This window comes from Poecilia reticulata, linkage group LG16 (assembly GCF_000633615.1).
Source record: "Poecilia reticulata strain Guanapo linkage group LG16, Guppy_female_1.0+MT, whole genome shotgun sequence".
NCBI lineage: Eukaryota > Metazoa > Chordata > Actinopteri > Cyprinodontiformes > Poeciliidae > Poecilia > Poecilia reticulata.
Window position 1 is genome coordinate 3,536,827 of NC_024346.1, and position 58,924 is coordinate 3,595,750.

The 58,924-nt window shown below is 37.2% G+C and overlaps 3 protein-coding genes across 3 annotated transcripts in view; 1 reads left to right on the forward strand and 2 right to left on the reverse strand.

Moving 5' to 3' along the window:
• The window catches only part of mettl6 (methyltransferase 6, methylcytidine), a 4,683-nt gene extending 2,229 nt beyond the window's left edge, over positions 1-2,454 (reverse strand). The window contains exons 1-4 of the mRNA XM_008430845.2: positions 2,370-2,454; positions 1,774-2,060; positions 1,117-1,251; positions 655-825 (exon numbers count right to left, since the gene is read on the reverse strand). Coding sequence (XP_008429067.1) covers positions 655-825; positions 1,117-1,251; positions 1,774-2,060; positions 2,370-2,442 — 666 coding nt within the window. The 5' untranslated portion in view covers positions 2,443-2,454. The remainder of the gene's footprint in view (positions 1-654; positions 826-1,116; positions 1,252-1,773; positions 2,061-2,369) is intronic.
• Positions 2,455-2,553: 99 nt separating this feature from the next.
• On the forward strand, positions 2,554-7,395 carry eaf1 (ELL associated factor 1). Its single transcript, XM_008430844.2, has 6 exons — positions 2,554-2,673; positions 4,038-4,132; positions 4,464-4,600; positions 4,705-4,877; positions 5,453-5,674; positions 5,744-7,395. Exons 1-6 carry the CDS (start codon positions 2,571-2,573, stop codon positions 5,791-5,793), a joined length of 780 nt encoding a protein of 259 aa, XP_008429066.1. The 5' UTR covers positions 2,554-2,570; the 3' UTR covers positions 5,794-7,395.
• A 4,383-nt stretch (positions 7,396-11,778) lies between these two features.
• On the reverse strand, positions 11,779-50,199 carry bmper (BMP binding endothelial regulator). Its single transcript, XM_008430846.1, has 16 exons — positions 50,026-50,199; positions 43,429-43,514; positions 27,741-27,840; positions 22,764-22,846; positions 22,410-22,500; positions 21,880-21,962; positions 20,813-20,912; positions 20,622-20,731; positions 20,007-20,141; positions 19,482-19,586; positions 16,035-16,080; positions 15,449-15,600; positions 14,188-14,389; positions 13,710-14,052; positions 13,266-13,396; positions 11,779-12,860 (listed from the first exon to the last, which is right to left on the reverse strand). The coding sequence occupies exons 1-16, from the start codon at positions 50,132-50,134 to the stop codon at positions 12,679-12,681; spliced, it is 2,058 nt and encodes a 685-aa protein (XP_008429068.1). The 5' UTR covers positions 50,135-50,199; the 3' UTR covers positions 11,779-12,678.
• Positions 50,200-58,924: the final 8,725 nt, after the last annotated feature.

Below are 58,924 nucleotides of genomic sequence, written 5' to 3' on the forward strand. Positions count from 1 at the left end.
GCTAGCACAGATCTTACCTTTCTTTAAGCTTTCCTTCCAAGTGACGCTAAAAGTTGGATGAAGTTCCACCATCAGTGAAAGCGAAGCGCTGCTGATTTTACATGTCACCATATCTATGATTTATGCAGCGCTATTATATTATAGACAAACATCTCCTCCCGCTCAGAGGAAACCACTGCGCATGTCTGGAGCTCCGCAGCGAGTAAAGGTGGAGCCGATGGGTGACAACAGACACTAAGTCACGTTATTGCTCGGATTTTACGGCGCCACCTTAAATCCCTGAACTTCACATTTTAACGGACAAAAAGAGCAACGAGACTTGGATGTAACGAGTAACGCGAGAGTTTGTAGAAATGTAGTGAAGTAGAAAGTACAGATACTTACTGTAAAATGTAGTGGAGTAAAAGTAGAAAGTACCCATTATTAAATCTACTTAAGTAAAGTACAGATACACGAAAACTGTACTTAAGTACAGTAACGAAGTACTTGTACTTCGTTACTTCCCACCACTGGCTAATTGCTTCAAAATTTGCCCTTATTATTTACAAATCCAATTCCCCACCAATAGTACAAACACAACATCTTAAACTAGAAAACCTATTTGTGTCACTATGAAACCATCAACACGTTTTGCTTGTCCATCTCTGTTTTTACCTTGCCAATGTTCTCTAAAGCCACCTTCATCTTGTCAGGATGAACGGCTGACAGGACAAAGATGAGAGTTACGACGTCGACGCTGGCCTCTGGAACATTTTCCATCAGATGGTCTTTCGTTAAATCACACTGGAACGCACAGCAGCGCTCGGGGCGGTACAGAGGATTTTTCTGTTTCAACAACACAAAACAAATTACATATACAACCTGCTTGATGATTGGTTGTAAATACTCTCAAGCACAAGCTTTCAAAACTAAACTACACTCTATGATCAGAGCTGCTGATTGTAATTAATTAAAAATGTTTGACATCAACAATCAGTCTGATTTCAATAAATCTTGAATCATGTTTGTCAATTTTTAGTTATTGTGCATTGAAAAAGCAACTAAATTGTTAAATGTAGAATTGGGTTTCTGTAATTAATCAAAAGCAATTCAAAGATTCACAGGTTGAAATCTTACTTTGACAAATTCAACAGCTCGGGGTGAGAAATCACACGCATAAACAAAGATGTTGAGGTCTTCCTCCAGCAGAGGGAAGATGCAGTTTCCTACTCCACACCCAGCCTCCAGCAGAACCAGCTTCTGGGACTCAAACTGAAAAGACATCAGGAAAAATTACAGAACTCACAATTAAATCACTGTTAAATCACAATTTATTTACTATATGCATGTGTTGATATAAGTTCAAATTATGATAAATACAAAAACTTTGAGACAACTACAAAAATCTAACTTTGACATTCCTGTGGAGTTAGTTGTGTCTACCGTTTCTTCAAAATGTATTTATAATAGTGGGGAGCATTATTAAATAACTAAATATCCTGATAAACATTACAGGGACAGAAAAAGTTGTGTGGCTCACCTAAATGAGCCACACAACTTTTGGTCCCATCAATTTCTTCTAGATGCAAAGATTTCCCTCAAAAAATCTTTCAAACATACAATATCTACCACTTAACATGCTGATGGCTGCTTACATCTTTATACCCTGGCATTGTGTTGTACCGAATGTTATCAAGCTGCCAAATTCCTGGTTTTACAGTAAGTCGTATTTGATTTTAATCAGTTGATCATGTTTATTTGAGTACTTTTTGAGAATTATCTCGGTCTGCTAACCTCTCTACATGCTTGGAGCTCCTCAAACTCTCTGGTGGTCCAGTGTCTGTCTTTGAAGAAATTCGTCGTATTTCTTTTGTAAAACAAGTCCCAGTTTTTTTGAGCTTCTTTTTCAAGTTTCATCTGTTTGAAGTCGGACACCAGAGTCCGCTCGCTGCTCAGTCTGTCCAGCTCCTCCTGGCTTAAATGTCTGGCTGTGGAGGTTGTTGTTTGTCCGCATGGAAACGTTTCATCTTTGGATTCCAATTTCACGGTTTGTGTAAGCTCAACTTCGCACTTTTCAATTGCTGTAAGTGACATGATACATTAAAAATGATTGGGTGCCTTGTCAACAAGTAACAATTTTTTTAAAAAGCTAACATCTAGACATTTAAAACTAGAATATAATTTGCTAAACTTTTCCACCGATCGACGCCATCTTGTTCGTTATTTTAACTCTACCGTGTGGAGTCAAAAATAGTGATTCCTTGTCCATTTCATTGGCATCACTTTCTTGACATACATACAACTTTTCAGTAAACATTAAATAAAATGTGAGATGACTTTAATAAATTATTACGTTGAGATTCACGTTTGTTCATTAAAAATTTACTTACAACCAACTTTCGGAAGTATTTTACAGTCGAACCAAAAGCGGAAGTGCGTTGTTGTTTTGCTAATAGTTAGCATCCGCAGGCTAACTTTTTCTTTATTTGGATTGTCTGTTTAACTCAATTGAAACAGCCAGATTTAAGTCGGCGCTTCAGAGGATTTGACGCAAATGTAAGTTTTTAATAATTTCAAAGAAACCGTCGACCATGAATGGGAGTACCAATCCGCTGCTGGATAAAGAGGAGCATGTTTTGAAGCTCGGAGAAAGCTTCGAGAAGAGGCCAAAATCTTCTTTTCACACCATCAGATGTGAGTGTTTGAGGCGCCCCTGTGTATCGACTGAGCCGATCATTTCTAAATAATTACAACAATCTCATTGTTTTTGTTACAAGTATCTTAAAATTCGATTGGTACAATATGGATATACTTTAAATTCATTCCAAAGTAGTACTTGAAAATGTTTGTAGAGTTTAAAATTCTAAATTTTATCTGAGTCAGAGGTTCTTAGTCATTGACAGTCAAAGGTTAATAAAGACTAGGCATAGGAAAACAGAGTGCAATTACTAAACAGTAAGACATTTGCATTTGAAGACTTTATTATTCTTTATTCTACGTTTTTGCACTCAAGATGGATACAGCAGCTATGTTTACTTCTTTATCTACTTCCAGAGAGTTGCACATTTTGCCTGAAGAACCACAAACAAAGCCACACATGTGATAATATTATTGGTAAAAACTACAATGAAGATATCAGTTTCCATAGTTGCTCACTTTAATGTACTTCCAGCAATCTCTGTGATTTAATCTTAGGCCCTCTCACCTGTGTCAGGTTTGGGCTGCCACTATTACTTAGACCTGGAAACCTAAATTTTTATATTTATGAAATTAAAAAAAAATCTCAGTTTTTTTTTAAATAGAACATTCAGGATTTTAGATTTTTATCACGTAAAGAGGCATGGCTGACATGCCAAGATGGTGTTACAGTGGAGGGATGAAATAACGTTTTATACATTATAACATTTTAAATTTTATTTCATATTCACATTTAAGGGTGCAACAATATATAAAGACCTTAAAGTAACAGTAAACATTTCTTGTTCCCTTTAAGAAAGAAAATAATTTTTAGAACATTTTGTTGCCTCTTTTGTTGTAATTTTCTGAATGTTATAATCCTATGTAGCATTAACCTGTAAGTGAAATGAACTAGAGACTACCACTGCAGTCTGTAACCCAGTATTTGAAGCAAATCAATCAAGTTTTATTAGCAGACTTCAGTTCATAAACACACAGAAAGATAAATCATTCATTCATTCATTCATTTATTTTAGATGTAATTAAATATCTGAGATCTCATAAGAATTATAGAGCATTTTAAGCGCATGCTGTTTGGCTTGGTTGCTTCTACATATACAACATTTAATAGAATAACGTTTAATTTCGTGTTTCTGACTCTAGTCAGTGCAAATATTGATGAGTTTCTGCTAACCAGTCTTACATATACTGAAAACAACCAGGTCATCTGTATAAACAAGCATAATATTTTTAAATGACATAATTTGGCATGAAAGCTTTTACAGACACCAGTACATTAGCAGCACAACCTAAAGATTATTTTAAACATGCATATTAAGGGCTCACCAGACCCGCGATTAATGCCTCGATTTCTTTTTCAGATGACTTCAAACCAGCGTCTATTGACACGAGTTGTGAAGGAGAGCTGCAAGTTGGGAAAGGAGATGAAGTTACCATTACATTACCTCACATTCCAGTAAGACTCTGAGGAGGGTGTGGCACAAAGCAACTTTTACATTGCCAGTTAGGCCAGCTTGACAATCCCTAAAACTCCAGTTTGACATATTGGGTAATGAGTAATGTCAGCCATTACAGTTTATCTGTGAATTATGTGGCAACTTTACTATATAAATAAGTAAAGTGTTTATGACTTGGTTAAAATGAGAGATACTGGTCAGCAGTTTCCTTATTAGTAGTCATTGAGATCCATCCGTCTGTTACATATCTCTAAAAATATTTTTACTAATAAATATGTAGTTAGGGAAAATAAAAAATAACAGAAAGTTAAAATCAAACTTGTCTTCCAGGGCTCCACGCCTCCTATGACAGTATTTAAGGGAAACAAGCGACCATATCAGAAGGACTGCGTTCTCATCATTAACCATGACACGGGTGAATTCGTCCTGGAGAAGCTCAGCAGCAGCATCCAGGTGAAGAAAACAAGGTGAGGGGAAAATGCTTTAGACTTCAAGACAAACTAAACAGTTTTTCACAAAACAATCTTAAAGGTCTAATATTGGCTGTATCTGCTGTTTGTTTATGCTACAGGGCAGAGGGGAGCAGTAAGATCCAGGCCCGAATTGAGCAGCAGTCAGTTCGCTCCAGCCAGCCTAGCTCTCAGTTCCGGGCTCCAACCAAACCCGGAACTGGGATCAAAACCTCGCCCTCCCAAACTAAGGACAACCCCTCTCCAGAGCCGCAGCTCGATGACATCAAGAGAGGTGAGGAGGTTCAGCCGCGCACATCAAACTTACCTGAGCGCTAAACATTAAAGGGGCAGTATTATGTATTTTTCAGGTACAAAGTGCCATGTCATAGCACAACCAAGTACCCAAGTTAGCTTCAGCTGTTATAAAAATGCTATATATATAAAATATAACTTAGAAGAAATTTGACTTTGTAATTTAACATTTGACATTGAGTGGAAGCTTGGAAGCTTGGAAACTGCAGCTCAGAGGCGGCGCTAGGTTAATCGAGGCGTTTTGCACAACTGAATGGTTGCCAGGAAGATTAAATGATTTCTCAAACATGTACGAAAGAGTCAACTCAACACTCCACAGTCAAATACACAGCGTATTTGACTGTGTTTCAAATACACAGTCAACCACTGTGTATTTGAAACTGGATAACCAAGAGAAAAAATGAAAGAGGAAAATGTTATAATTTTTGATGTGACGTGAAGCTCATAGAAGGCAATTTTACATAATACTGCTCCTTTAAGAGGCTAAAGATGAGCTTTAGAAGGTTTGACTTGGATCAGTAAGGAACTGTAAACACGCTGACTCCATTCCAACAGAGCTGAGAGCGGAGGTAGAGGTTATAGAGCAGATGAGCAGCAGCGGCAGCAGCAGCTCCTCGGACTCAGCCAGCGCCTCGGGGAGCGGCGACGACAGCAGCAGCAGTGACGGCGAGAACGACGCACCGCGGCCGCTCAGCCAGACCTCCCCCAGCCGCCTCCCTGTGGCCAACGGAGGAGTCGACCGGCAGCAGGGCAACAACCAGCTCATGAACACACTCCGTGAGTTTCTGATTACCGTTCGCTTCGAAGTGTCTCCAGGAAACAGTTCCTCATCTGTTTTCTCTGCAGGAAACGATCTTCAGCTCAGCGAGTCAGGCAGCGACAGCGACGACGAATGAACTCTCCGGGTCAGCCTCGCCTCCCTCACACTCCTCCTCCTCATCTTCCTCTTTTTTGCCTGATTCATTTGTTTCTTTGCTGTGATAGCTGACTCCATCCTAGTGCTGTAGTGTGACTGTATTTTAAAAGTTTTATTTTGGTATTTCCTTAAAGATGGCCACCCAGACACATTAGGAGTTTATTTTTATTAGATGTATATTTTGTTTTGGAAGAGTTTTAGCTGAGAGTGATGGAAGATTATATCTAGAGCATCCATGCATATTTTAAGTACTAAAAGAAGCTAGTTTTATCAGCCAAATACTTCTATTTTTATTAACTTTTGTTTGTATCTCAAAATGAACAAGATAAAGGTTTCAGTCGGAACCACCCACAGCTTTGTCTGACATACCACCGTATGTCAGACAAAGCTGTGAACATCCTCTCTTTATGTTGTTGTTGTTATTAGCACTTCTTTCAGCATGAATCAAACTTACATTCATATACATCCTCTTTCTTTAAATACTAAAAATACTGTACTGCAAAAACAGTATCAATAACCTTTCAGCCATTTCACATTTGATTCTTTAGTGGCTGTTTAGCACCACATAAAACAAGAGAAAACTGAATTTTACCTGCCCTATTTTTCAAAAAGAGATTCTAATGACTTTTTATTAATTATATAGAAAGTGAGGATGTTAAAAGTTGGTATAAAAGCTGCTCATACAAGATCCTTATAATAAATGAATAACATCTTGGATGATGTTCTTTTTCCCCGCCACAAGATGGCAGACAAGATTCAAAATTAAAACAGAAACCTGCTCAATGAAGGACATTCATTGAGTAGGTTCATTTGTAATACCAAAAAGAAAAATGGGTTCTTTCAAACTTGGTTTGGTTTCTCTGGAAGGTAATGTTATGATTTGTTTGTGCTGGATCTTCATTTACCCTAATTGTTACTCGTTGTGTTCATCTTTCTCAAATAGCAACAGATGTAGATTAGAAAATGAGGAAAGTCAACCACTGTGTATTTGAAACTGGATAACCAAGAGAAGAAACGAAAGAGGAAAATGTTACAATTTCCAGTTTAGCTCTTCACAGCTCTTTGATTGCAGACAGTGTTACTATCTGAGAGCCGTGTGTACTGTGTCTACCCTTCAGCTTACAGACACATACAGATTTTCTCATTAATGTTTGATTTTATATGTTATTTTTGGTCTTAATGTCAGGTACTTAAAGCATCATCTCTGTGTTTCAGAGATTTGACTTTATTATTCAGGCCTCCTGAGCCAATCATTGAGGCAGTTATTTAAAACTACATTATAGGAGACTTGAAACAAAAAAAAGCTCATAGGATAACTTTTATTTGTTTCAGACATGTGTTGTTTGTTTGACCCAGATATAAACCAGGCCACAGGACCTTTAAATGCTTTACAGAATGTTAGTTTGGTAACAAAGGTAAATGTATTATAGTCAGAAAATGCCAAAGAATAGAACTCGCCTAGAGAAAGACATTCAGGATTGTTGATTGTGTTCAGTTTACAGTTTTACAGTCTCTCTGTGCAAACAGTATAATTGGTTACTTTGTTGTTGTTGTTTTTTTTAATTAACTGCAAACATTGTTGTGTTTGGTATTATTATTTAGAGTTACTAATAAAGGAAAGATTCAGTATTAAAATAACTAGGTCTAAACATAAAATAGTTTTTGTAAAAGATGTCATAGAGAAAAAGACTTTTTTATTATTACAGAGTGAATCATAATTACATTTGGGAAGTTGTAGAAAGTTTTCGCTCACATTTAAAATGACTTTACATACAAAATAGACTCCAAACTGACTTTGTTCTGTTCTTGTGGAAACGAATGCTCCACTGCTCCAGTTCTGACCTGGATTATTGGGAGCAAAACGTCATCCAGACATGCACTCCCAGCCTCTTGGTCTCAAACTTAAAGTAACCGGCAGACTAGAGAATTACAGCTAACAGAAATTTAAGTGAATATACTTTTATATTATTAAAGTACATAATGTCAGATTTCATCTCTCTCTTTTTTTTACTTTTTTATGCTCCAATTTATCTACATCAGTTGCAGAATCATTGCAAATGCATGCTGTAGCAGTAAATGACAATAACTTGGCATCTTCCCTTTTATTTAAAGGAAGCTGGAAGGTGTTTTTTGCTGGAGGTGATAAAATATAGTCTTTCCTCTAATTTGCAACCTGGGGTTTTGTCTTTCTTCTTCGTGAATCACAAAACAATCCCAGTTCAGTAAGTTAAAGGATTATTCCACTTTTTTTTTCTCGACTTGGTCTTGGATATATAAGCTAGTTTTATTTCTCTAATTTGTCCTCTATGGAGATTTTACTTACATTCACTGCTTTTAAATCATCCCTTTTTATGTGTGATCCTTAGGAGTAAATTCAGATTTGGTAAAACCACAGCCAGATTTGCATATAAAAAGTTTGCTATAATAAATCTCTTTTAGAGTTTAATTTCCCACATTTACAAAAAAAAACAGACATTATGTTGTACATTTGCAACAAAAAAAATAAATCCATGATTAATGGAATATATTTACAAAACTAAGATGTTGTAAAGCCACATTTATTGATTGTTCTGATGCAGTATGATCCTGGATTATGTTGCAAATGTCTGACTTTATAGTCTTAGTAAAGTTGAGTTTATTTTCTAACATTATAATGTCAGAAAATATGTTAGTTTTAAAATCATTAATGTATGTCCTTAACGATTTTTTTAGTGCAAATTTATGACATTTCAACATTGTAGAATATCAATTTTTTTTTGTAAATGTGGGAAATTGTGCCCGAAATTTCAGAGATTTTTTTTTTCTTTTTAATTCACAATGGCTTAATGCTCATTCATATGATTCAGTTGCCATACAAGTTATTTAGCGAAACCTGGTAGCAACTGGGATCATTTAGTGTTTACTTTTAACATCTGAAGTGACAGAAAGCATAAAGAGAAATGAAGTATGTTTAAATTAGAAGTCTAAGCAGGTGGAGGATCTCGTTTGTTCTAAGCATTAAAACTAAAACAAGCTTTTTAGAAGATAAACTCATGTCACCTTCAACCAGGTTAGCATTTCGAAGATCAAAAAATGAATTTAAATAATGAATTTTGTTCTGTGTCCATGTGAAACATATCAGCATCAAATATGAGTGAATGTGTTCTTAGATCCAATTTTAAGTATCTGCAAACTAACTGGACGTATGCTGCATTTATTTTCTCTCTGAAGCCGAGGCTGGGAATAATCATAAATATGTAGAGCTCATTCTAGTTGTGAGCTGGAAAATGAGAGGCTTAGCTATTTGTTTTGGTGCTCAGTACTATGCGCAATACAAGCCTATAACTATATGTTCTCTCCATTTTATGCATGAAAACACAAAGGGAACATGTTTACAGCTCTATGCCGAATGTGGACTGGAAATAATGACTTCCAGCTTAAACGCACTTTCTTCCGTTTTCCACCACGGACTTAGAAAATACAACTTTGGAGTGCAAAGAGAATGCAAATAACCTACCTAGCTAAAGTAACTAGACAAACTAAATTGTCAACTTTCTAATATCCAAGGAAATGTTAGTGTTGCTTAGTTTATTTTTAGGCATCTGGTAAATGTGTAAGGATCGATTGTTGATTTAATGAACTCCAAAAAGAAACCAACACATATTTTTTTTATTCTGTTGTTTCCCATAGAAACTGTAAAAGTCTTGCAAAAGTGTGCAGTTGTTTTACTTACTGTGTTGTATTTGTTATTTTAGTTTTTTGTGTGTCTTAGAAATGTATTTATGTGAAATTTGGATTGTACTAAGTTTGCAAATTTCAGTAAAATAGTTTCCCACATTCACGGTGAGAATTCTGTTTTTACTTTCTGTCAGTGTGTGTACTGAGGTATTTCCCCCCTTACAAATTTCTTCTGTTTCTTTTTTGTCACACTGAAATGTTTTAGATCATAAAACACATTTTAAGACAACACAAACATAACTTGAGCAAATGCAAAAAGCAATTTTGATATCAGTTTGATATAATTTATTACAAGAAATATTATTCAAACCAGGGCTGCACAGTGGCGCAGTTGGTAGAGCTGTTGCCTTGCAGCAAGAAGGTTCTGGGTTCGATTCCGGGCCCCAGTCTTTCTGCATGGAGTTTGCATGTTCTCCCTGTGCATGCGTGGGTTTTCTCCAGGTACTCCGGTTTCCTCCCACAGTCCAAAAACATGACTGTTAGGTTAATTGATCTGTCTAAATTGTCCCTACGTGTGAGTGTGTGTTTGCATGGTTGTGTGTCCTGTGTGTCTCTGTGTTGCCCTGTGACAGACAGGCGACCTGTCCAGGGTGACCCCGCCTCTCGCCCGGAACGTTAGCTGGAGATGCACCAGCAACCCTCCCGACCCCACTGAGGGACAAGGGTGTCAAGAAAATGGATGGATGGATTATTCAAACCAGTGTGGCCCTGTGGGAAAAAGTAATTGTCCTCCCTGATAAATCATGAATTAATCTTGATTAACCACATTATTTGGAAGGCTGAGTTTAATTTCACTAGTCTCATCCAGGCCTGATTACTCTCAGATGTGTAGAATAAAGGAACCACTTAAACAGCACCTGTTTGACAACATGAAGTAGGCAAGAAGAAACAGTAGATGACAAATAGTTAATGAAATCAGTCAGGAAAAGGTTGCCAAGCAATTTCTAATGGTTTAGAACTCCAGTTAGCCACGGTGGGAATCATTTTCCATATATGGAAAAAAAAATGGACAAATGTTGAACCTTCCCAGAAGAGGCCAGCAAACTCAAACTACTCCGATAGAGCTTCAGTGACTCATCTAGGAGGTCGCAGGAGAGCCCACAGCAGCTGAAGGCCTGCATCAATCAGAGAAGTCAAAATTAAAAACCACTGCTGAGATAAAAGTTTGACATGTACAAAAAACATCTTGATGATCTAAATGTTTTGGGAAAAAAGTTGTTGACTGACTAGACAAATGTTTAAGATTAAAATAAGTGAGTCAAACCCGCCAGCAAGTCCAAAATTGAAACCCTAAAAAGAAAAAGAGATGCAGTGGCATAATTTTAAACAAGCTTGAAAGATTCTTCACTGGCTGAATTAAAACAATCCTTCAAAGAAGAGAAGAAGAGTGGGTCAAAATTGATCTACAAGGGAAACAACTCATTTTCAGTTATCACTAATACCTGAAGTCAGTTGTTACTTTTAGGACCCACGCACTTTTACACTTAGGACCAAGTTGGTATTGAATGTATTTTTCTGCTTAATAATGAGAAAATCGTTTTAAAATTACTTTTATTTCAGTATGTGTTTCTTTGCTCTGATATTTAAATGTTTAATCTGAACCATTTAAAGCAAAAAACAAGACATCTTTAAAGGGGCAAAACCTTTTTCATGGCGCTGTGCATATCACATTAATTCAGAATCGATTGGACAGCATAAAAATATCTTAAGAATAAAATCCATACAATGAATAATTAGATACATTTCTGTAAATAAAAACTAACTTTCCACATATTATTTTGTATATATTTAATAATTTAGGCAGGTTTATATATAAAGGTACGAAAATACAATTTATCTAATATTTGTTCTTTCTCTGTTGCTTTTTGCTATTTCTGTATAGGTGCAGAAGCAGCAGACAAAACAAAATATAGAAAAAATTATTTTTAAATATCTACAAAAAACAATTAAATTCTCACAATATTTGAAAATAACATTTTGCACTTTTTATGCTTCTAATTTGTTCATTTTTACCTCTACTTCTTTATCTATATTCAGCTACAATAGATTGATTTACTTTTTATTTTTGACTCCTTTGTCACTTCCTAGAATGTTGCTCCCCGTACTGTAATTTTCTTGTATATTTGATTCCAGTTTTGCTTTTTGTAGTATAAACATTTCTAACATCAGTCCAATTCTTCCCTGTTTAAAGATAGTAGTATACTTCAATATTCATTTACTATAAAGAGCAGAGACAGTAGTCAAAAAGGAACTTCGAAACAAAGGATATATTGCTGGTCTTAAATAATTATCATCAAGTGAAACATATGTTTACATGAACACCTTCAGGTTTCATACTATCCACAACAAACTGTACACGGAGCTTTAATACAATACAGTACTTATTCCCTGCGATGGTGCAATAAATGAGTCACATTTGGGCATTTTTCTTCAAACAGTAACACAAAAGTACACAACAAATACATAAATAGCTTTTTTGTTTCCCTTTGAATCAAACAAAACAATTAGATTTCTTGGTTCTGGCTCTTGCTACAACATGTCAATGAAGGATATATAAATTAACATCAACAACACATAATAATAATTAGAGCAATAACAATATAAAAGCTGTTTTGTCTTTTATATGAATCTGGTAAGCTTACAGTATGCACTGATGGAATAGAGATCAGCCGGGCAGTTTGATATGATGCATCATAAAGTTTCTCATTAATGCACAAATCCGTATACCCAGTGTCTCCAACTTAAGTCTCTGCAAGGAGGCGCCTGATTGGCTCTGAGACGAGTCCTCTGGCCCAAGCAGCTTCTCAAAGGCCCAAATCTGAACGGTCCTCAGATGGTGCCCTGAGTTTTTTCTTGATATTTTGTTTATCTTCTAAAAATGTCACAGTACTTGGCATCAGAAGAGGCACGAGAACCTCTGAGACGTGTCAGCCTGTCCCCCGTTTTTTTGTTTCTCTTGTGTTGGAAGTCACTGCAGCACGTTTCTTTGCAACATTATGGACCCTGAGTACCATGGTGCATTTGATTGGTAGACCTGAACCCATTAGCGTCCTTAGTGCTCTTTTTGTTAGCTTGGTCCTCTAGTTTGGACACTACAGACGAGTCTCCCTAAATTAGCCCCTCCCACTCAGTCAGAGGTCAACAAGGGTCACCGTCCAGGGCAGGACGTGGGTTTGATGCAGCGTCCCTGGAACAGCACCAGATTGGCGGGGCAGTGGCAGCCGGCCACGCAGGGTTTATGACACGGTCCGATCTCATTCCAGTTGTCGCAGGTTTTAATACATCCAGGACCGCAGGTGTCATAGACTGCGTCATGTTTACACTGGGTGGCTGGGAGAAAGAAGCAGAAAAAAAGATAAAATCAGGACTTAAAGCATGAAAACTAGATGCAACAAATGTCTCATAGCCTCATGCTTTATTTTTAAGCACAGACATATTTTGTACGTAAATATCAAAACGTAAACCAGGTTGTTTCGTTAGCAAATCCATACAGTTAAATGTCAAATTCTTTACACTAGTTTTGTGACAAGATACACAAATTTTATTCGGGATAGACCAAACTTGCTATTTTTCTCTCTCTTTGAGGATACCTCTACCGTAAACACATAAACTATGCAACACTCTTAAGGTGAAAGGAAATCAGAGAGGCCAGCATTTAGATCTCAAGCCATCTCTATTGTGTTTCTTCTGCTATGTATTAGTCTATGGGACTGGTGATGAGTGACTAACACTAACCCATGCAGACGTTGTCAGGCTTCCACTGTACCGGCACTCCTTCCCTCTCACAGGCTCTGCTGTAGGCAATGAAAGACTCACAGTAGCAGTTTTTATGGACCGGACACTCACACATGTCTGTCACACATGACCTGCAAAGAGCACAATATCATTTAGTGTAGAACGGCTTCACTTTCACACATTAAGTCTGAATTTTGTCAGATATTCTTTAAAGTAAGATTTTTAAATACAATCAAGATGCCTATATCTTCAAGGAATTTGGGAATGGCCAGATGACTGTCATTGCTTTGTAAGCTTCTAATAGATTGATTTACACTTTTTGTTTCATCAAGACACACCTCAAACACACTGATTGATTGATTAAAGAGTAGAACAAATGGACAAAAACTCTTATCACATGCTTAATCAATTCCACAAAAAAGAAAAAAACAATCTTGTTTCTACCTGTAGAACGGCCCAAAATCAACCGCACGGTGGCACTTCTGAAAATCCCATGATTTTATCTTCTGACATTCTCGATGGGCCCGGAGCTTGACTTTGACTGTGCCGGGGCACAGGTGGGACGTTAACCTGCGAGGTGGATGCTGCTGGGAGCAAACATCATTTCCATCGACTCGCCATGACTCAGCAAACTCGTCCACATCGAACTTCAACAAGCCGTCACCCCCGATGGTGTCGTCTCGCTTCTGACCGTTGTAGTTCCCACAGAGGCCGCAAAGGCGACCGCGTAAGTGCGGAGCAGCAACCACTTCTACAAAACTGTCGCCATCCCAGGTTATTTCTAGACCTGTAGTGTGAAAAACACAGCTTAGGGTCTGTGGATTTACTATTGAAAAAAGTAAATATGGGCTAAAGTTTCAGTTGCCCAATAATATACTGTTGTTTTATACCAAATATACTGTGAGTCTTAATGTGTCCCAACCTGCAATGGTGGTGAGCTTAAGCAGGTACCCATCCAAATCGATGTGCACCCCAGGGCCGTGGTACGGCAGTGCAATGCGAGTCCCATTCCTTCGAACTGTGAGGTGCTGATGCAGACTGAGACTCAAAGCGCCGAGTCGAATTTCAACAAACTGAGTCCAGGAAAACGAGCGAGTTCGCCGAGCATCGTTCTTCACCAACACCTGTAATTAAGACAAACTTGACTTACTACGCTAATATTTAAGCTTAAGTTCTTGATGTGAAGGTAAGTCTATCAACCATTTCCAGTTTTTTTAACAGGCAGCTGTTTCGGAAAAGGTTGTTTTTAGAAATGTATACCACTCATTTGTATCCATTCCACTCTTCTCTGCAGAATCAATCAATCAACCAATCAATCAAATTGTATTTGTATAGCACATTTCAGCAGCAAGGCATTTCAAAGTGCTTTACATAATTAAAATAAAAAAGAGCATGTGACAGTGAATAAACAGAAAGACAAAGAGAATTTTTTTTTAAAGAAGAAAAAAGGTTAAAAAAAGATAAAAACATTAAAACCCTCACCCCTTGTAGGACTTCAGTTAAACATCTCACACCTCAGAGTTTTAGTTAAAACGCCATTTAACAAGGATTCTCACACCACAGAGTTTTAGTTAAAACGCCATTTAACAAGGATTCTCACACCTCAGAGTTTTAGTTAAAACGCCATTTAACAAGGATTCTCACACTTCAGAGTTTTAGTCAAAACACCATTTAACAAGGATTCTCACACCCCTAGATATAGATTCATTTAACTGGGACGTTAAACGTCCGGTCCATAACGCTAAAGAATAGCTTAAAATCTGTAGGAATGGATGGAAAGTGTCTGTGAAAATCTTTTTCAATTATTGTCTCAGACTCCAATTTAGGTTCAGGCCATTCTAACACATGAAGAAGATGATTTGGTCCAGTCCATCCCATTGTATCTCTGGCTGTAAGTTTGGTGGTGTCAAAACGATTTGAGATTAAAGGAAGTGGATTTTATCATGTAGGTGACTTCTGAAGGCTGCACTGGATTTAGGGGTAAAGAGTAAAAGTGGCAAATGACAAATGCAAGTCACACATTTCAGATTGTTAGTCATAAAAATTTTTGAAAACTATGTTTCATTTTCCTTCCACAGTGGAAAAGTTTCCATATTGAGCTGAGGTGAGTTTTTTTTCCTTCTATTTTTCATCCAACTTGGGATAAGCAAATTCCCGCAACCTCTGTTTACCTATTTACCTACCGTGAAGCTGTTGATGCCGTTTCCTGGCATTCCAAATTGGGTCCCGCCACATTCACGTGTCAGCACATATTGACAAGTTCCCTGAAAGTTAAAGGTCCTGCCATCAAAGGTGTTGTAGTGAGGGTCCCCAAATACTGTGCATACCCCGGGTTCTGTACAGAAAAAAAGACAGAGAAAGGGAATGATGAAAAAATACATGGAAAAGATGCTTGTGCTGTTTAAATCTGAGTAACTATAAATAACTGCAGTGGAAGAGCAGCAGACCACGAAACTTCACAAGCTTTAAAATGAATGAATCTGAAAAACCTGAAATCCAACTCCAGAAACAGAATTCATGAGAAATACAGAAATATGTGGCTCTAATCTGCCTTGCTCAGAAGTGAAACCAGTACATGTGGTGTGGTAAAAAGTCTGCCTTGCCCAAATAAAACTACATTTTATTTTATGTGCAAATGAGGTTTAGAGGGTATTTGTATTACTGAAATAGACCATGTTGGGGGATTTCTGCTGAGGAAAAATGACCTGAGGACAAACCACAGTCTGGACCAAAGTTTATTTAATACTCCAATTAGTTGGACTTACTCACTTTCAGTGCAAACTGGACAGCAGCCGGTTCTGTTCAGGATCTTGTTCTGTAAGGTGGAGGTGGAGGCATTATTCATTCTTATCAAAAAAAAAAAGACAGAATGTCTGGCTAAAAGTGATAAAATGTATAACAGATCCACTTAATTAATGGTAGGACTGGAATAAACAGATTTTTCAGTTATTGGCCTGCAAAATACCAGTCAGAACCATTCAAGGACAAATATGTCCAATGGTTGAATGTGTTCATAATCATAAAGCATTGAAATAAAATTAATGTTTGAGTCACTGTTATCAGTACACAACTTATGGAGTGAAATTAAAAGTTCATTTGTTATTTTAGATTCTTTAAACTTTGATTCCTTTCAGAAAAGCTGACAAAGTTGCATGTGGAAAGCTAATTTACATTCACAAGATCATAAAACTTTGGACTGAATGTTTAGTAAAAACATGGATTGTGTTTTTTTTTATTTTTGTAGTTTTTCATTACTTCTAAAATGGACACATTTCTGCTAATTAGCAGAGCTAATTTTTTCTATTGCGCTTTTGCTTACTTCCCTAAATTATTTTTTTGAGGTAAATTCTAAAGTTGTAAATTACTTGGCTGCTTTGCAAACTTTCAGCTGATCAAAGTTAAACATCTGTATTGAAGTTTTGGTTATCGGTTGTTAAGAGTGTTAGCGTTGGTGTTTGTCTCTTCTAATTTTGACTGCTGTTTACACAGCAGATCCGTTTGCTCTCCTCACATTCACTTTTTTTCTCCCCAATATTTTTTTTTCAAACAAAAAATATACAGAAACACAATAAAATATAAATATTAGAGAACACAATCTAAACTTAAGTACAAAATATAATCTTTGTAGTCTTTCAACGGAAAATATAATTTGAATTGAAGTCAGTGCCTTAGCATAGCTTCCACTAAATACTGTGTTTTGTAGCGCTTTGGTATTAGCAGAGCTAATGTTTATGATTATTGGTTTGGGATTAAAATAACTAACACTTTAGTTAGTGGTACCCACCAATGCTTAAAAGAAATGGTTTGTGTTTTAATGAGTTTATAGTCAAATCAGGGATGTCACAAAGATATCAACACTCCAACTGCAAGTAATGGACTCTGTCTGTGTAACAGGAACCTCTGTCTATGTGTGGGTGTGAGTATGTGTGTGTATGTTTCAACCTCCATCAGAAGAGCAGATCAGAGAACTCTTTTACACGCAGAGTTTCTGTTGCCTGAGGGACGCTCTTCGTTTGCACCTCCTTCTAAACGACGACCCTCACTGATGTAATGTTTTTCTAAACTTTAAGCCTTAATTCTGAAGCTCGAACAGCAACCCCCGTTTTAATTCCGACTCTCCTTTGAAAGCCTGGACAGACCAGCTCTAAAGTACTTTTCCTCCCCTGTCTTTTTCATGCACACGCCACTCATCTGTCATCGCTCGTAGACGTTCTCTGTACTCCCAGCATACGCTTCAGTTCTATCCTCCACACAAAGGCCATTCTCAGTCTTTGAAGAGTGCACACAGACACAATCACGCGCACACACACATGCACACATGCACACACAGAGGAATACACACTCCCTTCAAAATGCACACACAGTGACAGATTAGTTTTCAAGGGCCTAAATATAGGGAACCTCTTCTCTGCTGTCACTCAAACATAATACAGACAAAAGGCTGTTCGGAGACACGCTGTCTCCAAAGGGGACCCAGACACTCGGCTGACCTGCTGCTGACCGCAGGACGACGGCCTGGGAGAGATTGTGTGTGTCCATATGAGCTTAGAGAGTGTGTTGTGTCAGTGAAGAGTCACAGTTGTGACCACTAAGGACAGGTGGAGCAGTTTGTGTGCTGTAAACGACCAGATTACTGTCACAAATTAATCCAGAACTGAGCCAAGATGTGGCTCTCTCAGTTCTCCTTACATCCAGCTCTGTTTTAGAAAGAAGTGTTTTGAACATGTTTTCAAAGTTTGGATTCATAGTAGATGCGAGAGGTAGTGCATCTCTTGACATCAGCTGATCCTAGACAACATTTAATAAACCAAATTCTCTTTAATACTTCATTGTTGCTCAATAAGTGATGTCACCTTCATAGCAGCTGTTTTTTTTCTTCCTGTTTTCATGTTTGTTTTGGTGATGTACCAAGAGACCAGAATGTTTTCCATCTTTCTCAACCCACTGGAAAGTTAAACAATTTTCCTAATCAATGAACAATGCACCACGCATAAGCACTAAAAGGTCACATTTCAATATTGGCCATGTTGCCCCTTCACTATTGCAAACCTTTAACAAATAAACTACATCATTTGATGGACTTCTTTAATAAAAGGCTTTCATTTTGGGCCTTGTGTAGCATTGCATAAGTCTTAAACAGTTTAATAGGGATTCAGAACATAACGTGAAGCAGTAAGCAAATTATCACAGGTTTTGTTGAATTTATAGCACTTTTCTTCACTTCTTGCAGTCCTTTTCACTCTGACTCTTCACAAACACTGGTGACATGAGAGTGGGCGAGTTATAATTTGATGGTTTTATTTCCCAAAGTATAATTTCTGTGTCCCAAAGTATAATTTCTGTATGTAAATGACTCAACCCTTGATATGGTGTTCTCCCATTCCAAATAAAACAACAAGAATGTCCATAAATAATAGTGATAAATAGACACATTTAAAAAATCCAATTGCCTTTAACAAAAACATAAACAACTCCCACCTCTTAAAGAATAATACTGATGAAATTCAATCTGACATGACAAATCATGTTCATTGGAGAGAAATGACAACACAGACCACCAACATCATTCTGCAGTCTCCAGCTCTGACCGCGAACAACAGGTGAGGGCTTGTTGTAACCACTGGAAGCGTGTGAACTTGGACTAACACTGACACCAGCTCTGACTGCATGACCGGCACCAGTCAGCGGTATGTCAGGAATCCACTCCATCACCCGCAGACCGACAGATGACTTCGGAGCGACCTCTGCGACAGGTGAACGTAGAACAAACCTCTTTTAAATTCAGCATGCTGCTGCCATTTAACAGTTGTAGAAAAATACCTAAAACCGATTACCTATGTTTTTTTTTATATTTCTTTATTAATCTATGGTTAATATTAAGTATTGACCAGAAGGAAATTGCACAAGCTCAGGAAATCTAAAATATTAAGATCTTAATTCCTACACTTAAATCAACAGACAGTAAAATAACAATGTAAAAATATTTTTTTAATGAAAAGATAAGGGAAAATATTTTTTTAGATCAGGCTAATAGTTTGTGTCGACATTTTGGGGCATTTATGACTTTGGAAATGACAGAAAGTGTTGAACCATACCATGCACCTGTAAGATATACAGGTTGTTTGGGAAAAGACAAAATAACATACGAGTTGCAAATCTAATAAACGGAAAATCCAGATGTACGTCTACAAGTAGAAGTGAATCTTCGTCACTCACCGAGGGGCAGCTGGTGATCGGCACACACTGTTTGGGCCGACACTCGACGTTGCCTTTAACACAGGCACAAAGAGTGCAGTTCACTGACGACCACATGTCTCCTTCCTGCAGACACAGCAGGGTCACAGAATTAGAGATCATATCTGCACATTACATTCAGACAGCATGTCATAAATCTAACATCTGCATTGCTTTTGCTGCTTGCTAGTAGTAATGTTTGAAGCACCAATATTAAAGCAATGATCTGTAACCATTGCTTTAATCTACTGCAATTTGACCAGATGGAACAAATCTATACATAAAAATCTGAATCAACTAAAACATGTTTGTTGGTTTGTCTAAGCATCTAAGCCAGTTTAGCTTAGATGCTATAATGATCATTCACCACAAGGGGAGCTCTCCAGACCATTATCTCATTCGTCATCCTGCTATTTATTTATCAATCTATTCATCCCATCCATCCTGCCTCCATCCATCCAAAGTGACTAATCTGTCTGTCAATAATCCATTTCTTCCTGTCCTCACCCTGTAGATTTTGTTCCGCACTCTGCAGTACTTCACCTCCTCCACCTTCACATAAGACAAACACTCATCACAGCACTGACTGCCCTGGCAGCTGCCTGGACGTGAGCACCGCTTTTTGCACACCACTGTTGAATCCTTAAGGACAAGAAACAGAGAGTTAATCACTCTTGATCCGAGATATTGACACACACTGCATAAAAAGATATAGAAGAATTTTTCTGACAGTAAATCAGATAAAACATGTCCGGTCATTCATCTGTTTCCTCGTGGTTTTCATAATAGTATTTATTTACCAATCAGAGGCTTAGAAAGCCAAAGAAATATTATCTGGGCTTTCTCAAATTATTCTATTTCTTCAAATTACTTTCAGAAATGTGTTAAGGACACAACGTAAAAGGTAATCGTACCCAAATACTTGGAAAATATAAGTATATTTCTGAAATTGAAGAAATTTTTTGGTCTGAGTTAAAGTCAGAAAGTGGAAAAAAATAGTAAAATAAATTCCAAGTTCTAAACAAAGAATCTTCACATTTCATATTATTGTCAAGAAAAGAGTAGTAAAATAAGTTAAACAGTTAAATTTGTTGTAATAAAAATGAATCTCTGGGAAAGTACCTTGCATGTGCAGGTGGTACAGTTGTTGAGCATAAAGCAAGTACCATTCTCATAGACATCGCTGTGGAAAAGACAACTTCCTAAAGAGAGATCAAACACCTTCCGCTGACCTGGAGGTGAAAGAGAATCACGTATGAAGAAAATCACATAAACAGTGAGAGGTTCACAAAGGAGCTGAAGCTCAGACATACCTATACACCTGGGACAGCACTGTCCAGGAAGGGTGTGGCTCAGGTGAGCAGGACACGACAGCACAGGACACACTTCCTTCATGCATAGAGTCCGTCCTCCCTAAAATAAAAAAAAAGATAAATCCCAATTATCAACATGCATTAATGTGGTTTCATGTTTGTATATCACATTATCATCCATGTTCTTACACTCTGTCACAGATGTCAGTGTAAATGTGATTTGCACATAAGACAAATGTTTTGCCATGTGGGCCAAAATTGTCAAGCTGAAAGCATCACAAACATCAGATTATTTTTAAATAAAAGTGCAAATGCAAATTCATTGATTATTTTTTCTGTACCTACATTTTCCAATATTTTATTGAAATACACAACAAAGCAGAATTTTTGAAGAAATTAGATCCCTGAATCATGTGTCGGTCCAGAAGAACTAACAAAGGTTTTTCTCTTCTGCCTTTTTTTAAGTAATGCATGCAGGTTCTTTCATTACCAAAATCAACAGACAGATTAAATTAGCATTATTTTTTAACTGGGGGCCATACACAATCATCTGAAGAGCCAAAAAATGGCTCCCCAGCCACACTCTGTGCTCCTCTGGCCTATTTTATTGCTCAACGTCTGCTTAAAACAAAACATAAATACATGAAGAACAATATTTTTCCATAACAAGTTTTCATAGACATAGCTTGACACAGCATTTTAAATGTCAGACAGATACAGTAAAATCATTCAGCATCATAAGGAGTTCTGTTAACTTTGTAAATAAACAACGGAAAGTATGATAACAAGTTTGCATGAGCATTTGTTTAAAAATCCTGGAGGTTGTCCTTATTGGGTGTCAACACATTAATACTTTCATGTGTTTATGGACCTGCCTGAAGGGTTTGTTTGTCTAAGGGGAGATGCTGGAGGGAAGCAGGAACATGGGAGGAATTAAAACGGGGAAAGCAGAGAGGCAGATGTTGTTCCAAGCAGAAATTTGTGACTCCTGAGAGACTCCAAGGCTAACTCATTTGCAGGACAGAGATCCTGTTGGAAAGGTGAATTTATGTTGAATGTGTACTCACAGTGCACATGCACTTGATGCAAGGTTTGCCTTCAGGACTGAACTCTTCCTTCTCTTTATAAAGGAGACCCTCAAAGATGCAACCTGCAGCAAAAGATGTTAACCATATTTAATTTAGAAGTCCTTTAAATTCAGTTTATTAAAGCATGTTTTGTTAAACGCATTAAAGATATTTGTTTTGAAAATGATTCACTGCATTAAAACAGATGAAAAACACAGAAACACCAGTTGAAAACATAAACAGATCTTGAATCTAGTGTTTTACGGTGAAAATAATACCAATGTCTGAATAACAATCAGAAAATACTACAATAAATAGATACTTAAAAGTCTACAAATGTGTAAATTAGGTAATAAAATAAAATAAAAACAAATGCCAAATTATTTTGAGTACAAAGCAATTAAAATCATTAAAAACGTTGCTGTTGATATGCTTTTAAATAAACTTCTTGAGTTCCCTCTAAATGAATATGAGTAGAATAAGTACATGTGAAAAGTTTGATCTGTTTTTACATCAAAACCAGTACTCACCTGGGCAGGTGGGACAACACTTTTTTGGGTGGATTTTTGGGTTCTTGCAGTGAATGACACACTGAACTTCCGCCTCTGTGATCACTCCTTCCTGAACAAGAAGCAAAATAATTCCTTCAGCTTCACATCTAAAATATATCACCTTTTATAACACCTTTTTTATTTTACAACCTTTATCTGCTATGACACAGTTTGGATCTTCTCTCTTATTTTAATCCTCATTGATTATCGCATGACAATCATGTTATTTTTATCCAGGCCTGAGTTTATCTGTCCTGTGGACTTTTTCCAGTCTTCTCACTTCATAATTCCCACTTCTAACTGCTACCAGTCACTTATATCTCAGAGACTCACCTGACAGCGTCTCGTTATGCAGGGTTTGGTAGAGGTCATCCAGGATATGGAGCTGTTATAAGACCGTCCATCTAACAAGCAGCCTGAAGCAGAGACAGAGAGTTAATGGTTAGATTTATTCTTTTAAATTCTCTTTACATTCTTAACATTTAGAAATTAACCAGCTGCGGCACATACGGCATATTCAGAAGATGCAATTGTAACTATGCAGATATCTATTATAGGTTTCGGTTGGATAACACTTTTTTTTCTGTTCTGGAAATGTCTTCTATTAGACAAAACAGTGGCATTGTTTGTTTCAGGTTGAACCATGAACACCTGAATACTTAAACAGGTCTGAGAGAGAAAGCAGCAATGGAACAATATCCCTAGAACAACACACATAAAGTAACTGCTTTATAGCTGAGAATTAAAGTGTGATTTAGTGCATGAACTCATCTCAGGACAAAAACATAACCACTTCATCCTCCCAGATGTAAATCTCAAATATTACGCCTCGTTTTCTGCAAATGCTGAAAAATCTTTTTTCCACAGATCATTTACAAACTGCAGGTTCACCAAGAAGAAAATCTGCAAAAGTAAAATTGTGATTCATGAACTTTATGATTAACATCTAAGGCAGCAATGAAACTGGAAGATGCTTCTAAACTGTAGTGCGATCAGATGACCCATTATTTCTCAATATATTTTTACTTTTACTTCTCTTATGTCAGGAACTACATGTGATATGCAACTGTAGGCTTACTGGCTTTAAAGTGAAAACCAACATCAGTGCATGTTGTCTCACTAGAAGATGTGTTGCAAAAACACAAATTGATGTTTGATTCTTATAATTTCTTCAAACTACATCTTTTCTCACCCAACTTTATTTTCTAATTTAACTATTTAAAATCCCTTCATAAAAAAATCTAATACTTTTTCTCATATTAAAGTTCATAAAAAGATTTCTCAAAGTAAAGCAATACCAAAGCTGCATACAGTATGTTCTAAAAAAAGTTTATCTGTTTATCACCACTTTTTATGAGACATAAAAAGTGGTTGCCAATCCCAACCTCTATGAAATCTGGATTTTAAAAATTCTGAAATATTAGCTACAGGGCCGCTTCAACTATTTCCTGTAATAAACACACATCTCTTGGTAATAAATCCTTATTTTTGGAGGACCTAATAAAAACATTTTGTGATGAGAATATGCAGGCCTTGGAAAAAGTATTCATACCGTTTCAATTTTCCCATATTTTGTCATGTTGCAGCCGCACATTTATTGTATGTGCATTTTATTAGGATTTTAGCTTCTTTCTTTTCTACTTCTTTTTTTTTTTTATTTAAATACAAATCTGATACCTTTAGCATTATTGTATTCAGTCCTATCTAACCTCACAAATTTAGAACAGATAACTATTTAAAAGACCACTTAAAACAATCTGTGTGTGGGTTTTGTTTATTGGAGAACATAGGTAAACAACAACAATAATAATAATAATAATAATAATAATAATAATAATAATAATAATAATAATAATAATAATAATAATAATAATAAACATCCTGAAGACCAAGGGATACACCAGATGGATCAGGGATGTGGTTGTGGAGAAGTTTAAATCGGAGTTAGTTTACCAAACAATCTGCCTCTTCCAGGCTCTATACCAACACTACATCTGGAAACAGAAAAATGTGCATATGAAACTCTAGTCCTCTGCCACTCCTGCATGAATCCAGCCTCAGAGCAAAGCATTTAGATCCAACAGCTTCTCTTTACATTATGACCGCTCCACTGTCACCCAAGCCTATTCATTTCATCCCTTTTACAGTAAGCGGTCTCAGATCAATGTTTAACTTTTCATACACTGAAACCTAATCAGAGCCATTGATCTACTTTTTGCTTTGTAAAATAAGTCTGGTGATGCAATATCACTGCTGCAGGAAGATTTGCAGTAATTTAGAAAAAAGGTTGAGTTCAGGTAAAATCCCATTGTTAAAGAACAACACAGTGCCTTGAAAAAACATTCATGCATAATGAACTTTCCCCACATGTTGTCCTTACACAACCTCAAACTTTTATGCATTTTCTTGTGATTTTAGATGAAAGGTTCGTCTAATGTCTCTACCAGTTTTGCAGAGACTGGAATGTTTTCCTATTCTTTCTTTGCAGAACAACTTCAGCTCAGTCAGATTGGACAGAGCGAGTCTTGCTGCAGATTCCCAACTGGATTTAGATTTCTGGACTCAATTCCTTTGTGTTGGTCTGTCAGATTAAATGCTGACAATATACACTTAAGTGTTTAAGGGGTGGGAATACATTTGCAAGGCACAGTCACAATATCATCCTGGCTGCTTTTTATATTTTATCAGTGTAAAACAGCATCTGTTAGAAAGATTTGCAGCTTCTTAGGATTTTCAAGCAGAGTATATAATACATCAAGGTTGAGTTCAGGTAACAAAATCTGAACCTCACATGTTAAAACCAACAGTCTGAAGATAGAAAAGTAGCAAGATAGCAAAAATAAGCTTTCTACTAAAGTACTGTGCACCCAATTTGAGAGAAAATGTGTCTTTTCTGCACTTCTTTGAGACTGTAAGTGATAACCTAGAACACTTTATGTTGCAACAGGTAGTGCTACACTAAAACAGTTTGGCTTGTAGTGTAAAAAAGGCAGAGTCACAACCATTAGGGCATCAATCTGTATCAATCTTACATCTTACATTCTACATTTTATAGCATTTTTATATTTTATTTTATTTTTTTATTGGTAACTTGATCTGTGTGTATGCACAGTGCATTGTAATTGCACAGTAATTTCCTGTCTGGGATGAATAAAGTATTTCTATTCTATTCCATTCAATCAGTGTTTTATGATCCCTTTCTCAATCTTGCACAGGTGTTGATTTCCTGTGCTTGCACAGAATCAAGACAACAACTTTTAATCAAGTTACTGTAATAAAAAGTAACTATTTTGATTCAAACCATTTCTGATTTTTTTGTGAAAATTCACTATAACATTTCCAATAAATCTTATTCTCTTTAATCAAGTAAAAATAAATAAATAAATAAATAAATAAATAAATAAATAAATAAATAAATAAATAAATAAATAAATAAATTTCTGCAAGACTTTTTGGCTTCTAAAAGCAATATCTTGTTGATGGCTTAAACATTAAATGTACTTAAAACAGCTAACAATAACATTCTGTACCCTCATTCAGAGGATTTGTTGAACTAACACATTTCTAGTAATTGCTTTATTCATTATTTCTCCACTGCTGCGTGTATAAACTTGTTTTCAAAAGCAATTTTAGACCACAGTCTTTGTAATAAAGTTGATGCAGCCTGACTGGGATTCTCATCAACTGTGAGAATGATTTTATTAAGACGTGAAAACACAGTAACACGACCCACTGGGGTGTTTCTAGTGGCAGAGACAAAACAGAGTTCATCCGTCAGTCCCAATAAGAAGGGAATCTGGCCGCAGAGACGATGCAGCGATTTTCTCCACTTCTATTAATGAAGTGCTGAGTCGTAAAGCAGAAAGCTGCAAACAAAAAGGTTGCGGCCCCGCAGAGAGCGAGAGGTAAGTGTGAGTGTTTTTGTATTTCCATGGAGTCACATGGCTTCTTCATCAAACACATTTTCAAGCAATAAGATCATTTTAGAAGTTTGTTTATTATTTAAAGGTTACGTTTGGTTGCCAGAAGCTAATAAGGACAGAGCTTCTGGAAGCTCTACAGCAATAAACGTAATGCACAAGTAAACATAAAAACTTTTACAGCTTAGTTCCTTAAAAACATATTTCTTCCTAGGAAATCAGAAGAAAAAATTGGTTATTTTGTTGCCATTGTTTTGAAGCATCACAAACATGCCTGTCTTATCTTACTGCAGGTAACTTTATTAATTTTTGCTTTGTCTGAATTGAATTTCCATCCAATTGATTCTGATTTATTTCAGCGATAAACAAAAGTTACCTTAGACTTAAATGTGAAAAAAACATAAAAGAAAAACGATCTGGAAAAAAAACACACCAAACAGTATTTTTAGCATATTGTTGCTCTGCAGTCTCTGGTTCAATACTTACATTAAAAAATGAGGAAATACATTCTGGAAGAGCCTCCCATCTCTAGTGAGATCTCCCCCACAACTATATCCTATTAAAAAAATCTTCTCTTTACACTGGATTTTGGTTGAGTATTATACACCATTTTTTATTTGATTAATTGGGAATTTTCCTTACCTATTGATAGATTTTGTGCTTTTTCATTAGCTCGTCATGTTGTGTTGGATTTCTTTACTTTTTGCCCGTATGTCACATTGCTGCCCTTGCAGTCGCTCTTAAGATAAATTTAAATGAGGTATATATTTCCACACACATGCTGTGTATATAGCATCCAATACCAACATTTACAGATTCAACTATTTATTAATTGTGTGTTAAGCTATTATGTTGTAAATTATAAGAAAATTCAGCAGAAGTTTTAAATACACAGATGATTGTCCTCATAATCTGATCCTCTGATCATTAAGACAAAGATCTGAATGATGCTGCCCATGTGGATGAATAAACAAATAAATCCTCTTGGATGATTTCAGACTCATAAAAGTAACTATATTTCTGTTGCTTGTAAACCTGACAGTGAACCCATTCAGCAGCCAAACTGTCTCCACATGCTATGGCTGTGTGTGTGTATGTGGCTTCACATGAGGTGAACAAGCATCCAGATTTACTCCCACAGGTTGCATTGAGGCCTGGCTGTTTGCATGCACTGCAGTAAAATGGTCTCTGAAGGTTTGGTAAGTCTGTATGAGCTTTGTGCTTCTGCGTTATAACAGTTCTCCCTAATAAAGTCCTGCAGCTGCAGATACCACAGCAGGACAATAAAAGCTCCCAAGTTCATTATTATCATCATCGCTGTTTATTCACCGTCATATCAGGCTCAGAAGACCCGTGCTCATCTTACTCTGGATCTGTTAATCTGTCTTACCTTTGCACCGTTCACAGCAGGCGCCAGTCTGTTTCACCACCAGAGCACAGTCATCAGAGACCGGCGGACATTTCTCCTGTTTACAGTCTGCTTTCCCGTCCTGCAGGAGAGAGACAGGAAGAGAGCACAGCTCTGTCATTTTTCATATTTTTCCAACTGTCAAAACTCTATTATGCTATTATATCACGTTCTCATTTTATCGCGTCCATTATTTCCATCCTGTTTTATCACTATTGACTATCAAAGCTCCAGTTTTAGTGCTTTTTTATTTTACTTCTAAATGTTTAAAAACAGCTATCATGACCAAGATACCACCTAATAAAGATACTTTAAAATTTTCTGGTAAAGCTAACATTCAGGCCTCATGAGGCACAAGGTAATCATCCCAAATGTAATTATTTAATATTCAGGTTTTATTACTCTGACATGACCAACCTTGGGGTTTTGATTTGAAGCACGAGCACGACATAAGATTTCAATTATTTATATTTTTTCCTTCATATTTAACAAAAAGCCCTTTAAGAATCAATATTTGTGACCTGATGACACTTTTCTAAATTTGTAGCCTGATGTGGTGCAAATAATTTTTGTCACATCTTCTAAAAATTCAGCAAGATTCATCAAGACATAACACTCTTCATCAAGACTGTCATATCTTGATGAAGATGTAGATCTTCATCAAGATATGACAATGATTGTTTTAAGTCAATAATTCCTTACTACTGATTAAAAAGTACTAGTTCCACTGGCAAACTATTTAACCTATAACAAGACATTTTCCTATGTTTTAAGTGAAATAATCTGCTAGTGGAACTAGTATATTTTAGTCAAGGGATTATCAACTTAAATTAAGCTTCTGAAAATGAACCTGAATGTTGATTTTGACTTATTTCAAGTATATTGGGATATTTGCACTAGAAACTGGATCAAAATACTTGAATTTGTGTTTTTGCAGTGTGACATTTAGCTGTGTCTGAGCAGCACCACCAAATGTGCAGGTATAAATGAAGAAGATCAAATTAAACAGAATTACTCTACCTACTCTGTTTTTTGCAGATTCACAACTTGGTTTGAATTTTGCAGTCTGAGAAAAAAAGTATGGCTCAGCTTTGACGCTTCAGCTGTGAATTTTCACACCAGCACAACAAACCTCCTGTCGCCTCCAGAAACACTACACACTGTGTCCATCAGCGCTGCTACACGGACCGTGGGACCGGTCAGAACCGGCGTCGCTTAATTCTCTCAAGTTTCACACCCAGTCTTTACTGCCGTTTTCTTGCCCACTCTGAGTGTGTTTTACTTTACAAACTATGAGGGTTTATAAAGTGGAGGCTGGCAGGTCCTGCGGCCCTGCGGCAGGAGGCTCCAACAAAGACGGATCAAACGAGTGCAAAAATAAACCCGGCCAGTTTTATATAGCTGCAGCTCTTCGAATAAACCCCAACCACACCGAGGTCAGATGATGTCATGACACAAGAGGAGGGAGGAGAGGAACTGAGATGGAAAGGAGCAAATGATGAGGTGCAGCAGGTCAGAGGGAAGATGACAACTAGAGGAAAATGACAGCCTCAGGTTGAGATTCTGGTTTGTTGAAGGTTACTCTACAAATCCTAACATTTTTAATACCTGGTCATCAAACTAAATCTCATTTTATTCCAGACAACAGGGATAAATTATGCCAAAATACAAGTCAGTTATATGTTAATGAGTTGCAATATGCATGAAGAAGCAGAATAATTAAATGACTTGATTAATGTCAGTTCTTATCCTGAAGCAAAGGGATTGAAGAATTTAAGATACCTTTAATTTACAGGATGCTAATACTAATCATGGCATAGTAGCATAAAATATTAGCAATAAAAGTTTTCAGAACATGTAGTAAATATAAAAAGCCAGAAGAAATGACATTCTTCTGGCTTTAGCTGCAAGATGCAAACCAGAAGAAAATCCCACAGCTGAGCTTTACATCCAGTTATATCTAATGTCCTCTTTTTAGGAGAATGATAAAGTATGAGTATATTTATTTATCTGGGTAATCAGTTTCACCAAAAGTGAAAGTACTCATCAGGGTCTCATTGTATGTCCAGAAACAGCCATCACTTTCAGAACACAACCAAAACATAGTGAAATGAAGAAAACAAGGAAAATATCATAATGAATACCTAAATAAAAAAAAAGTGCTTAGTTGTCGATACAGTTTTTTAATAAGAGAAGGTAACTATGCAAAACCTAGAACACAGTCAAACAGGATTCTAATTTAGTGTCAATTACTGCTAATTTAAAAAGAACATGACTTACGTCACTTTCTATCTTCTGCTGCACTCACACATTTTTAATAGACACCTTTTTCCATGTAACTGACAAAATCTGTTAAAATATTAATGCACCTTAGGGCACAGTGTTACCAATACAACATGATATTTACAGGTTGTAAATCTTAGACATCTTCAAGCCAAGAGGTTTTCTTTTTTCTTCTGAATTTCTGTTTACTGCAGCATTTTGGAATAACTGCACTACTGGAAAGAAAGCTTGGCTGTGGATGTAGACCAACTAAATGGTGGAAATGTGACAAGTCAAAGTGCAAAATAACTAGAACACCATATTATCAATTGCTGATGAGGTGGTTCCTCAGACCACTGATGTTTTATAAGCGTAGCCCCGGGCTCAGCCTGTAATTTTAAAGGGAAGCCGTGGATAAATTAGGAAAGCTACACAGTGGGTATACAAGGAACTGCAAGGCAAAAGATTTCTATATATATTTAAACCGTAATCATCTATCATGGAAGACAGCTGTAGTTGAGTTTGTGAAACTTTCCCATCGACTGTTGAAGCTGACTGTAGACATGCGGTGAACTTGCTGCTATAAGTAAAGCAACAGGAAGCTTCTGGGTCTTGGTCCTCAGTCTGCCTGTCGCAGTGAGCAGTAAATCAATTAACTGCATGATAAATTAAAACAAGTTCAATGATGCCCATTTGCACGATTTATCGTTTTTCTCTTTTCTTTCCCTCTTTCTACCAAAAACTGGATGACAAAGGTCTTCAATCTGGTGCTTTGGTCTCAACTAGCCTGGTTTTTGAAGGACATTTCCGTTTACAGAGACTTTATAATTCATTTTATTTGTTATTTCCGTTATTTTGCTTATTTATTTTGGATATTTAAAATGTCTTCCAGTTCCTGTGTTAAATGTTCATTAAAATTTAAAGTTTATTGTTCTCTGAGAATATGTTCTTGACAATTTAATGCCCAGCAACATTTGTTATTGTGACAGGCCCAGTCCTGAGATCTGTTATTATATATCTACAGTATTTTTTAATTGATTCATCTGTTTTTTAAATATACTTTATTATATATTATCTATATTCTCTTATCTATTAGAGGTGCTCTGTGGTTAAAAGTTAGGTACATGTTTGTCCATAACCAAGCAAACAATGACACTAAAACCTAAGAAAAACTGGGTAGCCAATTAGTTAATCAATTAACATGAATGTTTTCATAACTGTGGGGAGAAACCTGGAAAAAACCTAATTGTTCAGAGGAACATGCAACCTTCACACAAAACGGTGGTGAATGCTCAAATATAAGGACAGTAGAGCAGCACGACCAACCCTACATTTTAATATTCTAAATAAATGTATCTAAATTTGAAGTTGACCAAACACCAACCTTGTGTTTAGCTGTAATGTAAATGTTTTAGTTCCTTTCATTAAGACAGAATCAGATGAAAGCTCCTCCAGACTAGTGGCAGTGTTGAATAAGAAGCAACACCACATTTCATGTTTTTTGTTAAAATTTCATTTCAGTTTGTGGATGTGACACAGTGGAAAGAACATGATTAGTTTAGCAACGCACAGTAGCTTTAGGGATAATAAATGTTTGTGTTGCATGTAAAACAATTTTTAAATAGTAAAATCTTGTAAATGTGCCTTTAAATTCTGAAAATCAGCATCAAGAAGGTCACGTCCTCCTTTGTCTCTGCACTATTATCCATTAGCAGAGTATTGGTGGTACATGTGACCCACTCCGCTGCTACCCTCGTTGCGCCGGGGTCAGTGGTCACACCGGGTCACCTCGCCTTATAAACACTTGAAATACCACCACGGCACCAAGGCTGCTTGACTGTCTGTGGCAGACTGAGACCCCACCCCCACAATACACACAGACATTAAGAGGGATAAGGCACTGGTATGCTTATGAGTGGGTTTGTGTCAAAGGGAAAGTGATGCCAGTGGAATGGTCTGTGGTTCTACAAACGCAGACGCGGTTTTGTTCGACTGCCTGAGTTTACAACTTTTACTTTTCTTCACAGTAATCTACTTCACAAGCTGTAACCCAAACTCACGGCTGAACTTTAGTTAATTGGTTAAAACAATCAATCACAAACAATTTGAGCTGCCAAGATGCCGGATTTAACCAAGAACAAGAAACTGCAGAAGTAATCAGATTCTTTAAACTCAATCAGTGAAATTGAATAATTTACTAATGTGTTTATTGAATGTAAAAGGTCAACGTCTATAATCTAGCTGAGCAAAAGCCTTTTGCTGTTAGCTGCTCAGCTACAATATTCAGACTGGTTCGAGGAAAAGACTCTAATTGGGAATGATGAAAATATTAAACTCAGGGTGGATATTATAAAATTATATATAAAAAAGAAGAAGGGGTTAGATTAAAGGTTAGATTATGCCGGGTAGCTGGTTTTTTTTGTTGTTGTTTTTTTTAAAGACCCCACTTTTCTGCAAAACATCGAGTCTGACCTTTTGATGGAATGGGTCAAATTTACACAAAAACTTTAATCATCAAGATTACATTAAGTGATTCTATCTGTGGTTTACATGATGTAGCTAATCATGTAATCTGTTTTAATGTTGTTTGATATTGAAAAACAAAATGTTTCATAATCAGAAAACACTAAAACATAAAATGCTGTACATCTGAGTTACCGAACAATATTTTATCAACGTCATTCAGCTACTCGGTGGCAGAGCCTCCGAGTAGCTCTGCCACTCGGAGGCGACAGTGTTCATCGCTTCACCTCATTGTGTTTCTTAATTTTTTTCCATCTTTATTTTCACCTTTCCTTTTTCACCCACATCCATAAAACTGTCCATCCACTTCATCCTGGTTTCCTTTTATATCAGTTCCTGGTTATAGTTTTCTACCTAATCCTGCCTAAAACTAAATGAAATATCCTCTATTATTGATTCATCAAAACAAATGATTATTTATACAGACTACTGTTTAATTTTCTTTTTCCTACTTAAATGTACTTCAAAGAAAGCTGCTGTGCAGAAGAAAGAAAGATCTAAAGCTTTCATCTTGCAAGAATCCTTTTCCTTTTTATGTTTTCAGGTCTGGTAAAGGGATGGAGAGATAAGGCGGCGTCACCTCATCACCATCAGCCCTTAAATTAAAGCCCCATTTACGTCCATGGACCGTAACACCTCCCAACCTCTCAAACCTTAACGGCCTTTTCTAAATGTGACCTTTCACCTCACCTCCAAAACATAAAAGGCAAAAGCAGGAGACACTCCAAGGAGACAAATGTCTCTTACTTTGTTTTTCAACAAGTAAGATAATTCATTTATCTTGAAATGAATATCAGTAGTATGGGTTGGAGTTTTTTTTTTTAAAAAAGGCCATAATAGATTAAAAAAGACCTGTCAGTTTTAAGAAAGCACATTTAAGAAGAAAGTTAAGAACAGATGCGAAACAAACTCTCTGATATCAGTCCTGAAATAGTTACAAAGCCAAATCTAAGATTCACTTCTAAACTTACTCCAAGACATCAATGTCTCATTCAGCTAAATTGTATTTACATGTTATTATTTTTCACTGGCAGAGAGAAGAGAGATCTTATATTAACTTTAATTTAAAGTAGTAACATAAGGGTAAAAACATCCATGTCGGTTGATCAGCATAAAACAACAATGAAATCGTTTAAGAAGTTCTAACTTTTGATCTCCACACCATCATCACTTCACAATCAACAGGAACATATAAAGAAGGCAAATTTCACTTCAAATCACACTGCATTTTCTGTTCTGCAAAAGTTAGAAAACTTGATTGTTCAGACACGTAATTCTCACTCAATTTTTCACTGGAATATGTCAGAGAAATCTCATTAACTGTGACATTGTCTACATGTCAAGTCAGGTTTATTTGTTTAGCACATGTCAGCAACAAGGCATTTCAAAGTCATTAAAACATCAGACAGTCATCAATTATGAAAAAACGTTACATTTTGTCACATGCTGTCATCAAAATCATCAACCAAATACACATCAAACATGTTGATCAGTGTTCCAGTTACTGCTAATCAAGGTCAACTCTAAACAGGTGGTTCCAATTAAAATGAAATCACACGTTTTTTTCTTCCACACGATTTGAAAAGTGAAAAACTTTGTGTCATCCACAAGCCATTGGTGCATTGCGCAAAAACTTTAAAAAAAATTATTTTCCATTTTGGAATTTGGAATTTCTGCAGAATTCTATAATTTTTATTACAATATTTAACTTTTATGACAACAAAACTAAATATAGAAAAGGGTAGCACATCACAAACACCTTTCTTCTGCCAATGGATGCTTTCATTATGTGAAAGTAGCAAAGTACATCATATGCTTTGACAAATATTTGTGTTATTAACATTTTTGGGGCATCTTCTATTTGTCTGGATATGTACAATCCAAAACTAAAAACAAAAAAAGCATAAAGTATTCCTTCTGGGAACATGATGAATTAAGTTATGTTGCTGATGATGAATTTCTGTTGATTGACTTTTAAAATAATTTTATTGATCCACGGGGTGTCAACCTTGTTTCTCATGTCACACTGAAGCTATAAGGTCGTTTAAATAACTGAATTCCAAAGTTTCTATGGTAACACTTTATTTGAAAGGGGGTGAATAAGACTGACATAACACATGTCATAAGAAACCTTATTTCTTGACATGAATATTTATGACTGTTGTCATAAAGCGTAATTCGGTAAATTATGACACTTTTAATACAAAGTTGACATTATTCAAAATGTCTTTGTTATGACAACTTGACATTAACCAAGAAATCATTACTGATATAAATTTGTTATAAAAGTATTACTGACTGCACTTTAAAAATTAGGTAACTTTATGTTATTAAAGGTAAAGTTTAAACAGTAATGATTTATTGGTTAATGTCAAGTTGTCATAACAAAGACATTTTGAATAATGTCAACTTTGTATTAAAAGTGTCATAATTTACCGAATGACGCTTTATGACAACAGTCATAAATATTCATGAAGGCTTATTCATGTTCATGACGGGTGTTATGACATGTTTATGACAGTCATAAATATTCATGAAGGCTTATTCATGTTCATGACATGTTATGTCATGTTTATGAAAGTGTCATGACAGTCTTATTCACCCCCTTTCAAATAAAGTGCTACCGTTTCTACAGCAGATATGTAATTAAAGCAAATAACACGCACTTATTATGAGCAGAAGACGACTAAACATTTAAACAAAAGCTAAACATGGCATCTATGCACATTTATTAGCATTAACATTGTAGTAAAAGAAGGCAACAGATAACAGAGCTGCTGTTTTCTTATCAGCTGTCTATCAGGACAACCTCCCTCCTGTATTGATCATCTACTCTTTAGGTTGAACAACCTTTGACCTTCCTCACAGATCGATCCCTGCTACCGGGGGTAAAAACTTCCTCACAGAGCTCGACTGGAATGTTTGTTTGATCAATTAGCAGCGGCTTTGAGCCCTTCAGCGTCGGCTCTTGTTATCTCCAAGGATGAAATAATGCAGACTTGTTCTGCTATACATCGAAAATGCTCATAACAAGATGAGCTGGGAAAAAGTTTGTTTGATTCAGCGTCACTTCCAAGTGGAAAACAACTCGACTGATCAAAGCTCCCTGCTTTACACATTTCATTATATTGTGTTTCCCGTCAACATATTAAATAATCCGGTATTTACACTGAGGTTTCATTTGAGATTTCTTTTCTCTTTCTCACAAAACAACCTCTAATCAGCATCTACAGCACAAATATACAGAGTCTCATATTCCGGCTCTGATTTGGGTCATACGGATATTTATTTTAGTCATGAATGCTGCCATGTGAAGAGATGAGTGATTTAAAAACCCTGCTCAAACAAATCTAGAATGAATTGTTTTGCAAATGTAGAACAGTATTCGGTAACATTGTTTACTTAGATATTTATGTCAAACATGCAAAATATGTTGTTGAAATGTATATATTGATTACACTGTACAACAGAGGTATTAGTTAACGAATGACAAAATGTTTGTTTTAAAGTTGAGAAATGTTTTAAACATTGAAAAATACTGATTCTTGTTATTCTCAAATTATTTACTTTGTTTTTTAAATACTTTATTTAACCTGGAAAGACCATTTTATTTCAACGTTTCAACATTCAACCTTATTTCTTGACAGCAAAAACAGCGCACATAAAACCATTTTTCACATTATAAAAAGAACAAAGATAATTGACATTTTAATAACGAGTCCAACAAACTGCAAACAAAATAATTCAACCAAAGATTTGTTTGGTTGATTTATCCTTCCACTTGAAGGATTCAAGTGGAAAAAATGTGCTAGACTGCTGCGAGGTAAAGTTTTAGAAGCTATTTTGTTTCTAATTGTAGTTCTTGTCAGAACAGCTTGTTTGTTCAGCTGTCAATGCTTTTCATCAGGAATGCAATTAACCAAGTGTACCGAATATCTTCATTTTCTTCAGAACAATATATCTGAAAGACTAAACTGCAAATGGCACAAATGTATTTCTTTTACTCTTTGTTTTCTCATCTCCTTGAATGTCTKTTTTGTTTTGTTTGAGGTTTTTCAACCTTTTTTTCTGTCATCAGAAACAGAATTGGATTTTCAGTCACAGCCAAACCTTGAGTCTGATTTTATACAATTATATACAACCACTTTTAACTTGATTTTATTTCATATCCTGTCCATCATTTCAGTTGTTCCTCACAAGGCTGCAGGGAGCTGTTGCCTATACCTCCAGCGGCCATTGGATAACAAGTGATGTAGAGGAGAAGTTAGAGTAATCAATAAACCTAACGTCCATATTTCAGGTCTGTAGGAGGAAATCAGAGAACCTGAAGAGAAGAAATCCAAATGCCATGATCCATTCTGGGATTTGAACCCAGGATTTCTTACTGCAAAGTAACGGTGCTGCCAACTGTTCCTACGTTCCTATATTTCATATCACTTAATTATCAAATAAATAACTCAAAATTGGAATAAGTTAGAATAAAACAACTTCAATCAAATGTTTTCATTGATATTTTGACGCCAATAAGCTGTGTTGCATAGTGTCAAGAGGACAGAATAGATGATATTGTTCGTAAATATGTTGAATTAGTTGTGCTGATAGGCTACACTTAGGCACAGCTTTATTTCGGTTTCGTCACACACAAATAACAAAGCTTCCTCCTACCATCCCAAAATGTTCAAGTTTATTTTTTCTAAATCTTCCCCAGGTGTGAGTGTTTGTGAACAGGTATGAGTGAGTGATTGTATGGGTTTTCAGAGAGGTCTTGTCTGTGTCCACGGAGTCCTGTGATGAACTGGGTGAATCCCACCTTTCCCTTGTTGACTCCTGCCACCCATCTGTCAAAACACCCTGCAGGAACTAAGTGGGCAAAGGAAACAGAGGGATGTGCTAATGAAAAATGAGCAGGAACAGCAACAAATACGTTGCACCTGCAAATAGGAAATTTACTTTGGCCTTGTGCTGTTTAGGCATGAAATCAACTGATGAGTCAAGTCATAATGGGTGTCTGCACCTGTTAATCTTTCACCTCCTGTTGGATGCATCATTGTTTCACCAAAGCACATAAAGAGTGACATTAGATTTAAACTTCCTTGTTACACAGGGTTTCCACACATCCTTAAGAGTCTGAAGTTCATCTAAACAAAAAAGAAAAGCCTTGAAATGTCTGATATCCATTAGAACCCACGCCAGTTGGCCTTTCATCTGTTAATCATAGGTCTGATGTTTTGTGGCAGAAGGACTTTTCCATCTTGTATATTCTATGTAGTTTATTTTTCAGTTGCATGAGAGCATCTGCATTGCATGCTGTGACTACCTCAAACTATTTGACCACTGGTAAGCGTAAATCTATTGTCAGTCTGCTGGACAGTCTGCTGGCTCACTTCTGCTGCCAACCCAAATCATGCTATATTCATTCTATGCAAAATAAATGTAAGATGTACAACTTAAATCTTACATTTCATTCATACTGGCCTTAAAAAAGGATTAAAATGTCTTAAATTTGAGTTGGTGAAAATTGCAGAAACTCTGTTTCACAGTTTTATTTACATTTATAAAGTGTAAATAAAATGTTCAACTACACCTGAACTTTAGTTGTTCCTTTTCCTGACAGGGATGTATAAATCCAGCTTTACAGAAAGGGGTTCTGCAAACTTTAAAACTGATGCTTATCCACCATTTTGAATTGTATTTGTCTTTGCTAAATCGTTCACCAGAAATAACATTTCCTGACCTAAAAGCCAGGCCTAACTGTTCTGACTCAATGGAGGGACACAAACAGGCGTCCGTGTAGGTCCAAGATGTTCTGAAAGAACTGCATCTACACGATGGGATGTGAAGGGGAAACAAAGAGCCGATCTGGGGGTGAAGGAGGAGAGGAAGAACCGATGAGAGAGTGGAAAAAGACATGCAGATGGACAGACAGATAGACGAGGATGATGAAGAGTGTGACGGAGATGGACTGACTCCTTCCAAGATAACAGATCGCCATGGCGACCCGTCTGTCAATCAGTCTGTCAGCCACATCCACTCTCTGCTCTGCCTCAGCTTGGACACACACAATGGACCCTCTGTGTGCCCATACGTGTGTGTCCATACTCTGGACTCAGTGAGCAGACCCCCCACCTCCTCCTCCTCCTCTGACCCATGTATAAGTGACACTGGAGACCCAGTGGCTCGTTACCCCCCAAAGGGACTTTGTGGTGACATGGGACCCTTTTTGGAAGTGCAGAAATGAGTGTGTCGGTCATGTGACTCTGTGAATTAAACTTTTTCTTCCACACGATTTGGAAAACTGAACTTAATCTTACATCAAGTTGCAATTATTCAGAAGAAATTGGAACAAAAATGATTCAAACGTTTGGGATAGTGAACAGAAAGTGAAAATGAGGGACGATAAACAGCAGCAAGTCAGTTGCGCTGAAAAAAAAATAGCCAAAATGAAAACCGAAGCATTTTACCTGAGAAAACAGAACAAGAGAAACGCAGAAGAAAATAGGTAAAACTTAAAAGAAGCCTGATCAGGGTGTGTGTAAGGTTATGAGGGGATGTAGTGTCTATGTGTGTCGAGGAAAAGGAGAGAGTGGGGGCTTGATATGTAAGCGTGTGGAGTGGAGGGGTTAAAGTAGAGATGAAAGGGCAGCCATTACCTGCTGATGACTGATATCATTCAGCAGGACTTTGCTGATGTCTGCCTGATAACACAGAGGACAGGAGAACCTCCCGCAACCAACCAGGAGACAGACAGTAGCCGAGGTTTATGATACACATGAAGTATCAGAGGTTGGAGTAAAAAAGGTGAATTTGGGTTGTTATTCTGTGAGCTTTCTAAATGTTAAGACGGATGTTGCCTTGCAAAAGTACGGATAACAGAATTATCAAGTGAAACATTCATGTCAATAAAAAAAAAGAAAATCTGAAGAATGGTGTGCATTTGTATTCAAAAATAATTCCGCTGCATTTAATAGAGATGGGCAATTGATTCAAAATATCAATAATATCGATACCATGTCAGCATCAGTATTGGATCGATACTTTAGTTCTACAGCTTGAAATGTTGTTTAAATTTTGTATTGTAGTTTTTCAACTCTACCTCAAAAATTATTTAGGTTTGATTTGCTTTCAAATGATCATTTTATTGTGCTTTGTCTATGTAGTAAAAATGCATGGATGTCATGTTAATACCTTACTAAAGTATTTTGTAGACACATATAAACTCTGTCCAAATTCTGTCATACGCCTGGACAAATGATTAAAAGAAAAAAAAATACAAAAACACCTAAAGGCTCCTTGATATCAGATCGATATCAAATTATGCAGCATTGCACACCTCTAGCTTTTAAATAAAATCCTATGCAAATCACGAAATTAATTAATATAGAGTTTATCTGTGAATGGATTAATTTTACATAAATACAGCTGTTCTTTGAAGGTTTTGGACATTTACCAGGGAAGACTAATGAACAAACAACAGCAGGGATAAAGCTGCAGAGAGGTATATAGCAGGGTTAGGCTATAAAACAAATCAACAACAGCAGCGAACTAAGAAAGATATGGACCTCCACTTAAAATAACGGTCAGGCGAGAAGAGTATTGATCAGAGAAGCAGCCAAGTAGCCCATGGTAACTGGAAAAACTGCAGAACTCCACAAATCAAGTGGGAGAATCTTAACAGGACAACTATTAATCTTTGACTTTATGGCTATATGTCAAAAAGAAAACTACAGCTGAATGAAAACCATAAGAAGTAAGATAAGATATGTAGGGAAACCAGCAAACTGATGATGATGATCCAAGATTCCAGCCTTCAAAAACAAAACCACATGTGTGATAGAAAATTAGCACTGCTAACCTAGAAAGAGGTTAGAAAGGTGGTGGTAGCATCATGCTGCAGAGATGCTTTTCTTCAACAGGGTCAGTGAACCTGGTGAACAAACGTTAATGGAGATTAACAAGGTAATCCCAGAAGAAAACCTGTTTGAGGCTGCAGAATGCTTAAATCTGTTACAGAGACTCACCTTCCACTGGGGATCTTATCAAAATGGAGAAAGGTCTAGTAAAAGACCAGAGTTAAATCCAAAAGCCTCAACAATTTTACAAAGAGGAATAGACAAATATTTCAGTCTGAGTAAAGGTAGTAGAAACATACCTCAGAGTGCATAAATGCAGGGAAAGGTGGTTTTCCCAAGTATTCGCTCAGTTGAACTGAAGACAAATGCATACAAGGTCTATCTGAAATTAAACATGCTGAAGTCTAAGTGGGGTCTAAAACTTTACAATGGCACTTTATAAAAGATAACCAGGTAATCTGGATTAATTTAAGATGCTGTGACTTAAAATATTAACGCAACAGAAGTGTCATGTTTCCAGTGTGACTGTCACAACCGTAACATAGTCTCCAAATGCAGCAGCAGTCAATACGCCAAGTCTGCACAGGACTGTTTTACCTCTGACACAATCTGTGCTGAACTCCGTTTCTCACACGTCTTCTGCACAATCTGTTGGCTTGGCCAGCGTGTGACTCCGTCAGCTGAATGCACTTAGATGATAACTAAACATGCAGATTCTCAAAGTAAACAGCAAATTTCTCCTCCTGATTTGTATGGAAGCTGTCAAACAAAGCTGTGGTAACATTTCCACTGTCAGCTGAGAAAAATGCAGCTCAAACTGTTAATTTAGCGGTTCCCGAAATTTAGATCCGGACCCAGCTGTTGCTTGTCAAGACACAATGTGCTGGAGATGATGGGAGAAATGATCACAAATGAAAAATTGTTGCCTGAGGCATGTTTTCTTAAAGATCGCTGAGGTTGTTTGTCATGTCATTATGTCTCTGTTCAGTTTATTTATTAGGACATAAGTAAATATCTGCACATTTTGACTAGAGACGGCAGGGGATTAATATTTCTGCTGCTGTGTGTCAGAAGAAAACTGCTGATCTAAGTAAATGGAAATAATTTTTCCAAGTTTCAGGATTAATAAACAAATCTTTTTGATTAAAACAATTTGTACACTTAACGGCAATGATATCATCTATAAATTAGTAACACCTTCTGATGACTTCCAAATTTCCATTACGCCACGAAAACAAAATGTTTCCTTCTGTCTAAATAATGCATAAAGGGACGAAAAGTAAAAAGTGAAAAGATGTTCACTGGTGTCTGAATCTGGATAAAAGTTGTTGGCTTTGTTCATTTTGAGCAAATTAAACAAGCTAGCCAAAACTGACCGTCACCGTCTTTATTTTGGCTGCATTAAGACAGCAGCTATGAGCTAAGAAAAGTCATATGTCCACACAACTTCCCCACTCACCTGTTCAATTGGCCAAACACATGGCAGCAACCCAATTCATTTAGGCCTCTATCTGTGGAGAATACAACCTGCTGAAGTTCAAACTGAATATCAGAGTAGACAAAACCGGAGATTTAGTTGATTTGATCTACTGAGATCTCTGATTAAAGGACTAAATATCTGGTGAGCTGCAGTTCAGTGGATGAAGATACTTCTGATTAATGTCAGAGGTAACAAAGGCAATAATAGCTGAAATAATCATTTTCACAACTCCTTACAACTTAGAAATCCCATCTGTGAATGAATAAGATGTTGAACATAAAAGCAGATGAGCTACAGTAGCAGAAAACCAAACATCCTTTGGATCTTTTAGATAAAGTAAGTTTTATTTAAACTCCACAGCTACTTGGTTGTTGTTTCTGATCATATGTACATTCTTCTTCTGAGGGTTACTTTCACCAGGACAATACATCATGTCACAAAGCTACAATCATCTCACAATCACTATCATGACCCAATTCCAATGGATCCAAAAACAAGAACCAGATCATAGTGCAGGGCATTCTGGGTAAATACAACCAAAGCCAACGCAAAAGTCTACTGTTAGTGGGAGAAATGGCTTATGGTCTTTTTCAAAAAAAGAAATCCTACAACTGCTAAAATCTGACGCCACGCCATTTTTGTTTATGAAGAAGGAAGTTGCACTCGGTGTCTCCTTCATGTCGTTTCCTTCAGTAATTATAGATGCAGTACCACCACATTTGAGGGGGTGAACAGCTTTTTCAAAATGTTTAGTACGTTTGACGCAGTGCAGTGAGAAAGCAAACAGCACCAGCTGAAAATGAAACAAATGGTGCAATTTTGGGTCCCAATTGAACCGAGTTTATCGGATTATCAGGTGTGAAAACATCTTGACTTGTTGTGGAAGTCAGAGCTCAGATCTGGAAATGGATTGGGGGATTCATCAAACACACCCCTCAGCATCACACCTCCTCACTTCCTGCAGGATAAACTCAGGTCAGGTAACGGCCAAAACTTTTCATTCAGCCAAAAATAAAGCAGTGACCAGAAAAGCCTCTCTGGTCCATTCTCATCCTCGGAAACAAAGAGCTCTACAGCAGTAATGGGGGATGTGGGGTCAAAGAGCATATGTTCCGGGAAAGAGTTGTCTCCCAACATTTTGTTGGTCTGTTTTAACAACTGCACCAAGCCAGGATAATGGGCACGCCTAGTATAAAGAAACAATACCCACTTTGTGTTTCACTGCAAGGAAAAGCTGCATCATGACATTTGATTTTGTTTTAAATTACAAGCTGCTTACTGATGCAATTTGATGCCAGAGTTTACCATCTAATCAAATCATTCAAAGCAAGCGCTGATCTGTCACGAAAGACCAGCTGAAACGATCCTGCTACTGTTGCAATCTTTTGATAAAATGATCGACTCTGCAAATATCCCTATCAGTGCAAAAGGAGTTCAAAAGGAGTTCAGCTGGAACGGAAACACCAAGTTATACATTAAAGAGACCAGAACAAACAGAGGAGGATTGATAACTTGGCATTCATTAATGTGAGCAGAGAAGAAAATGGGTTCCTACCAGGCAGACGCAGGTGATGCAGGGGTTGTCTGTGATGTTGGGGATGTGCAGGACTTCTCCTTCATTGTCACAGCTGGCTTCAGTGCCTGTGAAGGACAGAATAGTGAGAAGCATTCCTAATTCAAGTGTTAGAAATGCTCCTCACTACAGAACAATACAGAGATTGTTCTGTAATTTCTATTTCTTCACTTATCCAGATAAGAATCTATTGATAATGCCAAGAGAATGTGACATTATCATCCCAGAACTGTTTTAAAAACTCTGTAAATTTGTTCAACTTTCCTCCATTGTATTCATTCATCTGTCCAGGTAAAAGCAGTGACATTTGAACCCAGGTCTTAAAAGCACAACTCAGTCACTTTGTTACGAGTGCAGATGTAACCTGAACCAACGAGGGGAAACGACTCCAAACACATGGGTTTATGGGTTGAAGCATACAGATGTCAACGTCTCAGAGCGCAGAAATCTGCTCCAGACTGACTGCTCTGATGTTTACTCATGCGTCTGATCTGCTTTATTCAGACCTACACCCCCCCCACGGTGACAGAGATGGGAAAAATATTATTGGATGGAAACGAGATGATGCATAGCCACAGATGTGGAAGTGATATAAAGATGTGGCTGCAGCTTTGTTCTTGTTAAGCCAAGGTTTCCAGGGAAAGATTATACAGCATCTGAACCGAACGATGAGAGGCCAATTTGCTGCTGAGACTACTCAAAGAAATCAACTGCACAGATCTGGATGACTGCTGAATCACAACTTACTGATAATTAAAAGTCATCCACGTCATAAAACTGCAATTGGATGGAGGTAATTTATAAAGATGGACGATTGCATGCGATAAATGTATAGACTGCATATTTATTTATTTTTCTGCTTTTATACACTTGCATATCCATTTGTAGTCATGCTGTCACTCAGGTTGTCGCTGCTGATTGAAACTTTAACAGTTTGACATACATACATTGTGCAGCAACTAGAAAATGCAGCACATTTGTTCAAAGCTCATATTTAAATTTGATGTTTGACATTGGCACGGATGACAGAACTTAAAACACTTGGCACATTTATTGGCACAGTTGGTGAAAAATATGTTGGAAAAAAATGTGCTTTCATGTTTTCCCCAGACATGTATAGACAATAATCTATGTAAAACAAAAAAATCACTTGTGCCTTATTAAATATACTCCTATTCATCCAATAAAATGCATATACCTAAAGCAGATTGCTTAGTAGCTTTTAATTCCTTGTTTCCCACAAACAGGTTTTTTTTTTCTTTAAATACCAGAACATTTTAAAACAAAAATCTGGAGGTATTTACAGTAAAAAAAAAAAAAACACACTGGGTTACCACTGGTTCTTTAAGCAGGAAAATAATCAAAAACGTGTGGCCAAATAAACTCAAATGGTTCACCAGACACAAAATGTACAATTTTCTATGGTCACCTCAGTTCCAGACTGAAAATTTAAAACAGGAATGTCCAGCTCTATTCCCCAACAGCTGTCATCCTGCAACTTTTAGATGCATCCCTGCTCCAACATACCTGAATCAAATGAATGACTCACTACCAGTTCTCTGCAGAGGTGAATGACAGATGAGGTAATTCAATCATTCAATAAAAGTTTGTTGGAGAAGGAATACGTCCAAAAGTGGCAGGACAGTAGTTCTTGAAAACTAGAGTTGGACACCCACGATCAGATTGTCTCAACAGAAGTGGCCAAAGCCTTGTGAAATGTTATAGGAGAACACAAAGTCCTCTGGAAATGAGGAAAGAGAGGGCTGTACAAAGTTTTAACAGCAGGGGTGCCAATGAGTGTGGCACCACTAATTCTGGTGAAAACAATTATTTACTTAAATTCAATCCCCCTCCCCGACTAAACATATTCTCTCAAATAAAAGTTGATGCTCCCTACTTTTCCAGTGTGAAATCCTGCTACTGCAATAAAATATTTAGTATTTTAAAGATTTTTATACACTTTTCACCCATGAGACCAATAAGAGTGGAAGTTGCTGTAAATGATGTTTAACTTTAGTGGCAGTTTTGACCAAATTGTCCTCTCTGGGGAATCTATGTAGAATAAAAGCCAATAATTCCCATTGTGATTCGTGTAAACATCTGATTCTGAATCACGCAGCCAATGCAATCAAACTGTTGTGTTTTCAAGAGGCTTCCATCACTTTGACTCCCTGATGTAAAACCTTCATTCCCAGTTCGCAATAAATGACTTCAGTTTGCATAAGGGCTGTGTATTAATATTGATTTTGCGATATATATCAATATTTTCTTTCCTAGAAAAAAATCGATATTCATCCGCAAGTATCGTAACATCCAACTGTCACCTTGCTCACTCACTGCTTGCTTCACCGGTTTGTACAGTTTGTACTGTTTCAATTAAAAGAAGCATGTTTTCTCACCACTTCTTTAATTCATTTTGTTCAGCCGTCGACTTTAAGTCTGTGTCCAACCAGAGCCAGGTAGTTGGTGCTTTTAATCAGTTTTCAGTTAAATTAATTCAATCCAACTCTATAACAGTCACAAAATGTCACCAAAATCACTCTGTCCCTCTAAAATCTTTCAGAAAATCGCAAAGGTGCATTGAATTGTATTGTTTGCTGAATATCGCAATATATATCGTATTGTGAGCAGAATATCATGTATAGTATTGTATCGTGAGATTATTGTATCAATACAGCCCTAGTTTGCATCGCTGCTTCTTATGTAGGAGATTAACAGAGTCTCCATCAAGAAAGCTTACAGTTAATCCGAGATCTACTTACAGAGTGATGAAAATCACAATATTCTCCAGGAAGTCATGCTGCTACATAGACACTGTAAGGTTAAAACATTTTGAGCAACACCGGGTCATTTCTTTTTATCTTTGCGCTGTAACCTCTGACCTGATGTCTCTTCAGCTTGAGTAAATTATGATAGATCAGGAGTTAACCATTTCCTGAACCCACATCCCAAACTAAAGCAATGTGTACATAGTTTGAGTCGGACCGATATTCAGCATTTAAAGGGGAGATTTTCAGGTCATTCACTGATCTGTGACTGCAATAAACAAAATGTATGGCAATCAGACGATGTGGTCTGTTCACATTAACAATACTGATTAAAAACTGGACCTTACGTAACAGCTGTACGTGTTTTCTATCATCCGTAGTGGAGGGATTCCTGTAGTAACGAGTCGTGCTGTCTGACTTCGGCAGTAAAATCCAGCCTGTGGATTCGGGCAGAGCAGACAAACCCTGCCGACTCCACCACCACTGTAAAATTTACAACCTTCGAGCATAATTAAAATTGCTGGGTTGTAAGTGTTAGGGGGGGTAAACGAGGGCGGGGAGGCACTGGGGATCCGTCTGGGACCCAAAAACTCTTAGCGTCTTGTTATTCAGCTGTTGTGTTTGTCTTTTTCTCACAGATTTCTGCAAAGGTTACGCTGATTTTACCTCAGACCTATACGCTCATCAAGCTGAGCAAATTATTTACATTCTCTGACCTTTATTTAACCAGGACATCAATAAAGATTAAAATCTCCTTCTTACATTAAACTGAAACTACCTCGAGCAGAACAGAAAAAAGAACCAAAGATGGCAGAAAATAATGGGATAATGCTAATTACTTAAAAATATAACCTTTCTTCACTGGTTGCTCATAAAGGGGGTGTTGATCTTATTTCAACTGCTCCTTTTTTCTACATCCCACTGAGGCGCTTAAACTTGTTAAAGAAGGGAATCTGAAAAAGGAATCGACTGAGGAAACTAAATGAACTACAGGTGGGAGAATTTAACCCTTCACTTCTGGTGGGTAAAGAAAACCACATAAAAACATATTTTTCAAGGGGAAGAATTCAGACAGTTGTAAGGAAAAAATAATGAGAACAAGAGGCCATCACCTCAGTTAACATATAGATATGCGCTGCTTTTTCAACACATATGAGCAAAACCAGTTTTGTGACCAGTTTTAGGTTGCTGCTTTTGAGACTTACGAATAAAGGATTAAAATTTGTACAGTTCTATTTAGAATCTCCAGCATTTTAATGTTTCATTGCACAAGTCAAACGTTACATTTTGCGGTCAATCTCTGGTTTCAGGATGTTTTCATACAATAGTGTTGAACTCCAAATAACTCAAAGTTGTTGATTTTTAACAGATTAATGCATTAATAATCTTTTAAACTTTATTTGAGGCGTTGGGGTAAATTTCACCAATTTAGTTGTGCAAACAGTTGGATTTAAATTATTCATTCAGGTGCTCTGTTGTGAAGTGCATTTAGACCAGACATGTTGTACTTTTGATCACAAAACAATCCTGCAGAGAAAAGAATGACCTTCATTTCCACCTGCTGCGCTGCCACGCTGTTTAAGTGTACCATGATAAACTGCTCCAGGTCTCGTTGGGCCGAGGTTGGGTCTACTTTTTGTCATTTGGTAACTGTAAATCTCAGCAAACAATAGAGAACTCTGAGGTTCCCCAGGGCTCTATTCTTAGACTCCTTCTACTTAACATCTGTTGCTCAGATTATGTTTCTCTTGCTGCATTTCTATGCTGATGAGACACAAATTGATATTTTTGAGACTGCGTATGACCGCAGTACCTTACAGTCTCTGAACCAGTTTGTCTAAATAATCAAGGAGTGAATGGGCAAGGAATCCCACCAGCTTTATGAAAACACAGAAGGTATCGTTTTACAGCCCAAAAGTATAAGAAACACAGGTATCAGTGATGCTAAAAAAAAAATCAACCCCACAACACATATAACAACCTTGGTGTCATTACGGACTCAAACTTGAATTCTAACAATCACATAAAATCTCAATGTTTTTCTGTCAGCACAGGATGCAAAAAACTTGTGCATAATTCTGTGTTTGGCAAGTTATATTTTTATGAAGGTGTCTCTAACAAATAAAGAAATAGTATAAATAGCATAAGGAGTTAATGAGGCAGGTGCAGCTCATAAATCCCTGGCCAACATTAGGAAAATGGATCCTAAAGAACTGGTTTCCTGTTCATAAAATGATAGATTTCAAAATGATTTTAATGATCTTAAGGTTGCGGAAATGATAATTCAGAGATGTTGGTCAAGTATGATCAATTTTGACCCTTCAGCTCATCTGAGTGATAATCATTCAGGGTTCCCAGGACCAGAAATAAAACTCCTCAGTCTTGGAACCAGAAAACCTGATATGTGCAGAAAGTGTTGCCTGCTTTAAATCACATTTTTATTTATCTGCCCAAATTTTAATTGTTTTTGCTTTGCTTATGTTTCATATTTCTTTTTCCCCCCCTTTTTTTTATTACTTGACTTTTAATGATCTACGAATGAATGATGCTAAGCAAAAACTTCCTACCCTGCCTTCTATGAGGATTTCTGCTGATAATACAGATATATTTGAGATGGGAGAAGAAGAAATCTGTTCATCTGATTCAGATAGACTGTTAGGTTTGCCAACGAAGGCCCATCTGATGCATATTTTACCCTCATCTTCATGTGTTGGAGTCAGACAGAGGGATAGCTGCCAAAATATGGAGGACACATAAAAATTATTATCGAGTTTGGATCTCGGAAGCCCTAAGTTGGTCCCGACAGCTTCTGGTCTTTATATCCTTGGAATTAAAACACATCAACTAAGCCAGATTGAGTTTTGGAAACCAGAAGAAAAATAACTAAATGAATCTGCAGGATTTTCAGATCATTAAAAGCTGCAGAGACGCGCAAGTCCTATCAGTCGTGAAGCTGTCAAGAATCCCGCAACACTTCATCAATTTTTCATCCACTCTGCATCTCACTCTCTAAAACCTCTGCAGTGCTGCAAAAACGTGGATGTCAGACGAAGAGCAAGCGTTCAACAAAAACAGAGACGCAGGAAAGTCTTGAGGATGAAGGACAGAAAAGCGGTTCAATCTTCACAGCCTGTTTTTAACTAAAAAACGATGTAATTAGAACTCTCCAAGTGGCACAAACCATCATTTCAGCAAAGATCACAAGTTAACAGGGACCTTTTATCCTGAACATTGAAATTATTGAGTCTTTTTTTTTTTTTTAAGTTATTAAGTAAGTAGTACAGAAATGTTAATGTACGCGCGATGGAAGAGTGAAATAAAACACAAACTTCATTCCTTCCCCAGGACGCAGAGGGGATGATTTTGGAGAAGCTTCATAAGCTGGTGTCATCGTTCCTGATTCTCCGTGAAGTTCTAAGAATTCAATTATCTTGCAAAATTGTGATTCACACTTAAAGATTAAGACAACAAATTGGCTGTGTCTTACCGAATCAAACACCATGCGACTCTCTGTCATAAATAAACGTGTTCAACCAGGATCTTGTTTATGTGTTGATTGATTCCCATGGTGATCATGCGCCGACCTGCAGGCGAATGCCGAAAGATCGTACCCAGAACTTCGCCGCTAAATTACCGCTGATGAAAAACACCGAGAGGCAGCAGCGCGGCTCCGGGGTTGGTGCGCTGGAGGCAGCAGGAGCGCAGAGACGCGGCAGCAGACTAAATAACCAGCGGTTTGCAGGAGATTTTCTTACGCTCAGTGGGTGTTGTGATGTGTTATTATGAAGCCATTTGATCCCTTTAATCTTACCTGTAATTAGCGGAGAGGAAGAGCGGGGCGTTTGTAGAAGCCACAAAAAGCAGAGGAAAAACCTACAGGTGGACCGGGAGGAAGGGTTCAAGCAGAGGGGCGACATCATTGGTTTGCTCCAGGAAGACACGACCAAAAAGTTTGGATACACAAAAATATTCCAATAAAAAAGAAAAAAAACTAAGGATTAGAAGTCCACAAGAGTCTGTCTTGCAACCAGCAGAGAGACTCCCCAGTTTGTTAGCTTGCTCTGAAATGCGGAGCGACAATCAGACAGACGCGCGGTAATGACAGCGACATTAAAATGACAAAGACGCGCCTGCAGGCAGGAGACAGCGCGTCTGCACAGGTTCTGCAGGGGAAACTGGGTCCATTGTGAGATTAAAGTCATTTATGAGGAAAAGAACAGCCACAAATCCAGTTAATTAGTGTCCTTAGAGAAGCCGTGGAGCGCACTGAGCCTTAAAAATAGTAGTAGTGGGGAAAAACAATCTTAAATCTGAGGCGTCAATCCAAACATTCCGTTTTACGCACTGATGCTCGATGTTTGTCTGTTCAGGACTGCACGCAGCCTCCGTGTCTGCGCGGTGTTAAAAGCCGACCTGCTTCCACTCCTCCTCTGACATTAAAGCGGACCTCTGGTGTCGGAGCGCACCACGGAGCCAGAAAGTCCTGCCTCCTCTGCGCAGCCCGGGACCTCCCTCCCTCCCTCTGGCTTCCAGACCTCTGCGAACCTCCGTCAGACGCAGTCTGTGGTCCGCTGCTTCAGATCTGCAGCTCCACGCCTCAGTTTGTTTCTGCCGCCGAGTTTTTAATAATGACAGCGGATCCGCTTCTGTTCGCCAGCTACTGAACCTCTGCGCTAAAAGAAACTAAAAACTAAAACCGTATGGCTTCCAGAAATAAACAAAGTCCCCCCTATAAATATTTAGTGTTTTGATTAATATACATTTACATATTTTGAATTGCAATATTTACATAATGAGCTATATACAACAGCAAAGTAAAACTTGATATGTTGGTCAATTTTGCAAAAGAGGGACAGTATTTCAGTATTATAGGAATATATTCATTTCAGAATTTTTATGTAAATTATGATTACCCTAATCATTTCTTCAGCTAGGTGCCAGAATAAGAATTCGATTTTTTTGTATTACTTTATTTAAAGTTAGAATCTGAGATGCGCTTAGATTAATGTGCCCTGATATTGACGTCATGGTTTTGTAAGCTTCTGACAGGTTAGTTTACAATTTTTCAGTTAAATAAAAGGAACCAATTCATCACTTCCTGGTGTGCCATCATGGGAAAAAAACAACAAAATAAGCCAAGATATCAGAAAGAGAAAAATGCAGACAAGTGTTCACGTACCTTCAGATTTCTGAAAGAGCTACAGTTAATTATTCAAACAATTTTCTGCTGCAAATCTCTTCCAGCCATCATAATCTTCAGGAAGAAAACTGGTAATCTGCCCCACAAACAAATGCAAAAGGCCTTAGGAAAATGGTGGTTGGAGCAGGACATGTCATTCCACATTAAAACAAGTCCTGCTCTTACATGGGCTGGAAGGCGGCTCACTGAAGAAGAAGTCTGTGGTTCTTCCAAAAGTGAAAAACTGGAATACAGTGTGGAAATGTGACTTGAAGGAAGAGCTTTGATGTGATCTAATGACACTAAAATTGAAAATGTTCTGGCATTTAGAAAATAGAAATAATTTTTATAGCCGACTTAGGACAGCAAAAGTTTAGTGTGGTTTGAAGTTAGTAAGGACAAAAAAAAATGTGTGCTTCACCCATATTCTTGTAAAAATATTAACTTAAAGGGTTTTTTTTCTCCTTTTAAAGCTTTTTTTTATCATTAGAATTATTTTTGATCAGCTCTAATAGCAACATACTTATTAAAACTCCAATATAATTTTTGGATTTGTTGTACCAGCCCAAATGTTCTGTGGCCCCAGCTGACCAGCCTTCACCAAACTTTGTGTGGCCCCAGAAAAAGGAAGTGTGCAAACCCACTTCCAACAAGCTACTTACTAAGAGCATGTATTTCTGACTTGATTTCAAATATTCATGAACAGGTTGCTGCTTTGTTCAAAGAATTTTAATGATAAGGTAGAAATAATCATATGACTTGATAATAACATGCTTTTAACCTTACCAACAACTCTCCTGTCTCATTTCATGGTTTTATCCTCCACTGGCTGCTGTTCCAGTTGAAAGAAGTTTGATTTATTCCCATTTGGTTTGGCCACCTGTTCTTAGACCTCCATGTGTTTTCAAAGTCGTCTTTATGCTTCTATGGTCCTATTATTTTAAAATTTGATTTCAGCTTTGTTTAAAATAATCTAATTTGTGTTTGAAGTTCCTAAGAGTTTAAAGATATTAAGCATGTTGTTAATAACAGTGTGGGAGTTGGGAGGTGCTAGATTTTTGCTCTAGTTGTGAAATAAGGAATATATGTGGAAATTTGAAAACAAAACAGCTTTTAGAAGATTTCTGTTTTGTAGAGTTTTTAAATTTCAGTCAACATAGAATAAAATGCACTAAGCTCTATAAGTTCTTGTGTTGTTTCTGCATTTGACATGCATTACCTTAATAATGGGCGTCATATGTTTCTTGAAAATGTATGTCAGAAAATCAAGACCTGATCAACCAAAGCAGATTCATGCATCTTTCTTGTAGGTAGCCACTGAATTGATGGCTGCCAGTCCTTTATCACCTTCTCTCAACATGTTGCACCAATTTTATTTTTTAGTTTGCATCCAACATCCTGTTTAGTTGCTAATGATCGACATCTTGTGACTAGCTGCTGCTTCTCCGCATCAACAGGAAGAATCCGAGGTGGTCCAAGAATCTGATCCCACTCGCAGAATCTGTTGGACTCTTTTTCACTTTTGAGCTACATAGTGTCAGAAAGGGAAGTCAGAGTTTCTGTGTCATTGAACGGTGGAAGAATGAATGGACAGATGTTGCACCATTCACCCTGAATCATTAAATCTGAACTATGGACATGTTTCAGTTTCACTGCAATTGATTTAGCTAGTTTAGTCAACTGACTCCTTTTGATGTGGAGAAGCAGAGGCTTTACTTTGGTTTCCCTCCAGATGACGGAGCTCCTCACCTTTTCTCTAAGGCTGAGTCCAGCCATCCTGAGGAAGCTCATTTTACCCACCATCAGTTTAGTAATTTATTAATGGAGATTTTAGATTTCCCAAGAAACCGAAGTCTCATTTTTAGCCCAGTTAACATTTTTAATCTTCTTTGTTTGATCACAGATTGTAAACTATGCTCTTTTGTTTTTCTAACTAAACGGTGGTTTTAGTATTTTTAATCTACAACACATACTAGGGTCGTGGTAGATAGAAGAACAGGAGTAAACTTTTGCCAGAAACTCAGTTTCAAAAGTCAAACATTTTTGGCTTTTGAAAATCCAAATTTTCTTCTTGCAAATTTTTAACTGTTGAAGCTCAAACTTTTCCTCTTTATTTTTTATGTTTTAGAAAATTTTTTTGTATAATCTTGTTTAGTGGAAATGTACTCCTCCTTTTCTCCCTACGGTTGTACACCGTTGTACTGATCCGATCTCTGTCCCCCCAAAGAATTAATTGAAATGTTTCATTATCCAATGTTTCATTATTTTTCTTTGTTTTTAACAAATGGTTGAATAATTTTTAACAAAACTTCTGCCTGTTTCAGTCTTAGTTGCTTTTCTTCCTTAGATACAAATAAACTCAGCGTTTCTGAAACCGAGTTGCGTCTTTGCTTTGCCATAAAAATGCATATTATTCTGCTATGGTTATTTAAGGAATGAGAAGCTCCTGTTACTAATACTATTTTTGGCAAAGTTCACTATATTAATGTTATGAAACTGATCTTCCTCAATGGTCATGTCGCAGCAAAATATGAGACAGGCAATGTTACAAAGGCAAAAACACGGCATTGAGAGGAGATAGAGGGAAACTGACTGGCTGACAAAGCAAGAGGCTTCTCCAAACTCAACATGCTGTTTCACAATGCAAATTTAAGCACCGTGTTCTTATAAATCAGCAGGCTGGAGACAACATTTAAGTTGTTTCTGACACACAAGGCAGGCTGCCTGACTCTGCTGCCGTGTTTGTGTGCGTCTGGCCTCTTTAAAGTGAAACCCATCAGAAGCTCAGACGGGGAGGAAAAGCGAGTCTTCAAAGAAATAATTAGGACCCACCCAGCAGCTTTTAACTGAGTGTCAGTTGCTGCACGCTGGAAGCACCACAGGGCTGGCTGAGGTGTGAGTGTGTGAAGAAGAGACGGCTACAGGGAGGCTCAAAGGAAACTGGCTCTGTGATGTAAAGAGAAGAAAATGAAAGCTTACGTTTTAAGAAGAAAGAGACAATGTGAAGAAAGAAAACATAAGAAAAGCACCATGCCTTATGGCAAATGGGTTATAGGAATATTAACCACTAGATGGCAACAGAGAAAGGTTGGGGGATTTGACCTGATCTGACCACAAGCTTCTCACATGCTATGTAGCCAGAAAACTTTCACACATGGTCACATAAACGTGGAAGGATGAAAGAAGAGGGACACTAAATCCATGCCTGTGGATTCTGGGGTCAGTGACATGAATGTGGAAATATGTGTGGCAGAAAAACACTTGTTGTCTCTTGAAATGGAGATTTCACAATTGTTGAAAATATGACTAAACTTTCTGAGACAAGTCATCCAAAAAATGAGAAGAAAAACCATGATATAAAATGGAGTTCCACTTTTTTTTTTTACTTCTATTTTGTCCCAACTGTTTCTAAAACAACACAAGTACTTAAAAAACACACCCAGCCATTTTTAGAAATACATTACTGTTTTTTTGTGTCTGGAAAATGAGCCATTTCAAAAACCTTTCGATTGTTAAGCCACATTAGATCACCTAGCATCCCCAGCTGAGCTCAATTGATCAGCTGGTTTCACCACTGCAGGCAGGCGCTGTACAATGGCTGCTGTAAAAAGGGAAAGACGCGTGTTTTGTTGTTGACTTATCATTCAACAACCACTTGCTGCATTCTTGTGTTTTTCAAAGATGTACAGTTGTATAATTGCACTTCTGTTTGCAACCATTTTCACAGGCAAGTGTAAATGCTGAGTTGAGTCATTAGTAGCTTATTTAGAGTAAAAGTTACAAGAGACCCTAAAACAGCAAATTTTGAAAAGAGCTCAAAATAGGCAGAAGTGAGTAGACTCAAATCTCATGATCTAAGATTGATTTTGTGCAAAAAGTTTGATAAACGTGTTCTGTAGTCCACAGACCTTTCCTAACCTGTTCAAGGAAGCACATTTAAAGTAAATTACATTTGAGAAGTGGCAATTTTAAGACTATAGATTTGTAGGGAATGTTCCTTTTTGGGTTGTCTTAATCATGTGGGAATTACCTGAGGTCATGACACTTTGTAATGTTTCTACTGTCTGCAGACGGGAGCTGGAGCTCCCAGCGGCTCTGAGGCTAAAGCCCCCTGCAGCCGGTGGGACGCTGTAGGGGGGAGAAGTTGGACTGGCTCTTTAAACATTGGAACGTGAGTTTAAATTGAATTTCTAGTCATGGGTTCTGGCATCAGAAGAGTCCACAGAGTAAGGGAAGCACTTTCCCACAAAGAGTGAACATAAAGCTCAGAGTTGATTCATCCAACACAAACTTGGCTGCTACATTTTAAATAAAAGCTTCATGTGAACTCACAGTATGCAGACAGCTGCCACTAGGGCATCATTTGTCATTTTATATTAGAGTAAAGAATAAATGGAAGGCTCTTTAATCAGATTTAAAAACTAAATAAAAACACGAAATGCAGCTTTACAATTAATTTCTTTAGGTGGAGATGGAAAGTATGACTGTGAAAGGAAGATGCATTTAGAAACAAATATTTACTAGAGAACAATAAAAATGCACAAAAATATATAAAAAATTTGCTATGAAGCAGCAACTCTCTCTGTGCTCTACATTCATATTTAATAGACATCCACCTGCCTGTCTATTAAACATGCAACTGCATTAATCTATTAACACAGAAAGAAATGCTGTCTGCATTTGATCAGCTGACTGCATGTTGCTATTTCTATGGAAATTCTGCAAACACGTCAAAAATGTATTTGTAGCTTTCTCATGTATCATATTAGTGCTTTTGGCCAGTTTCCACATTGTAAATTAATTCCACTTCAGGACAAAAGTTAGTTATCTCAATTAGTTGAGTAATATGTCTGACTGGGTGAACATCCTCAGTCAGACAGAGTTGGGTGGAGCTACGCAATAAAAACAAATTGCATCATTTAACTGTTCACAGTTTACATCCCTGTAAGTGAGAAAATTTTAGATATTCAAGATGTTTATGGAGCTTTTTATGAATGACCTCTTATTTTCTCAACACACACCACCACCCTGGAAACTGGATATAAAGTGTAAATGAGCTTCGCAGAAGCTCAGACGCTTTGAGCGCGTAACCGTGCTGATTTGTCTGCTTCCATCAGAGGTCACGTCAAGATGTTTTCAAATTAATGTAGAACCTTTGGGATCTATCATACTGCGGGCTTTACAAGCTTTTTGCAGGGGCACGGCCCCAGACTTAATCTTTTGGCCCGTCTCCCTGCAGTCGGACAGAAGCCATGTATTTGCAGGAAAGGACGGTTCACAGGAAGGAAGCCAGGAATGCTTTTCTTTCAGGTTTCATGGGCCCAGAGGTCATGAAAGTCATACAGCACATAACTGACTTTTTAAAACCTCAGCTCAAGTAAGAAAAAGAAAAACAGTTAAATTGCTGCAGAGGGGAAGGGAAAGGGGGTTTCCCTCTGTGATTTTGAGAAAGCTCAGTTTTCAGATCGTTACCTCCAGCTCTGGACCGAGACTGGAAAGTGGGCAAAGTGTCTCACAAGCAATGTCCTCCTTACATCGAATGAACATGGAAAACACGTTCAGACTATTGATCCATTCAGGGCCATAACAATAATTTAATAACTAGTGATTTGATAAGCTGAAAAACTCCTTCAGATGATAACCTCACTGTTGTAAATCTCTCAGGAGTGTAACCGTAAAGCAGTAATAAAGAACTGAGTCGACAACATGTAAAATATCGAATAAATGGACCTGGAAAGGCACACCCCTACCTCAGGCTGTATTTAAGGCAGCAACAGATTGAACTGTGAACTTCAGCTTCCTTTAACGCCTTCACAGCTGCATCCAATCAGGCAATTAACATGCTGCAGTCCAAGAACCACCCAAACATTTAGCCAAGCAGTGATTCACAACAGTTGGAAGGTCAGAAAGTAATTGAGGAGAACATTTATCTTCACATATGATAAAACCTTATGGACAGTTTTTCCTACAAGGAACAGGAAGTCAGGATAAATATCTGTGAAGCAGCAGCCCAGACATCCACCCAGCCGGTTTGAAGCAGTCCGATCTGAAGACTCTGCTTCATCCGGCAATGTATTCTTTTATTGTTTTCTTTTATTGATCCGCTCTGTATTTGAAATTTATGTCCAGAGATAATCTCCTTTCATACTTCCCACAGTTAAAGTATGAGCCTTCAGTTTTTATAGCTTTGAAAGCGATAAGGAGAGACACAGAGAGCAATAAGATGTTGCAACAAAACTTACGGAAATGTGGAGCAAAACACTGTAAAAAGAGAGAAAGGAAGGAAGAGAGGACGGATGGTTGCATGGATGGATAGATGGATGGATGGAGGACAGAATAATTTTTTTTAAAATAAGGTAGGAAATAAAGACTGAAAATGAAAAAATTCCATTTTGATGATATTTTTGAAAAATAAGTTGCAGATCCAAATCTTCCCAAGGAACGACGTACATATTTTTATAAAATCCATAAATAAGAAGGGCAATGAACAGCAGATGATGTCATACAAGTCTTTTCAATAAGAACAAATAACCTTAAAAAGAAAGCAACAAAAGTGTAATTATGTAAATATGAATTTATCCTTGAGCATAGATTAAATTAGATCCTGGATCCTGTGTCTCTACAGAAGCTGCATTCTAAATGTCCTAAATTGATAAATACTTAGATATAAAAGTTTCTATGGTAAATACCTAAACCAATATTTAACAGATCATCCTAATCAAATGAAACATTAGGTAGGAATGACGACATCATAGGCAAAAGAAATATATATTGCAGAAAGATAAAAATGTTGATGCTGTTTACTGGAATAAAAGCATAACTTTGTAATGCTACTGAGAAAACTAGGTAATTTTCTCAAAACATGGGATCAGCATCATGCAAACACACAAAAAAGGAAGGAGAATCTATTCATCTTTTAAAATTAAAAACTCCTGAACCTGCATCAAATCTGAAGCAAGAGAAGCACAGTGCCACAATTATCTAATCCATCATGTTTACACCTTAAACCCGGTGAGACGAGCATAAGCTGCGAAATAAAACCCAGAGAATGACATGTGCGCCTCTAAATCCAGCCGCTGCTTATCCAGGCCGCTGCTGAGGATCTGCAGCTTTCTGATTGTTGACATCTTGTTTGAGGTTCTCGTAACAGCTGGGTGTGTGCAGCCTGGTCCCAAAGTTCAGGTGATTTACTGGACACAAGTATGAAACCTGGGAGAAGTTGGTGAATCTAAAAGGCAAAGAAGAAACTGAAGCAACCAAAAATCATAAAGAAGTAAATTGAGTTAAAAAAACAACAGCACTGAATGTTTAATCTCTTAAGCTACTTCAATATGTTTCAAGACTTTACTGAGAAAATCCTCAGTTACTGGGCTGAGCAGAAAAAGATGGTTTTAGAAAAAAGATTTTGTAACATTTCCAATGAAGGAACAATGATGTCCTCCTACCCAGAGACACACTCCAGGTGAGGTGGCATTCACTCCAGGTGAGGGTGCCTTCACTCCAGGTGAGGTGGCATTCACTCCAGGTGAGG

Excerpts from the sequence above, each read along its gene's own strand:
- eaf1 (XM_008430844.2), top strand. The coding sequence starts at position 2,571 with ATGAATGGGAGTACCAATCCGCTGCTGGATAAAGAGGAGCATGTTTTG. Across the intron at positions 2,674-4,037 it reads TTCTTTTCACACCATCAGAT|ATGACTTCAAACCAGCGTCT; the intron begins GTGAGTGTTTGA and ends TTTCTTTTTCAG. Across the intron at positions 4,133-4,463 it reads TTACATTACCTCACATTCCA|GGCTCCACGCCTCCTATGAC; the intron begins GTAAGACTCTGA and ends CTTGTCTTCCAG.
- bmper (XM_008430846.1), bottom strand. The coding sequence starts at position 50,134 with ATGATGTCGCCCCTCTGCTTGAACCCTTCCTCCCGGTCCACCTGTAGG. Across the intron at positions 20,913-21,879 it reads GCATCAAGTGCATGTGCACT|GGAGGACGGACTCTATGCAT; the intron begins GTGAGTACACAT and ends TTTTTATTTTAG. Across the intron at positions 14,053-14,187 it reads TAAGCTCACCACCATTGCAG|GTCTAGAAATAACCTGGGAT; the intron begins GTTGGGACACAT and ends TTCACACTACAG.